At 41.5% G+C, this 63,385-nt stretch overlaps 1 protein-coding gene across 2 annotated transcripts; it reads left to right on the top strand.

Moving 5' to 3' along the window:
- The first annotated feature begins 17,831 nt into the window (after positions 1–17,831).
- Positions 17,832–51,080, top strand: Ahcyl1 (adenosylhomocysteinase like 1). Of its 2 annotated transcripts, XM_021195339.2 has the most exons (17): positions 17,832–18,325; positions 36,492–36,603; positions 39,200–39,343; positions 40,248–40,348; positions 40,813–40,915; positions 42,051–42,145; positions 42,966–43,072; positions 43,895–44,011; positions 44,259–44,322; positions 45,040–45,128; positions 45,506–45,576; positions 45,896–45,990; positions 46,075–46,173; positions 46,528–46,596; positions 47,006–47,084; positions 48,574–48,694; positions 49,098–51,080. In XM_021195339.2, the coding sequence occupies exons 1-17, from the start codon at positions 18,206–18,208 to the stop codon at positions 49,102–49,104; spliced, it is 1,593 nt and encodes a 530-aa protein (XP_021050998.1). In that variant the 5' UTR covers positions 17,832–18,205; the 3' UTR covers positions 49,105–51,080. The 2 variants fall into 2 exon arrangements, with proteins under 2 accessions (XP_021050998.1, XP_029393104.1); XM_029537244.1 differs by lacking the exons at positions 17,832–18,325; positions 36,492–36,603; positions 39,200–39,343; ... (2 more) ...; positions 42,966–43,072; positions 49,098–51,080 and having other exon boundaries at positions 42,087–42,145; positions 48,574–48,698.
- The last annotated feature ends 12,305 nt before the right edge of the window (positions 51,081–63,385 follow it).

Genomic DNA, 63,385 nt, shown 5'->3' with positions numbered 1-63,385 from the left:
AAAAAAAAAAAAAAAAAAAAAAAAAAAAAAAAAAAAAAAGGTAACTGTATTGTGCTCAAGGCCAGACAGCTACAGTGGTAGAGCCAAGGTTTAATTTCATGTTATTCTGACTCTAAAGCTGACTTCTTGTTGTTTTGTTTTGTTTTGTTTTTCAAGACAAGGCTTCTCTGTGTAGCCTTGGCTGTCTAGGAATTACTGTACTGGTCATTCTGTAAAGCAGGCTGGCCTCAGACTCACAGAGATCTGCCTGCCTCTGCCTCCCAAGAGCTGGGATTAAAGGTGTATAGTGATGCTGCCACCACTACCCTGCCCAAAGCTGACTTTTATGAAGATGTTATGAAAATTCTAGGGAGCAGTGAAGAACAATGGAAGGAGCAAGAAGAATAGAGAAAAATAGATATAAACTAAGTTGCAGATGCATAATAGACATGTTATGACAACTGGTAAAACTTTAGGTAGGAATAGTGTCAAATATGAGTTACGGTTTTGAACATGGATAACTGATAGAAATTTCAACAGACATGCACTAAGACTCGAGAACACAGGGAGCCAGGTAAGTGCTGGGGATGAATAGGAAATGTCTTCTGTAGGCTCATGTTTTGGATGTTACTCCTCAGGGACACTTCTTTTGGGATGCCATGGAAGACAGGACATGGCTGGCTGTAGTGGGTCAAGAGAAATGGGCCTTTGAAGGTTACACCTGACGCCTGATTCTCTGTCCCTGTATGCTTTCTGCCTAGTATTGACATGAACAGCCTCTGCCACAAGTTTCCTCTGCCATGCCTTCCTTGCCACAGTCTGAAACGCTCTAAAACCATAAGCCAAAGCTAATCCTTACACTGTTTCTGTCAGGAGTTATGGTCACACTAACTCAAGGGTAGCTACTACAGAAGGTTAAAGGGTTCCAAATATGTTGAATTTGACATAATGGGGGCAGACATTTGGGAAAATCACCTTACTCCTTATGTCTGTTCCCCCACTGATCAACTCCTTACTTGTTTATTTAAAAAATTTAAAAATATGATAAAATTTAACATTTTAACAATTAAATTAATTTAATTAGCAGCTTCTTATCCAGTGTGTGAGGAACTGGGAAGTCATCACTTCATCTCAACAAGGGAAAACAAAAAACAAAAGTCTGAACAAAAATCAGCAAGTGTTCTTAGATCCCTCAAAGCAAAGGGGCCACAGGGAACACTGTGTCCTGCCCTACATCAGAAATGCAGATACAGATAATTACAACTCAGCAGAGAACCGGAGCAGAAAGCTCCCAGGAACCAGGGTAAGAAAGCCTAGACTTGCTAGCGCTCAGTGTATAACCAGCTCAAAGCTGTGAAGGCTTCAGTGGGTCCCAGACAGTGGGACAGAGTTGGGGAAATCTTCATTACTTCTAGACCAGGGACTCTTCTAGTTTCTCCCAAAGACTACAGAGCAGCATTCTCAACCTGTGGGTTGTGACCTGTTTGGGTCACCCTTTCATAAGGGTCACCTAAGACCAACGGAAAATATAGGTGTTTACATTATGATTCATAACAGTAGCAAAATTACAGCTATGAAGTAGCAATGAAAATAATTTTATGGTTGGGGGTCACCACAATATGAGGAACAAACAGTCACAGCATTAGGAAGGTTGAGAACCACTGTTCTAGAGAAAAAAATCTGACACTTCTGGGGAAGAACAGGCATTATAAAATACCAAGACCAGAGCACTGTGTGTAATGTAAGGACTGCCCTAGAGGGAACTATTTTCCCAGAGTCTCACCTAGTGAAGCTTTTCCAGAGTCTAATAACAGAGAGAAGGGAAATACTCAGTTGACAGCACAGCTCCACTCTCGTTCAGTGAAAGGTGTGCGGGCAGAGACTAAGAAGCCCTGTGAGCTCATAGCTCCAACACCAGATTGAATTATCTGGCATGTTACTGAGTATTCACTCCTACTATCTACATGCATGCACACAAAATGACCTTTTTCTCAGCGCTCCTTTCACTAGCATATCCCATCTGAGATACAGAGGGAAATGAATGGTAATTAATACATAAACATCAACAGTAACAAAAACCACACCTAGGATATTTAAACATCAGGGGAAAAGAAGCCTTACCTATGCAGGAGCGAAGACAGGAATTTCTCTGAAACCATGCAAATGAGAAAAGTGTGAAGTGAAATGCTTACTATGCTGAGGGGGGAGGAAAAGACAGTCTGGAATTGTGAGAAGGGGCCTCTGGAAGTGAACAGAGTGTGGTTACTGTGGTATATGCCTGGAGTGCCAACAACTGAAGGGGAAGGCAGGTACAGGTGACTTGAACTCAGGAGTTCAAGGTAAGCCCGGGCAACATTCAAGATTCCATCTGGAATCAGAAAAAAAGGTTAAGAAGAAATAAAGATTTCTTAGACAAAACCAGGAAATTTGTTGCCTGCCTTACATGAAACATTAAAAAGCTCTTCAAAGACAAGATAATAGGGGCACTGGTCATAGTCAGGCATACCTGACAAAAGGAAGAGCGCCACAGAAGGAGGCTCTGTTTGTGGGATTAAAACAATTAATGTCAAGGTAGTTAAAACTTCAATTTTAAAAAATCATAGTTGATTTATGGATAACAGTTTGTTCAAAATAATAGCAATTATATATATATAATAGCAATTATATATATATATATATATATAATAGCAATTATATATATATATTATTTATTTATTTATTTATTGGTTTTTCGAGACAGGGTTTCTCTGTATAGCCCTGGCTGTCCTGGAACTAACTCTGTAGACCAGGCTGGCCTCCAACTCAGAAACTTGCCTGCCTCTGCCTCCCAAGTGCTGGGATTAAAGGCGTGTACCACCATGCCCAGCATAGCAATAATATATTAAGTATGCTTGAATGTATAATCTTATGACTCAAAGGATAGAAGGAAGAAATTAGGAATTTTTGTTGTTATGAGATATTTACAATAAGAACAATTTTAAAGAGAAAAAGTAATGAAAGAAAAATATTAAAAATAAAAATAGGAGAAATTATTATATAGGTATGGATTTGGATTTATAAATGTATATTGCAAATTCTAGGGCAACCACTAAAAATATGTTTTTTAGGGAAAGGTAAGAAAAATACTGAAATGTAATTGTTACAAGAAAAATAAGGGCACTGAGGGGGAGGCAAGGTCTAGGGATATAGTTCAGGTGGTAATGTGCCTATCTAGCATTCACAAGGCCCTGGGTTCAATTCATAGCATCACATCAACCAGGTATAGCAGTACATACCTGTAATCCCATCACTTGGGAAGTAGAGGTAGGAGGATCAGAAGTTCATCCTAGTCTACACAGAGTTCAAATGTGATCATGAGGATAGAACACACACAATGATTAGTGTCATTATAAGAAGAGATCCCTGGCTAGAGAGATGGCTCATCAGTTAAGAGCACTGGCTACTCCTCCAGAGGACTCAAGTTCAACTCCCAGCACCCACACGGCAGCTCACACCTGTCTGTCACTCTAGTTCCAGTGCTTCTGACAACCTCACACAGACATACATGTGGGCAAAATAGCAATAAACATAAAAGAAAAATAAATTGTTTATTTTTTTTTTTTAAAAAGAAGAGACCACAGAGTTTTCTCCACTATTCAAGGTGGAGCAAGGTAATAACAAGAAGGAAACCAAGTGCAAGCCAGGAAGAGGGTCCTCTGGAGAGCCTTCCATGACCTTGGGCTTCTCAGTCTTGTTAAAGATCAATGGATGTCATTTAAGTCACCCAGTTGGTGGTATTTTGTTATTGTAGCCTAAAGTGACTAAGATAATAACCACCCTGGGAAACTAGAAAATACCAAATTAAATACAGAGTGAGCAGATGAAAAAAAAGTTTTAGTAAAGGTGAGGGGCTACATCAGTGAAATTGAAAACATAAAATAAACATGGAGATATCAGTGAGATGAAGAGCTGGTTTTTTGAAAATATCATAAACCTCATACACTCAGACCAACCTACTACAGAGAATAAACGTTTATGAAAACCCTCTGGTTAACCTCATAACTAACTCGAGGAACTAGGAGCTTCCCACTAAAATGAGGAATAAGCCAGGGTATCCTCTCTCCGCATTCTTTCAGCATTATACTAAAAGTGCTAACTAATGAAAAAAAAAAGCAGGAAACCATTAAAAGGTATTCATACTAGCAAGGAAAATGTTCCATATGACACTGGCATATACATGTCACCATTCATTTTTGAAGTGCATATGCAACACCAAAATGAGTCCTAATTTCCACTGTAGAGTTACAGTAATAGTGGTGTGGTGCTGTGAGCTCACTGTACTTGCTGCTCCTCTCACTCCTGTCACAGAAATACCTGGGAGAACCAGCTTACAAGAGAGACTTATTTTAGCTCATGGTTTCAGAGGGCTGAAGAAGCATGTGACAGTGCCACCTTACTTTATGGAGGAAGCAGAGAGATGAAAAGCAGTATGAGTACACCTAAGGACCCACACCTACTGACCTGTTTCTTCTAGTTAGGATTTAGTTCCTAACATTTTTCAGAACCTCCCAAAATGGGTTGCACAGCTTGGGCCAAGCCCTGACAGACAAATTTGTGAGGACATTTAAAATTCAAAACAAAACACTCATCAACTGGAACAAATGTGGCACTCTGGTGGGTCATAGTTGAGGAGACTGCATATGGGAGGGCAGGGGCTCTATAGGAGATCCCCTTGTCTTTGTCCACAGTGGGAGTCAGTTTTCTCCTTATACCATGGGAATTCAGGGGATTAAACCCAGGTTGTCAGGCTTGGCAGCAAGTGCTCTTACCCGCTAAGCCATCTCGCCTGCTCTTGTTCCATTTTTTTTCTGACACAAAAGCAGCCTGGAAGTGAATCTGGTTTTAATTTTAGTATTAAGTTGAATTGATGTGCATGTGTATAATTAGGAGATTTGTGTAACCATCATAATCACTGCATAGTCATCACTCCAGGATTCCTCCTGCCTTCTGTTATAGTCTTGTACAGGTTTTAGAATGCATATAAATTTTCATTTATCTGTGATAGTTACCTGCAAATGCAACTGCTAGTTCATATTGAATTGTGTGTTTTGTTTAAGAAAACATTACCCAGTGTTTCTAGTGGCTGGGCCATCTTTGCATGCCCGGCAGCAGTGTGAGGGCTCAGCATCTGAGTGCTTGCTTGGTATGGTTTGGCATTTCATTTCAGTTATTGTAGTATTTGCATTATTATCTCATCAAGGTTTTAATCCGTATTTTCCTCATGACTAACGACCTTGAATATTTTTGTTGTTCATATACTCTTTAGTAAGCTGTCTGCTTAATGAGTCAGTTTTGATGGGATTGCTTGCTGTCTTATTGTCTGATTTTGAGAATTCTTTACATATTCTTTTTATAAAAGGATATATCTATTTGTATGTGTGTGTGCCTAAGTGCATTTATGCGCACATGTGTAGGCCAGAAGAGGGTTTAAAATCCCTAGAATTGAAGTTACAAGTGGTTGTAAGCTGCCATATGGATGCTGGGAACCAAACTCAGATCCTCTGCAAAAGCAGTGCTCTTAACTGCCTGGTTGGTCTGGTTGGTAGATTTGGGTGTGGGGTTGGCATCAAGACAGACAGACAATAGCTATTCTCAATCTTCTGTGCATCTGCATACATTTTAGGTTGAATGGGTCTTTTAAAGGGTTTTGATTGAAACCACTGTAGTGATTTGAGTAAGAATGGTCTCCATAGGCTCATGTACTTGAATGTTTAGTCATTAGGAAGTGGCAGCATTTGAGAAGGACTAGAAAGTGTGGCCTTGTTAGAGTAGGTGTGGCCTTATTGGAGGAAGTGTGTCACTGGAGATGGGCTTTCAGATTTCAGAAGTCCAAGCCAGGTCTGGTTCTCTCTCTTCCTGAGGCCTGTAGATCTCAGCTTCACATCAAGTGCCATATGTATGGCCATGCTCCACACCATGATGATAACGGACTAAACCTCTGAAACTGTAAGTCAGCCAACAATTAAATGCTTTCTTTTATAAGAGCTGCCTTGCCAGGCAGTGGTGGCGCATGCCTTTACTACCAGCACTTGGGAGGCAGAGGCAGGTGGATATCTGAGTTCAAGGCCAGCCTGGTTTTCAGAGTAAGTTCCGGCCAGCCAGGTCTACACAGCGAAACCCTGTCTTGGATAAACAAAAACAAAAAAACCCAAACAAACAAACAAACAAAAGTGCTGCCTTGCTCATGACATGTCTTCACAGCAATAGATAGCAACTAAGACAACAATGTCAATTTTAGTTATCAATTTGGAGAGCAATCTATTGAGTCTTCAAATCTCCAACACGATATTTTAGACCTTCATGATTTTTTTCTTTCAATGTTTTATAGTTTTCAGCATATAGTTCCTGGACTTGTTCTAGGAGCTCTATCTAGAATTAATGCTTTATTTGCTATTTGAAGTAGAATTACTTTCACTCTCCAACTTCAATTGCCAGTTTATGAAAATACGATTGATGACAGGTATTCTGCAAACATCTCAAAGCTGTTGGTCACATTTGCTGGTCTGTGAACTGGATATGGCTTTATGATTTGCTTCTGAATCAGACACAAGATGGAGTCATACAATCTCAGTGGAAACAGACTTTTGTCCTCTCACTGTCATTTTTGCTGATCGTGAAAATAGTCTTCCCAGATGACTAGTGTTTCAGAGATTGATGCAACACATGCTTACATTTTCCTACAGCTTCATTATCGACTTGATCTGTTTTTCTTCTGTTTTGCTGCCACACCCATGCCAATATCTACAAATCAGGGCAGCCAAGGGGACTGAGCAGCTCACAACTGTGAGGAGTTCCAGGGATTTCCAGGCATGGCTTCTTCCTTTTTCCCCAGAAAAATACAAAACGCATCCTGGCATGTGGCAAATGCTAATATTCCCAATACTTGAAAGGTGGAAGCAGAAGGATTGCCACGAGCTTAAGGCAAGCCTAAACTATAGAAAGAGGCCTCGTTTCAAAACCTACCTCACAAAACAATAACAAAACAAAACAAAAAAACAAACAAACAAACAAACAAAAACCCACTACAACCACCACCACCACAAAACCCCATAGGAACTGAGTAACCAGGAACAGCATGGCCTGTGATTGGTCCTTCTGGTTAAGGAAAGCAGAAAAAGAGGCAACCTCCACAAGGAAGACTTGAGCAGAGAGTTAGTTGTTCACTTGCCCCATTAGAGAGCAGTGCTGTTTATTCGATAGGATGAGAGATACATAAATAAGCTAAAGTTCATGTGGAGCTTTTTATTTACCAAGCAGAGCCAATGCACACTCACTGTGGAAATTTTTAGCATATAGATAAAAGCAAAAATAAGAAACCGTATGAGCTGTAATCTCATCAGAGGCGATAAGCTCTTGCTTTTTTTTCTATATAAACATGCAATTTTATGTTTACTCATAAAGTAGGCTACACTGTGATGCTTTTTAAACAGTTAAACGTTTTCAGGTAGTAAAATTATCACACATGTCATTAATTACCATTGCCTTTTGTATGGCTGTCCCAAATTTTTAGTCACTTGAATTTTTCTTCTGCTTTTGGGAGTGTAAGAGGGATGATTAATTACACACTTATTGCAGTAGAAAAACCTGATTGAGAAATCAGCTATATCTAGTTTTCTTGGCCGTGGACTCTTCAGAAAGGAATGTTAAGTATTTTCCCCACATCCTCCCAGGAGAGTGGCCAGGACTTCAAGTCTGGTGGGTCAAAGAGGTAGCTTTTTAGTTATTAAGTTGGTTTACCTAGGGCAGTGGCTTCCAGCACCTGGCAGAGGGGCAGTAACCACAGATGTCGGACACTGAGACTCAGTTGGGTCCCCTTCTCCTTCCAGAGGTTGGCAAAAGCTGGTATTCAGATGGCTGTGAGGAACTGAAAGGAAGACTTTTCAGAGGCTGGCCATTGGGCAGGGGATGCATGATTAGTGGGTGTAGGAAAACTGCTAATTAAGGTTGAAGTCTACCCTTGACTGGATTGTCTTCTGGGGCTCGTCGAAATATGTAGGACTCTCTTCATTGGCAGGGCTTCTGCTTCTCTGATCTTGTCTGGGGAATTAAAAAATCTCTACCTGCAGAATGTCACATAGGATCAACTTCCTTTTTCCTGATAAGAACCTGTTCAGCTAGCACCTGAGATTCCTGAAATACTTCCCCATGCTAACGAGGAGTTTTGGTACCCTAAACCTTCATCCCATGACCTTTGCCCATCCTAGATGTTCATACCTCCAGTCCCCTCAAATTATATAAGCCTCGAATCACCCCAAGTAAAGTTGATCTAACTTCCTGCAGTTGGACCCAGTATGATCATTCATTCTAAGTGCTCACTGGGCTTCCGAACTTCAGTAGTCATTCCTGTTGTCATTGCCCTCATGGACCAACATCAGCCGATGATCCCAGAGGGCAGAGAGCCACAAGCCATGCCCATAGAAGACCAGCATCCCATGGGTAGCCATGGAGCAGCCATTAACTCCCCGAGCTCCTCCAAACAGGACCAGCTGTCCAGTTCTACTTTAATTCACCTGTGTAAGATTTCTGCTTTAGTTTACATTTAGAAAAATCAAATGAGTCATGAGGAAGACCCCTTACAATATTAGACCTCTTGCTAACTAAATAACAACTAAATAACTGTGAACTAGGTTTGGAATCAGATTTAAGTAAATTTCAAGAAAATAAAGAATACGATAATTTCTTTCCTACCAACTGTCACAATGCTATTCTTTGCTATATGCCATGCTGTGATAAGCACTGTGATGTGATGTTCATCTATGGTCTTCGATGGCTCACCTCTGATGTCTTCTTGGCCCCTAAGGAGTGGCAAGGTCTGTTGGGTCAATCAACCATATGGCTTAAGTCCCTGGACCAAGGAACCTGAACTGAACTAAGGCAGAAACAGCAGGATATTCTGAGTCTGGCCCTAGCTCCCTCTCAAACGTGCTTTATAGCTCAGAGAATGTTTCTTCATGCTCCCAACCTTCAATTTTTTCCATCTGTAAAGTTCTGACGACCAAAGGTCTTTACCACATGACAGTACTCAGTCTACATAAAATCTAGATAGACACATGTCCTCAGAAGATAGAAGCAGTTCCTATGTGTTTCAGTCAAACCTGATGCTGTTGACCTGTTCCTGAACAAAGCATAAATTTGGCACTTCTACATTTCCACTGTTGCTATTCCTTCCACCCAGTATGAGTATCCCTCACTGCATTTTCAAGTCCAACTCATCCTTTAAGATTCAACAAAACAACTCCCTTTCATAAGGCTACCTCTATTTTTTCCCATGGGAATCCATTTTTCTTTTCTTCTTCAACAGGCATCTGCTATCAGTGAGTAGTCCTCTGGATACATTTTGCAAGCTCCCTGTACTGGCTAGTTTTGTGTCAACTTGACACAGCTGGAGTTATCACAGAGAAAGGAACTTCAGTTGAGGAAATGCCTCCAGCTGTAAGGCATTTTCTCAATTAGTGATCAAGGGGGAGGTCCTCTTGTGGGTGGTGTCATCCCTGGGCTGGTAGTCTTGGTTCTATAGGAGAGCAGGCTGAGCAAGCCAGGGGAAGCAAACCAGTAAGTAACATCCCTCCATGGCCTCTGTATCAGCTCCTGCTTCCTGACCTGCTTGAGTTCCAGTCCTGACTTCTTTCAGTGATCAACAGCAATGTGGAAATGTAAGCTGAATAAACCCTTTCCTCCCCAACTGCTTCTTGGTCATGATGTTTGTTCAGGAATAGAAACCCTGACTAAGACACTCCCTGAAGGCAGAAGTTGTGCTTTATTATCTGTGCACCCCCTCCAGGACTCAGCTCAAGGTTCTGAGAGTTACTATCAGCCAAATGGAGAACTAAAATTGGGACCTAGATTTAGGCTTGGATGCAATTCCAGACTATTTCAGGCCCCGGAGTGGGTGGGGCAATGAAAGGAATGCTGGGACTAGGAGATAAGGCTTCTGAACATGAATGTGGCCTGGGCTTCAGTGCCTGCTCACCACCTCATACCTCCTTGTGTAGGCTCTACAGGAACAAGAGGACACTGTGTCTTCATAAGTTGATCCTGTAGCCCTACAAATAAGGCAAGGCCTAAGTAGGCCTGCAGAAAATGATTAGAGGAATTTTGGGAAAAGGCCAATGTCCAAGCTCCTGGTCTCTGGATTGAGCTATGTACTTGCTCTTAGCCCAAAATGTTGTTGACCCTTTGTCGGGACGCCGGAGTGGGGAAGTGGCATGAGCTCATTCTGGAGGCCCGGGAGCTCTGTTCTCACCACTGCAAAATGGGACAAATGATGAGGGTGGGGATGAGGGAAGTTAACTCTTATCCCAGGGAAGAGACCAGGGTTGCATTGGTATGATGGAGCCTGCAATTGCTCAAAAGCCACACAGGCAGAACCTTTTGTCATTGTGGGCATGAAGAAGATTATCCCTGTCAGGGCAGAGAGGTGTGAAGACTAACCTTGGAAATCCAGACTGGCATAATGAGAGTTAGGAGGGTGAAATGGTTAATGGTTTGTTGAAAAACAGGGAGAGTCCCTCCTCTAGGGGCCCAGCTGGCTGTAAAGCCAGGAGCAGAGACTCCAAGGGTGATGCAATGGGGCCCGCCCTGCACACCAGAGAGGGTAAGGAAGGCTGACTCCCACCCAGCAGCAGACTCCACACTACCAGCAGACAACCACTCTTTCCTCTGGCCCCAAGAAACCAGTCACACGGTGGGTGGGACCTTGCAGGTAGAAAAGACCCTGTTTGCTTGAGCTGTGGAAAATTGCAGCTTCTGCTTACCCTATTCCATCCAACCTCTAAGTCTTTCTAGTCAAGCAAGCCTTCCCATTAGCCCCACCACACATGTTCTGGAGTCTCCTCATCAGGGTAGCTAACTGATCTAGCCAACCATTCTCTATTCCCACCTCAGGACTACTTTCAGTCTTAGGGAAAGGTAACAGGCAGAGTGACTGTGGGAGGCACAGACAGTCTCTGACCCTGGCAAGACGGCACTCTCACCCTGCTAGCCTGCTCACTATGATCCCGGGAGAGGATATATTCTGGGTAGAAAATCAGAAGTTTCTAGAAAACTCACACGAGCTTCAAGGGTGGGCAAGCATCTCTGAATTCAAGAGTTAGACTGCTGTTCTCGTCCCACCTTTGAAATTGACCCAGACTCCTGAGAAATAGTTCTTAGCATGGAGCAGGAGAGACAAGAAATCTGACCTCTCTGAAAATATATTGGGGGACCCAGATTTTCTGACAAAGTTCTGATCTTAACTCCAAAGCCCCATGAGGACTATGGCTGGTTTGTTTTCTATGGGATCCCCAACACATCTTCTGTCCTAAGTCAAGAATTATTAGAGTGACTTACCAGGCAGAAGCTAAAGTCCAAGTGCAGTTTCACAATTTCTGCTATTATGGTAAACACCTCAAGACACACACACACACACACACACACACACACACAGAGAGAGAGAGAGAGAGAGAGAGAGAGAGAGAGAGAGAGAGAGAGAGAGAGGTGCAGAAAAAAATACACAAAGAAGCATAACAAACTATCAGAACTGTTCCACAACGTTTACAGACCTTGGCTTCCTTTCCAGCCTTAACTTTAAAAGGTGGCAGCTTCAGAAACTGAAGAAGTTCATCAGGATCTTTACTCCAATCCATCATTTAAAGATGTTTCCAGGGGCTACTGGACCGACTGTGCCCAGTCAAGACCCAACCTGAAGCAGAGAAGTGACAATTACCAATGGCTCAGGCAGTTTCAGTCTTCCCTATCAGAAAAGCACAATTCACTTGCAAACAAGTGCTCTGTCTGAGCCTAGAGACCAGTTCCAGCCTCAGGCTATTCTTATTCTTGTCATTCTGGAAGGCAAGGCACAGACAGAATTCCAAATTCTCAACAACAGCTCCTTTAAAACCTCCAATTACTTTTTCTGGGGACTTACATTTTAGTAACTTGTGCTTGAATAAATTACTTTTTGTAACTTTCTCCAAGCTCCCTTGTATTTGTTATGTGAGTGAATTAAGTCATCACAAGCCCTAGATGGAGAGCTATATCTTGTTTTGCCTGAGAAAAGAGATCCAGAAAGATCTAAGATCCCCATAGCCAAGTTGGGAGCATAGTCAAGATCTGAGCCCTCATCTCCACCCAACCACAACCCTGGTACACACACAGACACAGACACAGACACACACACACACACACACACACACACAGAGTCAGCCTGCAATCAAAAGTTCTCAAGTCCTCGGCACAGAATCTCAGATGCCCTAAGGCAAAGAGGTCCTTAATCCAGTGCCTTCAGATAAACTATCACTGTTGGCAGGAACAAGGCTCTCTGCCATTTACATTTTGTTCCATTTCTCTGTGCTGTGACCCAACTTGGTCTGTTTTGCTTGAAAGCCAATCACACCCACTCCTACTCCTCACTCCCAAATACGAAATCCAATTGCAGTGAGTTGGAAATGACTCCAAATGCCCAATAACAGAAACAAAACAAAACTGTTAAACTCTTAAGGTGAATGTTGAAATGTCTGAGCAACATAAACATGGTAAGAATGTAAAGCATCTCTGTGCAAGGAAACATGTTTTTGAAATACTGTAATTTGAACAGAGCAGAACCCACAATGGCAGGCACTTACCAAACACAGGTGTGCCAATGAGCATCTACAAATTAATAAGAAGCAGAATGAACTGAGAAGTATGGATGAAAGATTTTCTCTTTGTAAGTTTTCCCTATAATGTTCAAATAATAACTAGTAATAACAATTTCCTAACACATAGGCAAATGTGATTATCTTACTAAGCAGAGGGAGCTGTAAAGGAGGAAGAATGCTTGCTGGAGCTGCTGAAATGAAGAGCCATCGACTGGGTAAGGGGCTTTTCAGAGAGCACAATGTGAAACAGGAAGCAGGATTCTTATACGGCCCTGCCCCGGGTGATCTGGAGTGCTGCTCCAAGGGGACCCAACATATCAAAAAACATGTCAATGGTGCCGCTAAGAGCTGCGCAACAACCAGGGCAGAAAGGGGATAAGGGCTTTCCTCTTTCTAGTACTGCCCACAGCTCACGCCACTACAATTAAGGGGCCCTGTCTTAGGGTTTTACTGCTGTGAAGAGACTCCATGACCAAGGCTATTCTTATAAGAACAACATTTAATTGGGGCTGGCTTACAGGTTCAGAGGTTCAGTCCATTATAATGAAGGCAGGAAGCATGGCAGTGTCTAGGCAGGCATGGTGTACAAGCAGCTGAGAGTTCTACTGCATCCAGGGGAAGGCTGATTCTTCTGCAGTGGGTGGGGCTTCAAAGCTCACCCCTACATTGACACACTGCCTCCAACAAGGCCACACCTCCTAACAGTACCACTCCCTGTGTGCCAAGCATATTCAAACCACCACAGGCCCATAAAGTGAGGCTTGTTGACAAGAGGGGAAAGGTCTACAGAACAAGTATAGTATTTCTTGGGTAAGGTGCCAAGCTAGATGGGAGTACAGAGGCACAAACAAGGCTTCCCTAAGACTCAGGAACAGCACTCTCCACAAACACATTAAACTCAACATGTTTCAAGCTGACCGCATATCTCATCAGCCTCTCCATGAAGGTTGCTTTTCCTCCTTTGTTCTCCAAATTGGTGACTACTAGCACTACCCACCATGGTGCAACAGGCTGTATTGGATCTGCCTCTAGCTTCAGTCTTTACTGTGTGCTACTGTACCATCATTCCCTAAACACACTAAAATAGTGACAGTTCCCAGGACACACCAAGCTGTCTTGATTGTCTGCCTTTCCTAAGACTGTGGCTTCATCCTGGATTCTGTTCTCAACCTCAGCCAAGGTTTACTGTCAAGACAGCACATGTAGCATCTCTGTCTGTGAAGTCCCTTCTGTTCATCCGCTGAGACCTACAGAACCTGTACCCAGCTAGAAGCCAATGCCTCATCTTATTAGTCTCTCAAGCCACATCTAGCACTGTTTCAAGTGTATCTCAAGCATTCAGTGCAGTGATGGAACTTAACCCTAATAAACCTAGGGTTACTGAGAACTGTATCACTGGACAGGTTCAACACTGTGAACACCATACAGTATACCTTCGTGTATTCATAGGTCATATAACCTGGTATACAATGTATATACCCATTGCATCTGGCTATATGGCATATACTGCAGGTGGTTGTAGTACAATGGTAAATACCTTAAAAACTTAAACATATCAAAAGGTATGCTTATATAAGTACCACCACGAAACTGAGGAATGTGTAGTGCTAAAACTCTACAATAGCTTTGTCACAGGATTGTAGGAATATTTTGATACCATTAAAATCTTTGCTTTTAATTTTAGTTTCGGTTTTCTTTCTATTGTAATAAAGAACATGACCAAAAGGTAATTTGCGGAAGAAAGGATTTCAGCTTGCATGTCCTGGTCACAGCCCATTATAAAGCAACTCAAGGCAGAAGAACATATAAATCATTATAAAGCAACATAGGGGCGGGAACTTAAGCACAGGCAATGGAGTGCTGCTTCCTGGCTTGTTCCCCATTACTTGCTCACCATCAGTCAAGAAAATGCTCCCAACAGACATGTGATAGACAGTCTGATAGAGGCATTTGCTTAGTTGAGGTTCAGATAACTCCAGCTTGTATCAACTTGACATAAATCTAACCAGGAAAGTTTTGGTGGTGTTGTCTTTGTTGAGACAGGGTCTCACTATATAATCCCAGGCTAACCTCAGACTTACACTGCAGCTCAGACTGATCTTGAAGTCTTGGTGATCCTCCTGTCTCAGCCTCCTGACTATTTGGACAACAAGTGTATCCTCCCATATGTGACTCCATGATACTCCCATGGACCACTGGTGAATAGTATCTGGCATTGGCCAGATCATCATGCATTGTATGACTTTGTTTTATAAATAAAGAATACAATTAGTTTTGGGGTATATTTGACTAATCATAACAATCCCACGTGAGACACTACAATAGTATTACACTTTTAGTCATGTGATCTTCTGATTCACCTTTGTCCTTCTGCCACTCCTTTCTCGGGCAGGATTCTCTCTGATCTCCAGGCCTTTGGAAAACTTTCTATCACCACAGACAACAAGTATCATTATCCTTAGATCCCTCCTCTTCACAAACACTGGCCCAGGGATGGGTCTCTAGTCTGGGTGCCTTTGTGGTGTCCTGACGAATTAGCTTGCTTGCTGGTAGAGGTAGTGTTGGGTGAGGGAACAGGCATAAACAAGCCATTTCTTAGCCTTCAGAAGTGGCAGTTTCCAGTTGGACCATGTAAGACTGTCTTGGGATTGGGCATGAGGTAGGTAGCATGCCATGTTTCTCACAGATGGTATGCTGTCACATTCCCTTGCTGGGTAAACACTTTGATTTCCAGCATCTACTTGGGGAGCATGGTGGCCACCAGGGCCTTCTACAGTGGCTGGTTTTCAACAATGCCATGACCTTGGTCTGGATTTCTATTGCCTCTCTAGTATCACAGGGTTGCCCTTTCCACCTTTAGATTAAGCATCCTTGTCCATCTCCCCTAAGAGCAAACCATCAGCCTCCTGTCCAATGAGGCACACTGGTAAGCAGAGTCACTTGCTGGTCTCTATCTTGACCTAAGCCACTCAATAAAGTTGTATTCCCTCTAGGTCTGGTTCTGTGGACAATCCTGTCTCCTGAAGGAATATAAGAGATGTACTCTTCAACCTCCAGGAAACTCACAGCCTGGAGGCCAAAATGCCCAGAGAAAGTACAAAGCACATGAAGAAAAATTGTTTTAAAGAAGTCAAATCCAAAATATAGATGCACTAGTGCTTGTTAAAAATTATTTGTCTCAAGACACATATTTTCTTTTAATTCATGAGACTTAGAGTTTCTTAGCTGATTTCTAAAGACTCAGCTGAATTGAATCTATGGAGCTCCAATAATAGTGTGGACAAAATAAAAAAGATGAAAGCTCCCAAGTGGGCCAGTTATGGTTCCCAGGCCCCAGCTCTAAGGAGAGAGGGGCTGGCCTGGCCCTGTGTGGGTGAGCTTAGTTCTCTGGTTTCATCTCTCTGCCCTCTATGGCCATAGAATTCCCAAGGAGAGAAGTCTGACTGCTGGGAACAGTGAGCACAAGAGAGAATGCTAACATTTTAAGACAGCAATCCTTCTAGGTACTTCAACAGCCCTCTTCAAACATCCACAGGCTTCTCATAGGAAGAATTCAGTGGGTCCAGAAATAACTATTTCACACCTTCCCCAACCTTGAGCACAAATCAATATTGGGGTAGGGTTGGTGTCTTTTAAGACCATTTTTTTTCTTGATAAAGTTAAGTCTTTAAAACCTAGTAAGGTCAGGAATGGTGGCACAGGATAAGAGATCAAGGCCAACCTGGGTTACATAGTAAGACCCACTCACAACCCAGTGAGGTGCTGGATATATATATATAATAAAAATGAGCTTAGAGAGGGAAATTAGTGGAAAGGCTCTCAGGAAGACTTATTCTCAGCATAGTGGGGAAGAATCTGGCTTCTCAGAATCCACCCAAGAGAGAAGGGTGAAGCGAAAGAATGAAAAAGGAGCCACAGGAGACAGCTAGATGTGGAGTGTACTGGAGAGCTTTGAGGGAGATTGTGCTCATTGAGAAATCCCAATGGTGAGGTGGCTGAAATCTCTTTTCGGAACATTTCAGAAATGTAATTGAAGACTGTTTGCTATGTGATGTAACCTCTCCCCTCTGACCAGCAAACCTTCATTAAAAGTTCTGCTACATGTTATAGCCTCATTTTTGTGGTTTAGGAGTGAGAGTTGGAAAGAGAAAGGGGCTGATGTGACTACAAGAGCTAAAGAAACAGTTGTAAGACTGGAATAGTGAGCAACATTTCAGATGAGGCAGCAAACTAGAGCCAGAAAACCTAAGTGCCCTCAGTAATTCACAGAAATCCTGGGGACAACATTGTACTTTCCACAGGACATAGGAATTGGAGCCAATGTCATTTGAATGACTCTCAAAGGATAAGATACCTCAGTTGACCCCAGCTTACGAATAGGCTTTCCCTTCCCAAATGGATGGGTTCTTGGAAAACATAAATATGCCACATGCACCTCTATCTACCATCCCAGGGCCTTTATACGGGGGCTGTACACAGTAGCTGTGTGAGTCCAAACCGAACATTCTGCACTTGCACACTCACACTCGTGTGGAGCTGGCAGGGAGAGCCTACTGCCTAGAGAGAGCTTGGAGCAGGAGAACCCATTTGGCCGGGACTTTTTGTCAATCTGCCCTGTTCTCTGCCCTCTGACCCACCCATCAACCTTATCTTAATGACCTCGTCTCATCAGCACTGCAGCCTGAAGGTCTTGTAAACAGACAAGGCCCAGGAAGAGATGGTGATGGAGGTCATAAAGGGTTGTGTAGAAACCAGACTGCTCTCAGCTTGTTCTGCCCCCTGTGAAGTAAAAAAGCAAACACTGTCCCCTGGAAATGGGCTTCTGGTCCAAAGGGCCCAGGGTATGGGCCGTGAGTAGGCTGTCTCTAACACTGAATTTTCCCAAAAAGGGCCGTAAAATGTGTCCGGTGGGACTCTGGTTTATGCTCCCAAGCATTGCTCTTGATAACGCCATCTTCCCGATCCCCGAAGCTCTGCCACCTCCCCATCCTGAGGTCTCCTGGGGAATTGGTAGTCCAAAGACCCTTACCTTATTCTTGTAGGCATCTTTAGAGGCGCCACACACGGCTCAACAGGGCTGATGGCACCACCTGGCGGCAGACGAGGTACAACTACTCACCCTGGGACGCTCATCACCCGGGAGCAGGAAAGGAGGAGCGGTTCCTGCGGCCCGGCCCAGCGTGGTGACGTCAGCAGAGCGCGCCATTTCTCCCCGCCTCTTTCCCCCCCCCACGCTCCTTGGGGCTGCCAGTACTTGACGTGGCGTCTCCGCCCTCTACCCTTACTTTGCGTGCGTGCTTGCGTGTGGCGGAGGTGGCTGCGCGGGCAGGTCGGAGCTGCGTGCTGTTGCTTCTGGTTCTTCTGTGGCCGCCGTCGCTGTCCGGCAGGCTCGGGTCGCGGGGCCGACGAGGCGCGCGGGTCCCAGCCCTTCGGAAGCCCAAGCAGCTCGGCGCGGGGCCTGGCGGGAAGGCGGGCGAGCGCGTGGCCGAGGGCGCCGCGCGGACGGGCGGGCGCCCGTGAGGGAAAGAGGCGGGGGCGGCGGGTTAGCCGCGGGCCGGGCCGGCCGGGGGATGTCGATGCCTGACGCGATGCCGCTGCCCGGTGTCGGGGAGGAGCTGAAACAGGCCAAGGAGATCGAGGACGCCGAGAAGTACTCCTTCATGGCCACGGTCACCAAGGCTCCCAAGAAGGTGCGGGGCTCTGGGTGGCGGCGAGGGCCCTCGCGGAAGGGGCGCGAGCAAGCCCCGGGCCCGGACCCGGGTAGTTCGGGACTTCGGGCTAGGGTTTGGGGTGCTCGGGACCACTGACACGATGTAGTGGGTGGCCGGTGAGCGGCGATGGGCCTAGCTGGAGCCAGAGAGGCCGCTCTGACCTCGCTTTTCTTTGTCCCTCGGCCGGAGTCCTCCTGGATCTTCCTGAAGCCCGACAGGGCCAGGCCTTAAATTCGCGACTGACTTTTCCTGGATGGAAAAGGCCTTGAAGAGGAGATTGGGAGGGGGTGAGCGACTCAGCTGACCCCTGGGACCTGTCCAGGGGATGAGGTTGTGCAGGAAATTTCCCCACAGGTGAGTGGGGGAAATCAGGCAGCGCGTTTTCAAGGCATCTCTTGGGGGAGAATTGGCCGTTTGACCAACAACTGCGTGATCGCGTAGAGGCAAGAGGAAAGAACTGTGTGAATTGGTTGATGCAGCTGACGGGTTCTAAAAGCAACAAGAGATGGAAAGGCAAAATGGTAATCGCCTTGCAGTCTTCCACCTGCTAGGAAGTATGTGAGAAAGGAAAATTTAGAGGTTGGCGACAGTAGACACTGTCACGGATGCAGGTTGATCCCAGTCATGTGACTAGATCACTTAGACATCCCTCCAGAAAGAAGCTTGGGTGGGTTGGAGAGGTGGGTGGGAAGAAATGATTGCTCATTCTTTACTGCACTTACAAGTTCAGCCTATTGTGCTGGGGGTTGAGCTCAAAGGACATCCTTCTATTGCTCTTGGAAAAGGTGATCTGTGGAGTGCTGAGTGTAACTAACTCGCAGTGCTTTCTGTCGAACCTTTTCTGACCTTCCTCTAACCTGGTTCCCAATTAGCAGTAGACCAAAAAACCTTTGCAAGGACGTGACCTTTCTGAAATCGTTCCCTCTTGTATAAAGTCATTTCAAAAATCAATCCTGCCTACAGTATTTGTAGGGTTCAAGGATGGTATAAATTCAGCAGAGCAAGGTTTGCAAAGCTAGTTAATCCCCAAGGTTCCTGTACCGGAACTAGTTAAGCTGCTCTCAGTGCCTGAGAGGGCTTTATTTATTTTCCTTCAGGAAACTAATTGACTGGTCTCTGAAAAAAAGAAAAAAAAAACGTTATCGCTGTGTGCTTTAGCTCTGTTTTCTCACAAAATTGAGATTGTCACCAATAACACCTTTAAAAGGTTTATAGAAGGTCCCTCCATCCTAAGGGATTCAGTTGACCTCATTTTTAGTGCTCTCATTCCCCAACTGCTTTGTTGGAGGAGTGACCTTTTGCAATCTGCACTATTTGAATACAAAGTTAGAGTTCTTACAAGCAAAGTGCTTATGTGCAGTACCTCAGATGAGTTAAGGGGAGAGTTGGAAACCCGATAGACTAACCCCCCTGACTCTTATCTCTTGTCATAAGCCTGCTTTCTTTTGTGTAGGTACTTCAAAGTATTAGTGTTCCTTTTTTTTCTTTCAGTGTAACTATATTCTTGCAAATCAATATTGATAAGCCAAAATCTGTATTATACATTGTAAACTAGAGGCCAGGACTCTTGTTTACCATTGTATCTATGGAGCCTAGCTCTGTCCCTTGCATTTAGTACTCAATTGTTAATTGCCGATCTGGCTAACCAGTAACTGAGGTGCTGAATGCCAACAGCAGTAAATATCCCTCTCTTTTTCTCTGTCTGAGAGGAATATCACAAGTGAGTATTATTGTGAAGCCAAGTGCTAATGACTTCAGAGACTCATACTCCATTCGCTAAAATAAGAAAGTCTCTGCCAGGCGTGTGGGAAGACCCTGTTGTAAATTTCCATTTACTAGTGTATGTGTCCTCATGTTATTAATCTTGTTCTTTGAGCTTTACTGTGTGGTATGTACGTTGTACTTGTATTAAAATGCATTATGATGACTAATTGCCTTCCCTTAATGATGGTGATAAGAAGCATTTATTTTGTTAATGAACCAGTTAAGGACTAGTCAAAGTCATGTAGTAAATTCTGGGTACTCGGGTTTTGGTTTTTTTATTCCCTCTCAGAATTTCAGTTCTTCGACATGACTTAGGTCACTGTTGAACCTCTTCCATGTGGTGATAATGTGATAAAGTATGGAAAAGGTGAAGGTGCAGGTGGAATGGTACTGAATAGTGTGAGGGAAAGGTCTCTTTAAATGATGTAGTCCGTCATACAAAAGGATCCCAGCTTGACTGTAAACCAGGTAATCTTTGGATCATTCCCACTCCTGAGCTCCCGCTGGAATTGAGGACATTCCTGGGGCCATAAGTGACTTTAATGCTTCTCAATCAGGCCAGCTTCTAGTATGCTTGTCTTGCCAGTTTTTAATTATTGTTTGCTTTCTTTGAGTACAGTATATTATATGCCCATTCAAGCAAAAGTATATCTTATTCTCTAACTATAATGATAACCAGTTTTACATTGGATGTCTACTCCAGTACTATGGATATTACAGGGCTTGTTGGTTTGATTTAAGACTTGAATATTTGACAGTCAAAAAAACCAACTATTAATTGGTATCCCCCTAAGTGAATAACTCTTGTGCCTCAGTTTCTGTATTTGCCTAATAAATGTCTGTTGTTTGGAACAGGTGATGCTAGAGATATTTGTAAGTTAAGATAGCAACAGTAATTTTTTAAAGTATATTTTACTCCCTCCTTAAAATATTCTACTATATTAATTTATGGAGGGAGGACATGTGTGCACGGAGGAGTCAGGATAATTTACATGAGTAATCTCTCCTTCTGTCTTGTGGGCCCAGGGCATCAAACTCAGATTGTCAGGCTTGGCAGCAAATGTCTTTACCTGCTACTGAGCATCCTGCTGGCCCTGTCCCATCCTTTCAGTGAGCATTTGTTGTGACTTGTAGAGAGTCATAAATGCCAAATACTGGGAAGATAAAACTTAAGAAATAATGGGAAAGTATTGTTAATTTTGAAGGCTAAGATAATTAGTGATACAGATTATCATAAGCAACTCCATAGACCATCCTAACATCCAGAAGAACATGAGAAGAACCATAGTCTTGTCGCTTAGTAGACATGAGAAATAATAGAAGACATTTTTTCCTGACCCAGAATTATAAAGGTAGTTTTCATGGGACCACATTGATTGCTGTGGTATAACCTCTCTCCTGCGCCCCCTGCCCCCCCCCCGTTTTTTTTTTTTTCTGAGACAGGGTTTCTCTGTGTAGCCCTGGCTGTCCTGGAACTCACTCTGTAGACCAGGCTGGTCTCAAACTCAGAAATCTGCCTGCCTCTGCCCCCCAAGTGCTGGGATCAAAGATGTGCACTACCACTGCCTGGCTGTGGTATAACTTACATGATAAAGCTTATTCACAACTTATAAGTGGTTTCAGGTAGGATGGTCAGGAAAGCTTGAAGCGAGGACTCTTTTAGTAGTAAGAAGTGTATATTGTACCACAACTGAAGGAGAACCCTGTTTAATGTTGGCAGCTATTCAAGACAAATCCAATACATTCTGTCTTTGGAACTTCAGAAATTGACATTGTGTCAGATTGTTGGTTTTCCATAAATAAACCCCAATCTCTAATTTATTGATGAAAACTCCTTTGATGGACATGTTTCTCTAAATAACCCTCAGAATATTCCCCTTTCTGTGAATTTCTGACCTCTGAGGAGGAAGGACTCAGGATCCTGCTGAGTAGCATGTTAAACGTTTAGCCTAGGTTCTGTGTAGTTCTTTTACTGCTTAGTTGCCATTTAATCAAATTGTTAATGTTATCTTGAAGATGTAGAAGCTTATTTTGAATTTTTAAAATGTAAACCCTCATCAGTGTTTCTAAGTCTAGAAGAGGTGACTACAGAGTATATGTAGAAGGCAGAGAATTAGAATCAGTCTCACGTTGGCCTGTGCCTTTGGTAGTTGCTGCATTAGAGACTGTGCATAATGGTTCTTAATCTTTTGAGTCTTAATCTTTGAAGAATTTCATGAAATCACAGATTCTGTCCTTAGGAAAAATCAGAAGAGCACCAAAATACATATTTACTTCTAGAGGGTTTGATAGGGCTGCCTGGAACTCACTCAGAGATCCTAACCCTTGCTGTAAGTAGGCTTCTAAGCATAGTATCTCTTTTGTTTATAGAGCTAGATTCTGCTTTAAAAGAAAATGTTTCTAGCTTGCACTTTGTCTCTGAGGTTTGGGATAAAGCTGGGGGGGGGCTGGTGGTGTTGTTACCCTCCTCTTTGGGGCTCGTTATTGAGTTGAGGGTATAACTCAGAAACTTATACACAGAAACCAGACTTTGAGCAACTGTGGGTACTTTCTCAGCTCTACTTCTCTCCATAGGAAGCTGTACTTCTTAAACTATTCTCAATACTGAGCTGATAAAGTATGGATTTTTATCATTTGATTTCTCTAGATAGAGCTTATTGAAGTCAAGGACTGTTTCAGACATGTAAGGTTTGACACACAGTACTATTGATGAATGCTTATTGAATCAAATACTGTGAAGTGATTGTCCCCAGGAGAAAGTAAGTTCCACTCATGTAGTGACTGACTTGTTTTCCTTTTTTATTGCCAGAGCTGTTTTTAGGAACTTAAGCCTCCCTTATGGATGAATAAGGCAGTAGCTAGGGACTGCAGGAGAGCACATATGGAGAGTTTCCACTCATTGAGTAGCTCTCTTTCTAATGCAGGAAATGGAAGGGAAGGGAAGAGAAAGAATACATACTACATGGCCCTCTCATTAGCTTAGTAGTATGGAGACATAAAGCAGTCAGCTTAGAGCTATTGTTACTGTAATGAGGGATGCAGTTTGAAATTCTCACCATTGGAGCATACATTTTAAGCACTGCTCAATGTTGAAACTGGTATCTTGGATTTAAGAAACTTTGTCTCCAGGTTGTTGCAAGTTTGAGGAATAATGAAAAGTTGGACAGCAGGGTTTGGAGTTTATGTTAGGGCTCTGACAGTATTAACAGCCTGTTAGCAATGCTGAGCAATTTCCCATCTTTCATGCTGTGTAATGCTGGGTGTCCATTCAGTGGAACCAAAAGCTGAACTTGACATCCAACAGTCTGATGTACACTTGTCCTTGAAACACACCTTTAGAATTAGTCTTCTGGGAATGAGCCAGTGCTGCCCTAACCATGAGCTCCTGGTTCTAGTTGGCACTAAATTTTGTGATGTTTACGTAAAATGTGTGACTTTGGCAAGATTGGGGGAAAGGGAGACTTTCAAAATTCCCTGTTTCGGAAAGTGAAATAAATGCTTTATAGAGATGGTGGATACATGCAGTTACTCTGGTAACAGATTCAGTTTCCTGTTCCTATCCAGGTGGTCCCAACTTCTAATTCAGTACTTGAGTTTTTAGTGCCAGCATCAGTACCAGACTTCTTAGCAAGCAAGACAGGAAGATTCCCAATGTTGGCTTGTTATGAAGAGAGTGACCCAGCTGGCTTGTTGTGCTGGACTTGATGAATTGTGAATTTTAATTACACTGATCAATACAGTGGCCTTGGTAACAGCCTTGTAGCTGCTGTAGAATCTGTTTGCTTCAGGGTTATAACAGAAAGAGACTAAGTTGATCGGGGACATCATGTTCTCACTGTAATAAGCTGTAGGCTAAGTCTAAGGAAAAACAAATCCTGGAGGGGCTGACCTCACTACACCCCTTCTCCAGTATTTCCCAGGAGGAAGCATTACTCCGGAGGTGGTTTCTGTTCTTATTTGCCAGCTGGGAGTAAGTCAAGGTTGACAAAGACTTGGTTCTTAGCGTAAGTGGGGTAAAGGATGCTTCCAGGTTCTAAAGGGCACATGAAAAGCACTTGTATTGAGAAGTCCCCTGTCTGCTGGTTTGTAATTGGGAATGGGTGATTGATGAAACTAATCTTAGCCCTTGCATTCAGGAATTAGAACCTTTCCTATTTGGGGAATATGGGATTCATAATTATGCACATTCTTTTCTGATTCCATAGAGAGGGGATTAGCTGAAAGCTGGGCATGACTGGAATGAGAGCATATTGCCAGTTTTTGCTAAATTTGAACTAAACCATGTTTAAAAATAAATAAACAAAAAACATTCTGTCTTGTTTAGATAGACTCTCATGTTCTCCTAACCCTTTATGGATCCATCACATGCATGGTCTGTACTAACAAATATAGTTGGTATTAAAAGTAGCTTCTCCACTTCCTTTCCCTTGTTTTAATTCTGAGCAAAGCTTATTTAACCCATTATTTCCTGCATTTTTTGAGGTGCTTTGTCAAAAGTATGGCAAACTCAATGTAATTGTTTGCTTTTTCAGGTCCTCCTTAGATTGCTTGTTAAATAAGTACCTTTCGTGAGTTTGGAGTTTGAAAGATACTTGTCACAAAGGGAGTTTTTTCAGACTATTTATTATTTGGGCTCTAAATTAGACATACTTAATTCACAGTAGAAGAGGACCTGAAGGTAGGGCAGCTAGTGGAGAATGGGTTGGCATTTTGAATGTCCAAGGTGCTGGAAATTATTTTGAAATTAGATATTGGGATAGGAGTGTAGCTACTATCTATGTAAGTCACCTATTTCCCAAGGAAGAAATCTTCCACCCCTTGTGAAAGATCAGAGAAATTATCTACTACTACTACTACTACTACTACTACTACTCAGATATTCAGAGTAAGCCTGGAGCAGAAGGCGTGGAGCCTATTAAGTCAAGTTTGAGAAATTCCTGTTATAGGACCTTTGCTAGACACAATTACAGATGATGTGTCCAATAAAGCTTAGATTCCCATGAGATTATTTAGGTCATTTAAATTACTACAGGCTCCCTTACCCATTGGAGCACTCTTAGAGTTCATAATGGGAGTGGGAGGGGAGGGGGGAGGGGGGGGGGGGGGGGGAGAGAGAGAGAGAGAGAGAGAGAGAGAGAGAGAGAGAGAACACGCAGTAAATAAAACAATGTAAATCAAAGGGAAATTTGTTATCCTGAAGCCTGTCATTGGACCTAGGCTAATGATTGCTTATCTAGAATTAAGGATATGTTAGGGTCAAAGAAAGCCCTGAGCTGTGTTCTTTGGACTTTATCTCTTAAATAGTCTTTATCAAAATAGGAAGGCCATTTATGTAAGAGTACTGGAGGGTATCTATAGAACAAATAGGGAACACCAGGCCTCTCTAGGCCAGTTTCATTTCTTGAGTCTAAATTCTTTTTTAAATGCTAAGTATAATTCTAACACATTGTATGTACCCTTACCTCTAGTTTCTGGATGGTCAAGTCAGAATATGAGAGCTTAAACTTGTTAGTTTATATTATAAACTCTTAGACTGAAAATAATAGTATTTTAAAGATTTTGAGAATCATTTTGGTAAAATTCTAACTTCAGAAGAAAAGCACAGTTTGGTATGTTTAATTATTGAAGAGTTACAGATTCAACTAAAGAATAGATCAGAAGCAAGTGCTAAGGAGGAAAAGACAGAACTTAGAAAGTTGATGAAGCCGATGAGCCATGTTACCAGCTGAAGCCAGTGTTAATGTGGCTCTGGTGTTTGATGTGAAAGAATGGCCAGGCCTCCCTCAGGATGAGTGCTGCAGGAGCAAGGGTGGACTCCTTCGGAGTTCTGAAAAAGAACTCAGTAGGTAGATGGTCCAGTTGAGGCTGGATCCTAATCTGACCTTAGGATCACCACAGCCCAAATGTTCCTTTACTTGAAGGAAGTTTTTAGAGGACTATTATTTAAGGTTTTGGGAACTTTCCATGCCCATACTGAAAGATTGCCAAATAAGGAGTATTATAAGAATGTTCCAAGCTAAGTTTGTATAGAGACTCAGGTCCCATTAACAGAACCTCATCTCTCCCCAGAAAAGTCAGGAGACTACCTGGTTCCAGTTCTAACTGCTATCTTGTGGGAAAACAGGAAGCCTGCTGTTAGCATAAGGATATTTCATGGTTTGCTTAGTGATGCATTAAAACTGAGGGGATATAGTCATGTACCAGTTATCTTTACTTACTGACTGGAGTGGTGGCTCAGCAGTTATGCGCATTCATTCCCTGCTTTTCCAGAGGACTGGAGTCTCCTTTCTATTGCCTGAGTCAGGCAGCTCACAAATGCCCGGAACTCCAGCTCCAGGGGATCCAAGGCCCACATCTGTTCATACTCTGAAAAATAAAATAAGCATAAATATTTTTAAATGACCAAAGGAACTTTAAACCTCACTTCCTGGGGCTTTTAAAATCTATTTTACAGTTTTATTCAACCTGTAACCTAATACTCCAGTTTTTATTTTTCTTCATTAATTTTTTTCAGCTTTTTAAAGATATAATGGGCAAAAAATTAAATGTACTCAAAGGGTGCAATGTTATACTGTGTTATTTGTACACAGTCAAGAAATGACTATGAACAAGCCAGTTAACATAACCATTTCCTCAGTTACCTTTTGTGAAAAGTTCAGCACAGTGCTAGCCATTTCGTTGCTGAAAGCAGCTCCTCAGAAAGTACTCCCCCTAGAGGTTCAATTTTCACCCTGTGGGTCACCCAAGACCTCTCTGCATAGCAGATATTTACATTAAGATTCATAATAGTAGCAAAATTACAGTTATAATGTAGCAATAAAAATAATTTTATGGTTGGAGGTCACCATAACATGAGGAAATTTATTAAAGTGTCTTGAGTGGACTGACCTTGAAACAGTAGGGGACTGCTTTCCCCACCTAGTTCCAAAAGGAGAAATGCTACTAAGCTTGTGGCTTGTTTGGGATTTTTGTTTACTTTTTGTTCTTTTACATTTCAGTATCAAAGTTGCCTTAAGCAAATCATGTAACCCCAGCTGCTACCCCATCCTATTTCTGTATGCAGCCCTTAGATAATGCTAGTTTTTGAAAATAACAAATTGTTTTGTAAACCATAAGCTATTAATTTGAGACAGACAATATAAGTATAAAAGTCAAGGAAATCTGGGTATTTAGAATATTATTGCTTATTAAATTTTATTTCTTTGTATGTATGTGGGTGGGTGTGCATGTAGTAGTCAGAGGATAGCTTGCAGGAGTTGGTTCTCTCTATCATATTTGTCCCAGGATTGAATTTTGCTCTGTCAGATTTGGTAGCATTCACCATTTCCCACTGAGCCATTTTACCAGCCTGATATTAATGATTTTATTGTTTAATATGCTAGTACATGTTGCTTTTAAACTTCTTTTCTCATCAACTTTAAATAAAAATTCTAATGTAGTACTCTCTATGTTGTGAGATTTGTTCTTTGTGTATCAGGAGTTTTTAAAAATTGAAAATTGTTTAAATTACAGATATCCTGGTAGTGTTACATGTTGAGAAAATAGCTCTTCTAAAACAAAATTTAATGTCTATTTTGGTTTGCTGTGCAATATTAGCAAGAAAACTTGATTTTTGTGCTCCTGCACACACCACTGGCTAGAAAACAATAGAAGGCAGGGCTCAGGAAAACCCAAACTTGCATATGTTGGTCCCTACGGTAGATGGGTGGCATATTACACTCCTGGAGTGATAGGTAACTTTTGTTTTAAAACAACTCCAGAGAAGCCACAACTGACAGTCCTTTCAGGCTTTCTTGCTTCTTATAAGCCGCATAAAATAGTAGCTTCATAGTAACTTTTTTATGTAAATTTGAAGTATGAAAACTGAAATCAGCTGAAGCTGATCAGTAGGGGTTTTACTTTATACTTTCAAATTGAAAACATGTAACCCAGTTATAGGATACATTGTGAAAGGTCCCATTGGCTCCTTTAGAAATAATTGCGGTTGCTACATAGTTAATAGTTAATATGGGCTCCTGGAAGTCAGGTTTATTTTGTTATGTTTTGACAGCTTGAGCCTATAAGCTTATGGGAAGCAGCTAATGGACAACAACTTAAAAAAAAAAAAGTGATGTAGGTCCTGTCTGGTTAGCCCAGGGCTCAAAACACCAGTTCTCATCTACTTTACAGCCACACATCAGTAGCTGCTTATAGTTCTGCCACCTAAACACTAGTTGGCAGACTATTTATTTCTTCATCTCCAGTTAGACATAGTCTATCTAGCCTTCCCAAATGCTGAGCTGACTCACAGTGTGATTCACTTACTAGACAAATGCATGAATTTAAAATGTAATTGATTTTTAAATCTCACATAAGCTGTACTTCAGACCAAAGAAGAAAATTTTGATTTTAAATATCATCTTCCTGTTGTTAGGTTACGACATTACCCCGTGGTGCTAGAGAACCAAGTGGGCATCTTTTTAGATCTATTCACTATTTGTTTGCCTCTTTGTTAAATTTTCTTCCCGGAGACATTTGTGTGAAGTGTACAAATAGGCCTGTTTGGAAGCAATTGACAAGGTTCCCTCTTTAAAAAAGGAGCATCCCCACCTAGCTTGCATTATATGCCAGTTTAACTTAAAGGTGCCATTTAGCATGTTATTGGCATAGAGAGAAAGGTGAATACAGTAAGCTAGCTTGGTCCTTCTCAGGCTAGCTTGGAATTTGTGATCCTCCTGCCTCAGCTAGTATCACAGGTTTGTGCTGCCATAAACTGTCTTCTGACCTGATTTTTAATTCATGCTCTATGAGTCTAAACAAAGTGACTTCCAAAGAGGGACAGAATGTACAGAATATTTTAGCTTGATACTTTTTGAGAAAGTAAGAGAAGGACAATGAGAATGTAAACATGTATTTGCTGGAAGAAAGCCAACAGGAAAACATATACAGAAGCCACTGAAAATTGAATGAAGGGAAGTGAGCCTCTGGATACAAGTGTAAAGCTTGAGTCATGTCTGTTTTATATGTCAAGGTAAGATTTAATAGACGATGGAAAACATGAAATGTTAAAAATTGTTAGAAACACAAATGAGCTCAACTAGCACAGGAAATCTAAGCTAATGTATCACATTGGTTGTGCAGGCTTCCAGTATACAGTACTTGGACTGTATCCTTCCTGAAATGTGTAAGGACAATAAGAACTTGAAAGAAATCGCCTTACCTTTGCATTTACATTTGTATACCCTGTGGCACAGAATGTGAAGGTCACAGGACAGTCGTGGGTGTCGGGCCTCACCTTCCTCTTTGCCTGAGACGAGACAGTGTTATTCACTGCTGCTTGTGCCTGTGAGACTCGCCTGCCCCCCAACCCACGTAAAGACGAAGGACAAAAACAAACAGTAACAACAAAATCCAGCTTTCTAGTGTGGGCTCTGATGCCTGCTGTGCCCTGTGGCCTATGCATGCTCTGCTTCCACATGGACGGCATTCACAATAAATAAAATGGTTATAAGTAAAATAAAATGTTTCTAAATATGCAAAATTACCGTTCTTTTGGTTTTTTTAAGACAGAGTCTCACTATATAGCTCTGGCTCTTCTGGATCTCACTATGTAGACCAAGCTGGTTCCCAAACCCACAGAGATTCATCTGCCTCTGCCTCCCAAGTGCTGGGATTAAAGACGCGCACCTCTACACCCAGCTTATTATTAGTCTTAAATGTTATAATGTTATTGAGATTTGGTAGGAGGGTATCTTAATTCTTTATTCTCAGATAAATTCCAAAGAATTTATTAGAATTTCCATATTTGTACCTTTTTATTTGCCTCTATTATATGAAAGTATGCATGCACATATATATGTGAATGTATGTTTGTATATACCACATGAAAATTCAAGGGTTCATTCTAAATCAAGAGTATAGACATATTTATTATACTGTTCTTTTGAAGTCTTCTTTCTGTGTTAAGAACGATAAGTCTGGGGAAATGAAAGCCCCAGCAGCTGTGCTGGGAGAGGAGGGTGACCAGTCCTTTCTAACACCTTACCAAAGTAATGCAGATGCTTTGTAGAACCGGAGTCCACAGTCACTAGTGCTGATTTTCTCTTAAAATCTAGAGATGCCAGGAGATGCATGTTAGGAGGGGTAGGCTAGCATGGTATGGGGGTAAGGCAGTTAGGCTAAGTAGGCGGATAAAGTTGGTCTGACTGTGCTTTACATTATGTTGTAAATTGTGGTTTTTAGAAGATTAGTGAGGCCACCTCTTTACTACTTCAACACCTCTTTCAAAAAAAAAAAACAAACAATAAAAAGCCACTTGCTATTTTTACCTTTGCTTGGTTGGCTGCAGGTTGAGACAGTAGAAGCCAGTGAAGAGTTGTCTCTTGAAGAAAAGGGGTAGTGGCTGGTGGTAACACCACTTGTGCTTTGGGAAGTTTTCAAGTGTTGTCTCTCATGGTTTCAGTGACTCAGCTATATGGGCCTGATAGTACCTCATTCTTCTGCACACTAACCTGCCTTGGCACAGTATCACATTGATTCTCACTTGGAAAGGCATAATTTGTCTGACTGTGGAATTGGATTCTAGTACTGTGTTATTGGTGACATACAAAAGGGTACAGTGGAGGAAGAATATGTGTGTTGTGTTTAGTCAGCCTGCCCACCCACTCCCTCCTGGAACTCAGGCCCCATCTGGGGAGACTATGAACTTAAGAAACTTGAGACAGAAGGAAGACGGAATAGCCAAAACCTGCTGGGTTTTAGAAAATGTTTCTGTACCAGGAAATCAAAGAGGCTGAAGGTGCCTACTTTAGCTCTGTAGCTCAAAAGTGATCCTTTTTCAATTCGTCTTCTCTGATGTATGTGTTTCAGGGCAAGTTATTGGAAAGAAAAGGACCCCCCTTTTTTTATTTATCTATTTATTTTATGTATTTGAGTGTTCTGTTTTCATGAACACCAGAAAACAGAATCCGATTCCATTACAGATGGTTGTGAGTCACCATATGGGTGCTAGGAATTGAACTCAGAACCTCTGGAAGAGTACCCAATGCTTTTAACCACGGAGCCATCTCTCCGTTCCTCCTTTAGGAAGCTATTTTTATCTAATTGATGTAAAAGATAGTAGACTTGGGTTTTTCTTGTTTGACAATATTAGTATTTATTGTTGTTATTTGGGGGGGATACATTTAAAATAGGAATCAGACTGATCTCTGCTAAGAAGGAAAAAAAAGATGCTATATTGGGGAGGGTAGCTGACTGTTTTGACCTCTTTTCTATCCTCTGAGAAGGTAGTGGCTGGGAGTAGAGTCTTAAAAGGAATAATTAGCTGGAAGATGTATGGAGAAGGGATTTTGAAAAGATGAAGGAACCTTAGACAGTGTTTTAATATACATCTTAGTAATTGTCCTTGTTAAATTTTCTAGTTTCTGATAATCTTTTTGACTCAATGCTGGTACCTAAAAAATATGCTACCCATAATTTCTAAACAGAAATCTGAGCACAATATGCACAGAAGGCAATGGGACAGAATATGTATATTTTTCAATGCCTCAGAAAACCAAAAGAGGGGATACTGGGCCCTCAGATAATCTCAGTAGTTAGAAAGACGGGTCCTTCCATGCGCACCTAAGGTATGCTTTCTTAATGATTTGTTTTCCTAGTGCTTGCTGTTTACCTTTGAGTCTAATTCTTCACCCTTAGGAGAAAACCTTCCTGAGGAAATTGAAAGCTGTTAGATAGGTATGTGAAATAACAAAGTTAATAAGATGTCTGGCCTAACCTCTAATTTTTGGAAGACCCACATTAAACAATATCTGGATAAGGCATAGACGCAAATCTACTAAACTATTTGAAAAGCTGCTTTAAAATAGCACCTTAAACTGGCCTGAAATTTAATTGGGTTTTAAAGATACAACAAATAGACTTTCGTGTTTGTGTGTGTTATGGTAGCCAGCCTGTTTCTAGAGGAATGGTGAAAGTTCACAGCAAAGCCATCTGTTACTATTACATGGAGAGTCGAAGTACATACACAGATTTTGAGAGAGAGCTTTAGTTCTTGCATCGATCTTTCATAGGATGAAGTACTTAGTGCCAAGCGAATATGTTAACTAAAAGAATATAATGCACATTGTATATTGTCCTGATCATTGTCACTTACCCATAGGGTCATAGTAGTGTTCTAGTAGGTTTTAATTTCCTCTGATTGGATAGAGAGAAGGTAAATTTGAATTAGGTATGGGAAGAGGGGAAGGCAGCTGAGCTATTTACTTCTGAGTATGTAGATCATACATTTTCAGAAGTAAATTCAACTTTGAGTAGTAAAAAGTATTAAGATCAATTAAATAATTACAATTATTTTTCTTTTGAAGTTTTATAACTTTTTTGGGTTGCCTGTGTTCCCTTTGTCTTGGTAAGTACTGTACCATCTTTTTTTTGTTTTGTTTTGTTTTGTTTTGTTTTGTTTTTCGAGACAGGGTTTCCCTGTGTAGCCCTGGCTATCCTGGAACTCACTCTGTAGACTAGGCTGGCCTCGAACTCAGAAATCCGCCTGCCTCTGCCTCCCGAGTGCTGGGATTAAAGGCGTGCGCCACCACGCCCGGCTTACTATGCCATCTTGTAGATCACTCTGTCACTACACCAACCATAATGAACCCAAATTTTCCTAATGAGCCTCAGTGTTACAGAGAAGTCAGTCCAACCATCATATGTTGTGCTTTAAAATAGCACACTATACTGATACATACTATACTGGCCTTCAAATGTAGCAAGTGCTTGTTGGAAAATGGTAGATGTAGCCTGTCCTTCCTCAGATATTCTGTTAATCTGAGAGTGGGGCTGAGTGGTCCTTTGGGTACTTTGTCTATGTTTCCTTCTTTCTTCTTTGTACTACCTTATGTATGCTAAAGCACCCCAGTGAAAACCTAATGGTTGGAGGAAATCATGACAATAAGAAGTAATACAAACCATGCTTTTGCAATTGTCTTTGGGTTTTCTTTTATCCAAATGACCATATTTTTCCACTTAACTACACTGAGTTTAACCCAAACAGAAAGCTGCTATTAGATCTGGTTTCACTAGAAACCAGAAGTTGGTTTTGGCAGCAGTATCCTTATTTACAGCATAAAGGTGAACAGCATGCGAAGATTCTTTCCACCAAGGGAGAAACAGCTGCTAGCTGGAAAGAACCTGTAGAGTTAGACTCCTGGGGGAAACTGGCAGAGCCATCACATTCTGAAGCAGCTGCTGTGAGTTCAGGGTAGCAGAGAAGACAAGGATACGCATCTGTGTGCTGCTGGACCACCTTACAGACAGAGCTATCCACTATGCCATTACTTGAGTTAACACTGCCTACTTCAAATGTGGACAAGATCTATTTGAGAGATGGGTTGTTAGAAGCACTGCACATAGTAGTAAGCTCCTTGCCATAGCCTACTATTTTTAGATGGGAAAGATTTTGCTAAGCTTTAGACCGCTGATAAGCTTTATTAATACAAGGAGAGATTATGTCTATTAACCTCAGGTTGCTGAAGAGATATTTCTAGCTTGCTACAACTGCTTCTCTATGTTTTTTTATCTAAAAATCTGCAAGTGTTACTGAAGTGCCTTCCCCCACCTTATCACAACGTAGGTGGTATCTGGAATCATGCCCAGAACCTTTTGAGAAAAAAAAAAAAAAGAAGAAGAAGGGGAGGAAGAGGAGAGGGAATCTAACAGCCAGGAGAAGGGAACACTTCCGAACAAGCTGCCCATGCCAGCAGCAGGGAGCCCAGTGGAGGAAGTGCGGTTGAAATTCATTGCTTTGGTCATCTCTCCTTGAGTTACTTCTTGTCTACTGAAGAAGTAGTGAACGTGTAATTGGAAATCCCATTTAGAAAGATTTAGTTTTTTGTTTGCTTCTCTTTTTGAAATGCAGCTATGCATTTGAAGTACTTAAAATTAAAGTTTTAACATTTAAAGTAAAATATCTTGGGCTTCATGATGATATTTGTTATTCATATTCTGAAATGATATATGTGGCTCAGCTTGAGTTGTGATTGTTACTTATCTTTGAAGCTTGATTTAATATTGTACGAGAAAGGAGTTTTAAAGGTTCACTTATTCTGCAGATGTTTATTAAATACCTTCCTGCATTTGTGAGGCCCTGGCCTGCTCTGGGGGTATGTAGTTCTTTATGTCTTCAGTGTCTGTTTTCAGACTTAATAAAACAGGCTCTCCCTTTCTGTGTCAGAGTTGCCTGAAGAAAAACTTGCACAGTTAGATGGTGAACCAAGATGAGTTCTAAACACCCAGATTTCTGTCTCTGGTCTGCTATTTGATTCTGTCCTCTGCATTTGTTCTTAGTGGGAAGCATGCTAAATAGGAATTTCAATACAAACCAGTATCCCCTCGTTTGCTACTTTATGACTGTAGAGTCCTACCAGTTCTGTTTTTCATTTGTTCATACTAACTGCCGACTCCAGAACTACAAACCAAAGCTTGGTTCTTACACTGGAGCGCTGCCCCAGGAGAGGATGTATGTGTTGGAAGAGGAAGATTGTGCAACTGTAGCTAATGTAGAGTCTACTTTTTAAAATTTATCATTTTGTGTATATGGATGATTTGCCTATCTGCATGTATGTGCACAACAGAGTTCAGTACCTTCAAAGGCCAGAGAAGGGAGTCAGGTCATCTTAGGCTAGAGTTATAGACAGTTGTGAGCTGCCTTATTGGGGCTGGGGATAGAATTCAGGTCCTCTGGGAAAGTATCCAGTGCTTTTAACCACTGAACTATTACCCCAGTTCCTGGTTTACTCTTTTTAGCTTGGAAGTGTTGATGACTGGGTCGTAGGAACCTTTTCAGAACTCTGAGTCTGAATCCAGGTTCTCGATTTATACGCTTCTTTTTTAGGAATATGGGTTTTATCTCAAATTTTGTAGAAAGAGGTCATCAGAATTCATGTGAGAGTTCAAGAGGAAAGGTTTAAGCCAGTGATTCTCAACCTGTGCGTTGAGACCCATTTGCCAAACTTCTGTCTCCAAAATTACTTACATAACATATAATTTTATGCTTGGGGGTCACCACAAATGATAGGGTCTAAAAAGTAGGAAGGTTCAGAACCACTGGTTTAAGCTATATAATTCCATATTTTTACATATTACTTTGTTTATAAATAATACTGATTACGAACTATTTTTAATTTATTAAAGCCAGTGGTCCAAGTATTCTACCGTGTAGATATGGTGACACATACATATAGTCCTAACACTCAAGCTCTAATGGACTGATCCAGGAGAATTGTGAGTTCTGAGCTAGCCTAGGTCTTTTAAAAGATCCTGTCATTAAAAAAAAATATGTATTCTGCAAATGTAAAACTGCAAATACCTAGTTCTAATTTATTCTACTTACAAAGACCTTTAAAACTTGTCAAATTTTCTTCTTTTATATTCATCCTGATTAGTTAGAATTTAATTAATAGAGAATTTGGTTTTCATTTTAAAACTTCTCTTTCATCCATATACTCTGATGTTTTTTTTTTAATTTTTACTGGTGCTACAAAACTCTAGGGATGCTGCATTGGTTTTATGAACTAGAGACAACATAGCTGGCTGTAATGTGTTTAGCCATTGCTAAACATGCTATTCAAAAGCAAAGCCACGGCCAGATTCAGAAGAAGAATATGCTACAGGAGAACCAGATGTGAGATTATATCTGTTTTCTAATAGAATTGGGTGAAAGGATAAAGAGTTTAATGTTAGTGTGTAAAAGTTAGATAAAAAGGAAGGAAGAAACTTAATGAGATGAAGAAAATTTAGTAAAATTGGATAGTTACTAAAATAAATGGCTTTTCAGAATTGTCTTCTCCCCTCCTGCCCCCCAGCCTAGGTCTTCCTGAAATAACTGGAAAGAGACAGTAGTTTTTTGTTTGTTTGTTTGTTTGTTTTAAGATTTATTTATATGAGTATACTGTCTCTGTCTTCAGACACACCAGAAGGGCACATCAGATTCCATTATAGATGGTTGTGAGCCACCATGTGGTTACTGGGAATTGAACTCAGGACCTCTGGGAGAGCAGTCAGTGCTGTTAACCGCTGAGCCAGCCCAAGACAATAGTTGTAACAGAGTTCAGAAAGCAGCCTCTTCCCCGCCCTTCAGATGAGAGTTACTGCCACAGTAAGAACCACATGGTGATGCTGGATTTTAGGAAAGTTAGTGTATGGCTTTGGAAAAGGAAATGTTTTGTACAGCAAGATGGTTCCAAGGGTGAAGATGCCTGCCTCCAAGGCTGACAACCAAGTCCTATCTCTAGGACTCACATGGTGAAAAGAGAGCAGATTCCCACAGTTTGCCTTAGAACCTGCACATGATAAATAAGATCCATACAATTCCCGTGTACTAAGTTTTCAGCTTCTTACCTTTCTCTTGTAGCAAATCCAGTTTGCTGATGACATGCAAGAGTTCACCAAATTCCCTACTAAGACTGGCCGGAGATCTTTGTCTCGTTCCATCTCACAATCTTCCACAGACAGCTACAGTTCAGGTAGGTGTGACTTTCATGTCCCCTCTGTCCTGTCTTAGTCACTGGTGCTCTTCACTAATACTTAGAATGTGAGACTTATTCCTAGCAAGACTTGTAGCTGAGGATGCGTTGGTTAAGATGTTCTTTCCCAGGCTGTCTTCTGTGTGGTCTGTGATCATTGCCTAGTTAGTGGCACTGGGAAGTTCCTATATCCACATTTGCAAGGGGGGAAAATTAGTAGTATTTTTGCTTTCAGAACTGGCATATAAAAAGAAATGTACTTTTAAACATATGTTATTTGCATAAAACATACCCTTCCACCTATGTTTTTCTTTTTGTTGCTAAGTCAGCTTGAATTATGACAATAAAATTTGCATTTTTGTCTCCTTTTATTTATAAGATTACCCTTTATGTTAACATGCCTTTCCCTGTTAATTTCTGGAATGAGAGGATATAAACTATTGTAAAGTGACTCCAGCTGTTTCCCTCCCCTCCTGTCTTAGCCATCTATAGTAAGTCAAGTCTTTGTTCTGGTTAAATTGTGCCTATCTCAGCCACAGAGAAGGTATTAGGAAATAACTGGAAAGGCTGTTTAGAGGCTGAGATGACTCAGTAAAGTACTTACTCTACAAGAATAAGGACCTGAGTTCAAGCCACTTAAAAAGCTGGGTGGGCAACCAAAGAATACACATGGAGGGACCCATGGCACTGGCCGCATATGTGGCAGAGAATGGCCTTGTTGGGCATCAGTGGGAGGAGAGGCCCTTGGGCCTGAGGGTGTTCAATGCCCCAGTGTAGGGGAGTGCCAGGGTGGGAAGATTCGAGTAGATGGGTGGGTGGGGGAATGCCCTCATAGAGGCAGGGGGTAGGGGGATGGGATGGGGGTTTCTGAAAGGGAGACCTGGAAAGGGGAAAACATTGGAAATGTAAATAAAAAATTTTTTAAATGTAAAATAATTATGATAAAAAGCAAAATAAAAGCTAAGTATGGGGGGGGGGCGGGGATTGGGGGACAAGTACTGGGAAAACCAGCAGATTTCTAGGCTGACTGGCTGGCCAGCTGCCTGTCCTAACCTAGTCAGTGAACTCCAGATCTGGGGAGTGACCGATAGCAGCTGAGTTGAACTGAGGTTGACCTCTCTGACGTCCCTGTGCGCAGACATAGAGTCGCAAAAGCTTCTGAGTCACAGAAAGGGAACTGAGGAAAACATTTAGAGACAACTAATACAACTTCATCATTCAACAGAAGAGATAGTTAAAAGATTAAAAGACTTTAATGTTAATGAGGATTTGTATGAAAAGCCCCTCATTGTTTCTTACCAGTATTATTTGTATTGTTTTATTAAACTTCAAGGGCTGGTTGTGAGGTTTAAGGAATGTAAAAAAAAAAATTATCAAAGAAAATTGTATCTCTGTGACACTGATAACCCAACCAATATAGGCAGGCAGGATAGGCAAACAAGAACAAATGTAGGTAAGCAGGGTAAACTGAAATACACGGTTCCATAGATTCTGTGAGCTGAAGCGTATGCCAGAAACAGTCCCAGATAGGATGGCTGACAAAACCGAGACGATCGCTGAAGCCACAGACTGAATTAGAGTGAGATAAGCAGAGCACTTAGAGGGAAACAGGGAGGGGGATTTCATGTGGGAAGATTGAGCTTTGGAAGGAAAGCAGATGGAGGAAGTGAAGTCCTCAAAGGTCTTGATGGTCATCTTACAGAAACCCATTAGAACGTGTGAAGCCAGGTCTAGAGCTGAACTGTTAGAGTGGAGAAGACGGCCTTTCCCAGTGTGTGCTGACTGCACTTCTTCCTGTCTGTGGGAGGACAGTCAGTCAATAAGAGAGCCTTAGTGCAGTTCAGAGAGGAAAGAAGAGAATGGAGAAGTAATGCATGACTGTAGAGCCTACTGCATATTCATCTGAAGAATGGATTTAAATTTTGTGTGCTTTTTATCTCAGATTTATCTTCTTGACAGATTTTTTCCCCCATAGCTGTGAGAAAGATCTGGTTGTTTTCTGTCCTTTTCTGTATTCCTTGAGCACAGCCTGGTATAAAATCCTTAGGAATTGCTTTTACCTGTATTTATTTTATTTATATTAGTGGTTCTCAGAAGCAGTACTTGGGAACCTGTTGGAAATGCCACCTTGAATTCCTCCCAAGACCTGCCAAATGCTAACTTTGGCCAGGAACCTAGCAATCTGTACTTTAACAAGCAGATCATTCTGATAGATGTGTAAGTTGAGAGCCAGTGATCTATAGAAATGGCATTCCTTATCACTGTTAACCCATTCTTACAGAGTCTGGTTACAGTCCAGAGGAGCCAAGAAACTGTAATGGAGGATTACCACAGGTGGTACAGGATTAGGCTCCATACTTCTCTATCACACACACTGCTGGCAAAGTATCATAGGGGGAGTGAAAGAGCTGCAGTGCTAAGAGATACAGTTTCATTCACACCAGCTGTTAGAGCCTGGAGGAACAGAACTGATGACGTAAAAGGGACCTGCAATTAAAAGTGTTCGCTTCACTTAAATAACAGTCCCCTGGGGACTGTACTCAGTGGAGTTTGGGCCATTGAGGTTTTTCTCTCCCTGTTTCTTTGCTGTCTCTAGCTGCATCCTATACAGATAGCTCTGATGATGAGGTTTCCCCCCGAGAGAAGCAGCAAACCAACTCGAAGGGCAGCAGCAATTTCTGTGTGAAGAACATCAAGCAGGCAGAGTTTGGACGCCGGGAGATTGAGATTGCAGAGCAAGGTAAAGGAGGAAGTGAGCAGAGGGCCAGAAGCACCTTTGTACTACTTACCAGGGCCTGGACAGTTTAAGTGTCCTGGAAAAGAGTTCCTCACACTTTGGATAAACACTTCTCTATATATGGAAACTAGCCTTAGGATTCTTGGATGTGCTTTCTTTTCTTTTCTTCTTCTTTTTTTTTTTTTTTTCTTCTTTTTTCTGTTTCCAGTGTATGGTAATTACAGAGTGGTTTTTGTTCTCATCATGACACCATACTCACAGGTCTACAGTGCATAGTCAGCAAGTGTTGGATCATAACATAGTGGTTAGTTGTGTGGGATATTTTTCTAGCTGCCAATACCAGAGACCCAGATTTCCCAGAAGCAGCTGTTATGATAGGTTTCTCACCTAAGGTTGTGGTAGCCTGGGGTCTCATTAAGTCCTAGACACCCTCAGCTGGAACGGAATACAGGTGACTGACAGTCAACTGCATCTTAATTTTTCTCTTCCTCTACACTACTCCAGGGGTCTCTGCTCTTCTGTCTTTTGTTTTGTTTTTTTTTTTGTTTTGTTTTGTTTTTTCATGTTGAAGGTGTGTTTCATACTCCGATCTTGACAGGCTCAGGTAAGATAACAGTCCTCCACTGAGTTCAAAGTCATTCCTCCTGGACTGATGAAGACATTGGAAGTCTGTCCATTTTGGACAGTTTTGGAAGTTTAATTCAAGCAGAAGCGAGACCTGCCAATTGTACTTTCATCATAACCTCCAGTTACTCCATTGGTGAAACTTCTAGTCATGAGGGAAATATGTTTGGCATTTTCTACCCCATTTCACCATGGGTCAGCAGACCTAACCCTGCTGTTGGCTGGGCAGGAGCGAATGGTGTTGGTAGTGTGGACCTGGCTCAGATCCTCTGTTCTTCCACAGACATGTCTGCTCTGATTTCACTCAGGAAACGTGCTCAGGGAGAGAAGCCTTTGGCTGGTGCTAAAATAGTGGGCTGTACACACATCACGGCTCAGACAGCGGTGAGTTTGTTGGAAGAAAATAGAGGGACTCTGATATACGGGGAAGAAAACTTTTTTTTATTAAAAATAAACATGCCATCCCAGGCAAGGTGACAAAGAAGCAGACGGATCTCTGTGAGTTGGAGGGCAGCCTGATCTACAGAGTGAGTTTGCATACAGCCAGGACTGCACAGAAAAACTCTGTCTTAAAAGCCACAGACAGGCAGACAGATGAATGAACATGCCCTTTCTTCCTAGCTGACTCAGGAGGATGTAAAATGATTGTTAAAAAAATGTTTAAAGACTTTTAGCAACATTCAGGCATAGATAAGTAACTGTGTGCCACACAGCTGACTTGTACCTTTGAGTACTTCTCCAATGCCAGGTCAGCTCTGTGATGTTACAGATACTGTCCTCTTGCTGACATTTGTCCCCTGCTCCTGGGTAGCCCCACTTTCCTCACTCATCTTTCTGTACATCCATAGGTATTAATTGAGACCCTTTGTGCCCTGGGGGCCCAGTGCCGCTGGTCTGCCTGCAACATCTATTCAACTCAGAATGAAGTAGCTGCAGCACTGGCTGAGGCTGGTGAGTTCCATTTTTTTTCTACCAACTTGGCCTCAAGTAATTAAATACAACACAACAGAATTGTCTTTATACCTTGTATATCTGGGGTCTATAAATTTGGGCAGTCTTAAAACAACAAAGCCTGGATATAAAGCTTAATGGTGGAGTAGTTAGTTCCCTGGCATGCACTGCAACAGTGAATGCAATCCCCATTATCATGACAGGGGTGAAGAGAACAGGAAGAAATGTATAATAAAACTGAGGTATACTTTAAAGCAAAAACCACAAACACCTAAGGAAATATTCAATTCTAATGTTAAATGAATAAAGGAAGAATAGTAAATGTGAGCTCAGCTGGTCTCTTATCCCCAAAAGTCTTAATTTTGGGAGAACACTGGAAGTAGTGTCTTTTATATTGATGGATTATTTGGCATTTTGTAGTACACCAAAACATATGTGCTATAAGTTTTAATTAAAAATAAAATAATTTTTATTGTCAAAATAAAACACATCACCTTGAAGTTGGTCTGAGGACCTTCCACCTTCTAGGATCTTGAGAAAGTTACAGAATAGACTTTGTTTAATTCTTTTCTAATAACTATTTATTATAAAAGATTTAAGAAATTAAAAAACAAAACAAAACACAAAGATTTGACAAGCTTTTCTTTATACATTGGTAAGCCAAATCTTAGTATATGTACATTTTTTATAACTGAAACATTCCATTTTCAGAACTAATTTATCATGTCACTGAAAAGTGACCACATCATTCATTCATATGGCCACATGATTTTACTTCTTCATTTTCCTAGAATCGCATGTTTAAATTATTCTGAGACATCTGTTGGTGTAGAGTGCTCTGGGAACTTTATTTTTATATACTTCACTTTGCCTCCTTAAGGTGCAGTATAAAGTAGAAAATTGGCCTAAAGACAGTAATATTTTATGACTCCAAGATATTTTTAATACAGAAATCTCTTAATTTCTTAACTGAAGTAATTTCTGAACTAAAAAGTACCATTTTGACTTTTACTCTTTAAGTTTTCCCTCTTCGGAATTGTTCTTTTCCCTTTCATTCTTCCTATGGATCTAGAAGCTGGTGCTGATGTATACATCAGAAGCAACATTAACTGATTTATTATTTCTGTCTCTGTAGGAGTCGCAGTGTTTGCTTGGAAGGGCGAGTCAGAAGATGATTTCTGGTGGTGCATTGACCGCTGTGTCAACATGGATGGGTGGCAGGCTAACATGGTAATCATTCATGTCCACTCCATATTTTTACTATGGATTTATTTCCTTTTCTCCCTTAAAGCATGGTTCCCTAAATATATTTCTGTATGTTTGGTCTTATTACTGGCTATATTGCTAAAGTGTTCGTAACACAATACCTACTCGGTATGGATCTAAGATGCACAGGCCCTGGATTCAATATCCAGCACCAATAAGAAAGAAAGGAAGGATGGAGAGAAAAGGAAAGGAAAGGAAAGGAAAGAAAAGAAAGGAAAAGAAAAGAAAGCAAGGCCTGAGACGTGAATAGAAAGGTGGGGGAAGGGTAAGCTGAGATGGACACATGGCTCAAACACAGCAGAATAAACAGAAGGAAATGATGTGGTCCCTCTTTGGAGTAGGAGTCTTATTTCTTTTCGTCCCGCTCCACTTCTCCTTTTGCATTCATAGGAGCCATATATTTCAACTAGACTGAAAATGAGCCCATGATTTGTAATACTTACTTACTGTAGCTGGGCCTGACCCATGCCTGTAAGCCCAGCATTTGAGAAGCTGGAACAGGAGGAATCCTCGAGCTCAGGAATTTTAGACTAGCCTGAGCAACATAGTAAGTTCCAGTCTCAAAAAAGAGCTTTCCACTGTAGCCTAGAACTCAGATTTCTTTTAACCATTTTACACCAACAGATTTAACTATATTTTTACTGTCTAAACCTATTCTGCAGAGCGTTAAGAAGTGCTCTTTCAAATTATCCAGGGCTCTCTCACTAGTGTAGAAAATGGGCTCAAAGTTCCCCCTAGCTCTAGCAGCCTGAATGCCCATAGAAGTCTTCTGGCTGTTCTGTAGATCCTGGATGATGGGGGAGACTTAACCCACTGGGTTTATAAGAAGTATCCAAACGTGTTTAAGAAGATCCGAGGCATTGTGGAAGAGAGCGTGACTGGTGTTCACAGGTAACAGATTCTGGAGTAGCTGCCCCTTGTGTCCTTGCCTCATCAAATTCTTCTGGTCTCTCCTAGACTTTAGGGCTGTGTTTCAGACTTAAAATAACCAAGTGGGAGTGTCTTCGTTAGATAAGTTCAAGTTTTTACTTTTGCAAAATCAAAGTGACCATAAAAGGAATTTTGAAGGAATTTTTTTCAAATTCTAATTCACATGTTTTTATCTCCCATTTGCTCCACCGATTAATTAATTAACAGTTATTTGGGGGTAAGGGTGTAGAGAGGAGTGTGTCTTGGAAAACTTGTGCTCAATGTTGTATTATAAGTTTTATATTTTAAATATGGAGGGAAAAGTCTATTGAAAAACTACAGGTAATGCAACAAAAAGTAAAACTGGAGATATACTCCTGGCTTGGAGGAAGTAACTAAATGGTATCTAGGACTATTGCTCTACGGGGCACAGTGTACATGATTGATCTCACAGACACAGTAAACCACATCAGAACCGTTGTTGTCTTTGTTTACCTGAAGTGGACATGAGTATTTAAAGTCAGAACAATGCTGCCCTAAGGTTATAATGCTCCCTTTGCAGAAGAGCAGGAAATTACTTCCACTGAAAAGTTTTTTTTTTTCTTTCAAAATTAAAGGATAAAATAGAAGGAAATGAGTTGAGGAGAGATGACAAGAGAATAGTCACATTTCCAAAGAACTTCTGTGCATAAATAAGACTAAGGAGGGTAGCATGGAACTTCAAGAGACAGAAGCAGACTTGCTGTTTATTGTTTATAACCTAACTAGTTGTGTGTTTGTTTTGTGGCTTCTTTTCCCTTTTAGGCTGTATCAGCTCTCCAAAGCTGGGAAGCTCTGTGTTCCAGCCATGAATGTCAATGATTCTGTTACCAAACAGAAGTTTGATAACTTGTACTGCTGCCGAGAATCCATTTTGGATGGGTATGTTGAAATGTATACATTCAGACTTGCGGGGCCTAGTAGTGGTATTTGTTTGACGTATTAGTTTGAAACCAATAGCTTGCCCTTGTAGTCTCCCTCCTTTACATGTTATTAAAGGAGCCCATTTCACACTGATCTCAGCCAGCTTTCAATTGAATTTCTCCTGGGCACTTCCTACACTTGAATTTGGTACAAAGGGACTGAGTTGTAAATGATGTTTGAGATGAGCCCTTGTCTGTTTCCACAGCCTGAAGAGGACCACGGATGTGATGTTTGGTGGGAAACAGGTGGTGGTGTGTGGCTATGGTGAGGTAAATAGTTGGACCCATATCTCTGTTTTATTAGAAGGGCTTTAAAGAAACATGGGATGGAGACAGTCTAGAAACACTGATGAATGTTTTTCCATGCTGTGCTTGAAAACAGTGGGAAAAGTCCTTTTCATATTTGTGAGTTAAAGGCAGAGTGTGTTGAATTTTCATATTTTAGCAGTTTATCTTATTGATTGATGTCAACATTACTGCCTCCCACTTAAAGCCTTTTATGAAATAAAATTTAAGTGAATAAGTAACATTTTATCCCCATCTTATGGCTTGCATTGTAATGTAGAAACTGAAGTGACATTATAGTCGGGTATCTTTAAACTGGACTAGGTCCTAGGAAGTTTCATTGTCTTGAGCAGTGGTCCACTGAAGTTCTTGGACTGCTAGGTATTGAGTAGACACATTGGAAGTGAGTTTTGCCAGGTTTTTATGGAATAAATCAGTTGTTCTTGTTTGAACTTGTTTTCATAATGGTAACCATTACCCAAAGCCTCCCTCTCCCCAACTCTTGTTGTGACTTGTCTGCTAAATTATCTCTAATTGAGGTTTACAGCCTAGTTTGGGTTTCTTTCTGCTCCAGCTAGGGCTGGAGTGCTCACTGGATGATGCTGATTTAAAGAAGCTAATTCTTACCTCCTCAAAAGCTTGTCTGCCCCAATGATTGTATCTTCTTAGATCTGGCAACTTGGGCTTTCCTATATTCTGCAGGTAGGAAAGGGCTGCTGTGCTGCTCTCAAGGCCCTTGGAGCAATTGTCTACATCACAGAAATTGACCCCATCTGTGCTCTGCAGGCCTGGTAAGGACAGAGTGCTGGTACCGCTGTTAGGGTTGAGGTCCACGCTTTGTATTTCTGAGAGCCGGTGGCTGATGATTCATTTTACTGTTTTTGTAGAAGTCTCCCGGCAAAAGAGTAAGATGCTATGTTCCCTTCAGTCTAAGCCATTTATGGGGCCTCTTGGCATTTTCTCTTGCTGTGTAGACAAGTGGGGCTTGACAGAAGCCAGTCTGTAGTTCACTGTAGCTCATCTTTTACCATTTCTGGGATGGAGCATTAGCTTTTACTTCAGAAGGGGATTTTGTTGTCTAGTTTTGTGGCCATTTCACAATATTTTGTCAACGTGAGCCACACAACACACTTTGCTTTGCTTATAGTGTTGCTTTCTTTTCTTCCAGCATGGATGGGTTCAGGGTGGTGAAGCTGAATGAGGTCATCCGGCAGGTGGATGTTGTAATAACTTGCACAGGTGAGTATCAGTGCTTTGGTGCATGGAGAACAGTGCTAACTCTCAGGCTAAATCACAGAAGGTAAGTAAGACCTGTGCTCAGTGCTAGAGTGAGTTCTCAGAACTTTTAGCATTTTCCAAGAGTTTTTTACCACGGTGGTTTTTTGTATTAGTCAGTCTTAAGGCCAAATAATTGAGCTCAAGCATTTTCTGTACACATCTTTCTGCAGTGTGTGCGAGCTCTTTAATGGTTAGCAAACACCTCCAGGTTCCCGCTGGAAACAGTTGCTGTTCTTGTTGCCCAGCGTCTCTTTCTTCAGCCACTCTCCTTTACTTCTAGGAAATAAGAATGTAGTGACTCGGGAGCACTTGGACCGAATGAAAAATAGTTGCATTGTATGCAATATGGGTCATTCCAACACAGAGATCGACGTGGTAAGACTGCTCTCCACTACAGCCAGGCCGCCCTCTGCATTTATTTCACTAGAGCCACAATCAGCTGTCTGTTCTTCCTTCCAGACCAGCCTCCGCACTCCAGAGCTAACATGGGAGCGTGTACGTTCTCAGGTGGACCATGTCATCTGGCCTGATGGCAAACGGGTCGTCCTTCTAGCAGAGGTAACACTCACCGCCGACTGCAGGCATGTGCTAGATGCACAGATTAAGGAAGGAGAAGCAGTGCAAATACTAGTTCTGTGTTCTGGTAAATTCTGTCTTTGGATAAAGATGTGTTTTCCCAATTGTCTCTCCCCTAAGAGAGCAGCACACCATGAAAACCTCCTTTTTCTTAAGTGCATGCACTGTTTCCAGCCCTTAGCCAGTTTCAGCCTTCCACTGATTTGTAAAGAGGATAAAGCCTACGGTCCTGATCTGAGTGGAGCAGAGAGCTGTAAAGTCTTTCCCGTCTGCTTGAAGTTGGTGCCATTAGAACCGGGGAAAGGCAGTGGCTCATCCTGTCTTTTCTCTTCCCAGGGCCGTTTACTCAATTTGAGCTGCTCCACAGTTCCTACCTTTGTTCTTTCCATCACGGCTACAACACAGGTATGTGGCAAGATGCCTGTTTTTCCTCCACAGAGAAGGAAATGTGGGCACACACAGATAAATGAGTATACTGTCTGTTCTTACTGACCTATTACCTTTTCTATGTCCTAAATTACTGAAGTTCACATTGTTCCTTTGAAGAGGTATTTGTGATTGTGTCTCTGAATTGCTGCACAGCTGAAATTATAGTGTTCCAGCTTAGTTATATTTAGTTTGTTCTTTTGTTAGAAACTAAACAAAAACATCTACTTTCTCTTATATCATCTAGCCTTTATCTCTGGGCAGAGCCCTGGGTGCACTCAGATGACCAATCATTGTCATGCTTATCCTAAAGTACTTTTAAATCTAGTTTTATTTTATGTCCTTGACTAAGAAATACTTTGTTCTCCTGTTCTCTGTCCTACCTTAGGCTTTGGCACTGATAGAACTTTATAATGCACCGGAGGGACGCTACAAACAGGATGTGTACTTGCTTCCTAAGAAAATGGGTGAGTAAAAACTGAAGCCTGCATTGACCCTGATTGGTTGCATGGTTTTATAAAATGATTTTCCTAAAGCACTAGCTGTAGAGTCAGGTTTCTGATTATTCTTCTAGTGCTGGGCCTCAGGGACATTCTATTAACACCATGAGCCTTCATTTTTGTGAGAAGTAATGTAAGAATAGTACTGCGTAGTTTCCAGAATTGTAGTAAGAATCCAAGCTAAGTAAGGAAGATGTTCTTATTCTCAAGTTCCTTCCAAAGCTCATCAGACTTCCCAGTGCAGCTAAGTACAGCTTAGACCAAAGTGAGAGAAACAGAAACAAGTTGTATTATCCATCTAATGTCTTGATTGGCAGATCACCTCCAACCCAACCTCTGTGCCTCATGGGACCACTTACACTTTGCTCATGTGGCATAAACCCTGTCTTGTCCTTTGCCTTTCTACATACTGGCACTCACCCCATACTTAAGCCAGTCCACATGTCTGGCTTTACACTTAAAAAAACAGCTTGCGTATTGGAGACGTTGGTAGTTAAGAGCACTTGCTACTTTTGCAGAAGACCCAGCCCGGGCTCAGGTCCCAGCTGCCATTTAGTGTCTCACAACCATTTTGTTCTGGGTAAGGGACTCAGTGCCTTCTTCTGTGCTCAATGATCACCAGGCACAGATGTGGTCCGAATATATACATACAGAAAAACATACATACATATACATTTTTCTTAACTTATTTTATATTGCTTTTGGATATTTTGTTGTTGTTGTGTATTTTTTATGTGTATGGTTGTTTTGCCTACCTGTGTATGTGCCCACAGGCATGCCTGTTGCCTGTCAAAGTCAGAAGAGGGTATCAAAATGCCTGGAACTGCATTTATAGATGGGTGCTGCCACACGGGTGCTGGAAATCAAGCCTGAGCCTTCTAAAGGAGCAGACAGTGCTTCTAACTGCTGAGTCGTGTTGCTACTGTGCAGGGTGTTGTTGTTGTTGTAAGAAATTATATTCATAAAAGGCAGGGAACAGTGTTAAATATGTGCCTTAGAAATCCATCAGTCTAAGATAGGTGGCTTTAGGGATCCTGTCTTAAATAAATGTCAGTGACAGGAGGCTCTTTTAAGCCTACTGGATTCATTTTTATGGTTCATGATTTGACAATAGTTTAATATAGCTAAAGAGGTTGCCACAGGAATCTGGGTATAGTGTATGACATGGTTACCCATGATAACTCCTCAAGTGAAGCCAAAATCTGAGGGGAAAGTACAAGACACCCATTCGCCAACCTGGTACATGGCCTTTGTTTGCCTAGTATATATGCTTAAAAGAAATAATTTCCCAGAAATACAGCTTTGAAAACTCTCTCAATTAAGCAGATATTTTAAGTTGTGAATTCTTTCAGGATTGTTCCATTCCTCTTCTGTTCCTGAGTAGTTTTAAGAAGGGAGGCTGTTCCCTAAAGGCTGTCTGACAGGTCTTCTGCCCTTACCACTTTTCTCCTCCCAGATGAATATGTTGCCAGCTTGCACCTGCCTTCATTTGATGCCCACCTGACAGAACTGACAGATGACCAAGCAAAGTATCTGGGACTCAACAAAAATGGGCCATTCAAACCTAATTATTACAGGTAACTTGAAAGAAAGCAATGAAAAGTTCTTCTCTGATATTAGACCAACCAGTTGAGCCAGGTTTCTTCAGTAAAGATAAGTGTCATGTCTGATATTTAAGAGTATAAGGTCACCACAGCAGGTTAGCAGGGCAATGACTAGGTTGTTCAATATCGAATGCTTTGCCTAGTATAGTGAGGTTCAGTCCCCAGCTCTGCAGAAAACCAGATTAACAAGGTAGTCAGAGAAAATGTGTATCTACCAATAAATGTAAAGAACTAAGTATCTTAAGGTTTTAGAAGGTGAGCCTTACCCCAGGAGGGACCCAGGAAAGAATCACCCAGTCTGGGTTGTGAGGAAGCTTGGGAAGACGCTGTTGCTGATCTCAGAAGGCGTGTTTACATGTCTGTCTCTCTCTTTCAGATACTAATGGACATATTACAGTGACCAGTCCACATGAACCACGCAACTCTAATAGAGTATTTTTTAAGATAACTTTTATTTTCTTCTTATTACTTTCCTTTTGATTTTTTTTCTATAATTTCATTGTTGTTTTCTCATCTCATCATTTGAGTTTTGCAGACCACACAGGAACTTGCTCCATAGCTCTTTAGGTGAAACTGAGGTCAAAGGTTTCTCACCCAAGTCACTAAAAGGGGTTAACTCTGCTGCCCAGAAAGTTGATTCTTTAACCATTTCTGGGAACTTTGATCGCATTTAGTTACCTTATCAACAGAAAATGCTAAGGCATCTTCTATGTGGAACAATCTCCAGTGTCTAAATTGCCTTAAGAGCCTGCTCCTAGCTGCTGGAACTAGTGCTCTTTCATTTCTTCAGAGGAGCCAGGATGGTACTTCCCAGCCAGGTAGGTTAGCTATAGGTGGTACACGTCAGCTTCCTGTAGACACTCTAAGCCCTGTTTCCTGTGTAGGTGGCATGTCTGGCAGAGATGTGTTGCTTGTTCAACTCAGTAGGTTCACTTGGGTTGGGTGTCCAGCCTCCACCAGTCTCTCATTGTTCTAGTTTTAACTAAACTGCATTCTAGCAAATTGAATTTTGTCCCTTAGCATTTATTTCTATTTTATTTCTTTTAATTAAGGAGAAAATTTATTGTTAACCCTGAGGAACAGCTCAGGTGGTTAGTTACCAATCTCTCATTTGAACCTTTGAAGCAAAGAGTAAAGAGTTGAGGCTAGAAAAATACTAGTCTCAGACTCTGATGTCCCAGCTCATAGTTTATAGCATCAGTGAACTGGAGCCATAAGCAGAATTTCTCAGCTCTGCCTCACGCAGCTTATGCTGACGGCTGATTTCTTGAGCCATTACTCAGTATAAAACACTGAGCCCTATCTTTAGGGTTTATCCTTTAAGAGCAAACTTGTGGGCAGCTGTGCTTCTGCAACCTAAACTATTTGAAGGGAAGTCTGTATAGATGGAAGAAAGAATGATAAATTGGACCAAGGTGAAACAAATATAACTATATAATCTGTTCAGAACTGTAGACCTTGTCTGGTGTTAGTTTTATAGACATGGTGCCACTTTTGATTGACACTTGCCACAAAAAATAGAAAATAAAAATTATAAGCTGAGATCTTAAAGAAGACTTGGAGAAAGAACATCCTGATTCATGCTCTAAGAGAATTCCAAGAGGCCCTCTAAAAATCAGAGTTATTCCCAGGCCACGCACCCGCTTGCCAGTCTCTGCATGGTCAAATGAGCTTCATGCTCACAAGCTTTAGGTATATTACTATCCAGGGTTTTAAGTCCTCAACGCCTTCTAGCTTGTGATCCTTCAAAGATGGGTTACGTGTTAATGATAGGTCCTAGAAATGTTTACTCCTCTCTTTCCACTGATCAGAGAAACAGGCATTAAAAACAGAAATACAAGAAAGGAAAGCTTTTACCCTGCACCTTCCTTGCAGGGAACAATTATCTTGCCAAAACGTCTTTCCCTTTCATCTCCCATTTCTCTGTACCCAGTCCCTTCCTGCTCCTTGCCAATGTGATCATGCTTTCTTCTCTATAGATGCTAACATTTGAAGACCCCTTTCCTAGGGCACTTAACCATCCAGTCAGAACATCACATTCAGTAGGGACTTATCTTGGCTAACAGCAGTGTATCCATCTGGTCAGCTCTACTGAGGGAAGGGGCCAAGTTACTGCTGTCCTCTAATCTGCCCTCTGGTCCTATATCTATTACTGTGTCCATAGGAATAATAGGTAAGGGCTAGTCTCTGTCAAGCCATGTAACAAAGGACACTGCAAAATGTCTGGCATCAGAGGGAACATTTGGAGACCAACTTGGGAGGAAAATATTCATTTTGTATTGAATGATTTTTAATGAATGCAATATTAATCCTTGCAGATGAGCAATAATCATTAAAATCAATTAAAAATGATAAGACATTTAGTAGTTTTGTGTCTTTTTTGGTTAACTAACAAAACTTCATTAGACCCTATTTCCTAGGATGAGACAAGCCATTTGAAGACAAGATCTGTCTTACATAATCTGGCCTCAGACTTCTTGAATCAAGTCATCCTGACTCAATCTTCCAAGTATCTGGGACTATAGCATTAAACCAGTGCACCCTATAATCATTCATTAATATCTTATGTTGTTATGATATGGATATTGAATATCCTAAAATCTGATGTCACTGTTGAGTGGTGCACTGGAACCTTTAGGAGGTAGGACCAAATGGAAGGTGCTTAGGTCACTGGAAGTGTGCCCTTGGCAGGAATGGTAGGCCATCGCCCACTGTTGTTTTTGCATCCTAGCTAGTGAGATGAACAGTTTTGTTTCCACCTTGAATTTTTGTCTTATTGTTCTGCCTTACATAGACCCAAAGCAATGTGGCCAGTCAGTCATGGACTGAAATCTGCCTTTAGCACTAGAAGCCAAAGTATTTTTATTTTATAACTTAATTATTTTGGGTATTCATCATAGTGATGGAAAGCTGACTAATGCCTATAGATGTCTGTCTTAATTCTTGCTGCTGTAGAAGAGCATTGATGTCTCGATTGATAAAAGTTCTTGCCTTGCAAGTATAAAGACATATGTTTCTTTCCCAAAACCTAAGTAAAAAATGTGGGGTGTGTTGGCACGTACAGTCCCAGCATTGGGAAGACAGAGACAAGGAGAATTCCTGGCATCACTGGCTAGCCAGTCGATTGTGCTCCAGGCCGGTGAGCTGCCTTGTCTTGAAGGAGAATTCTGTACCTAACAATGACTCCTAGGATTATTATCTGGCCAGCAAATGCACACACATTCATATTGATAGACCTGCATGCATGCACACACATAAACCAATTTGTAAAACTGGGCATTCTATAGAGATAGAAATTTACACTCACATTTCTGGAGGCTGAAGTGTCCAGGATGAAGTAAGTAATCAGCAAACTGGTGATTATAGGCTGTTCTCTGCTTCCAAGATGGTACCTCTTGGCATTGTCACAATGAGAATCCAAACAGGACCTAACACGTTCCCCTAGTCCATTCAAATGATGTTGTAAAAAGCCACATGTAATATCACATTGGTGAATCAGTTTCAACTGATGAGTATAGGAGTACATTCAAGCCACAGCATTCTTGCCCCAGCCTCCAAAATCCATGGGGTTTTTTGGTTGGTTGTTTTTTTAATCTAGAATATACTCTAGTAGTTCCAAAAGTCTTAACTCCAGCACAAACTCAAAAGTCTAAATTCAGAGGCTCATCAAAATCAGATATGGTGATAAATAGTTCATTCTGAGACTAGTTGGTCTTCATCTATGAACCTGCAAAACTAAACATTGTACATTTCCAAAATACACCGATAATATAGGCTTTGGATTCTTCAAAAGAAATGTAAGGAATAATTATAGGTCCTAACTTATACCTATCTCCTCGGCCTCCCTCATTTAAAACATTCACCTTAGTTGCTAAGAGGCCATGGATTGCCCTCAGAATACTGACCCCCCAAACCATAATACCGTGCGTGGGCTGTAGCAAACTTCCTAGGCAGTTTGTCCAGCTGCCTTCGGGATGTAGCATCCATCCACTTCTAGTTGAAAGGCTCTAATTGACTTTGGGACAGCCTGTGAAGGTTCAGATCCCTCATCAAATACAAGGATGCCTAGAAGTGAAGCTGTGACTGAAGAATGATGCCTAACCAGATGTCAGACTCACCTGGGACCTAGCTCCCAGTTCTTAGGATCTGTCAGATCCTAGATCTGTCTACCCTCGTGCCTGCCCAGGACTACAATTGATTAGTTTACATGTATAGGAACAATTGACATGATTTAAGAGATGATCCGATTGAGTAAGAATGGTTTATTAGCTGTAGAAGCTTTATAAAAGATGAGGGACACGCACATGGAAAACCAGCTTACCTGTAAATTTTAGTTCTCGTGATCTGATGCCCTCTTCTGGTCTCTGCAGGCACCTGCACACACATGTACATAAACACATGTAAATATTTTTTAATAATAATAATGATGATGATGATGGTGATGATGATGATGATGATGACTCTTGCTTTAGGAGGGATGCCATGAGTTCTACTTAGCAAGGGACTTTCTGGAACTGCTCAAATGACAAAACCTGTTTCATTTAGTAACGCAATATTGCAGGAGGACTTGTCTCCAGTCCAAGTGAGTGCATCCCAGAGAAAGGATTGGCAGATGGACTTTACCCACATGCCACCAACACAGAGCTGTATATAGCTCCTAGTCATTACTGACACCTTATGCTATGGAATTGAGTCTCTTCTATAGCCCAAGCTGGCCTTGAACTCACTGTCTTGCCTCTACCTTCTAATTGGTGGGACTACAGGCATATGTTACCCTACCTGACATTTAAAGGGATCATTCTTTACTTTGAGTTACCAAGGCCCTATAGAGTAGTAATGGGCCTTCCTTTACAGCAAAACACTCAACTGTCAGGATCTCTCTAGGAGAGCCTAAGGCTAGCAGGTGACTTTCCTAGATATGGCCTACCATTTTTGCATGGCCTATGATGGGTGAGCTCTAAGAGGCAAAATCCCAAGAGACTTCATCTCAGGATTGATTGCTTCTTGCAGCTGGTATGCCTTTTTCTGTCATTAGAACATAGTCTAATGACTCCTGCATAATAAGGAATACAGTGAGCTTTCATAATAACACTAAAAAGAGAAATAGGCTTGGGACAAATTTGTGATCGAGGAAAAACACCCTATGTCAGATCCAAGGATGAAGCCACAAGTATGTAAAGGGAGGTTATGGGAAACTGTTGCTCTAAACTTATAGTGAGTGATGAGACAAGTGGTCTAGCTGGACCAGAGTGTGTGTGTGTGTGTGTGTGTGTGTATGTGTGTGTGCGCGCGCACACGCACATATCTATTGCCTGTGTAAACGATTGTAATTCTTTTCTCTCTGGTTCACAAAGAGTTAATGAGTTCCAAACCTCTCTCCTGGCCAGCAAAAGGTCCTTAAGCAAGAGAGAAAAGAAACCAGTGCTAAATTCCACAAAATAGTAAGAGAAAGTTAAAGAGAAACAAACCAGCCTTTTTAAAGCACAAATACTAAAAGAAAAGAAACAAGCACTTATTAAAGCACAAATGGTAAGATTATAAGGCCAGGGATCATCAGTCTTTGACCTTTTATTTGATGCTGTGTCCCACCCAGTCCCGGTGCCCTAAAGGCTGAGGCAGGCCCATGGCACCCAACAGTTCTCTTCTGTACTGAGTGAGGATCACCAATTACTTTTGATATGGATAACAACAAAAATGCTAATCATAGACATAAAAACATCCTGGCCAAGTTATTTCCGAGAACTCGATCCTCACTAAAACTGCTCATCCTTGTGCCTTCCCAGGGTATGAAGAGCTCCTGATTCCTTAAAATAGTCTTTGTGAGATGCTCCACAGATATTTTGTTTATAGAAATCTTACCAGCTTCTGAGACATGAGGAATTTCTACTTAGTCCTAGGAGCTACAAGCCTGTTAAAAACTTGAAGGAGGATCTAGGTGAGGTTGTTCAGCTGTTAAAAGCACTGGCTGCTCTTGAAAAGGTCCTGAGTTCAATTTGCAGTAACCACGAGGTGGCTCACAACCATCTATACTAGAATCTGATGCCCTCTTCTGGAATGCAAGAGTACATGCAGTCAGAGCACTCGCATATAAAAGAATACATGAACAAAACAAAACATGGAGACTCACCCTCTGATCAGCTCTACTCTAAATAGAAGGGTATACCAGCTTGTCGCTCCCACTATTGTGAATCTCAAGGGCTCACAGGAAAACAAAGATGACAAACTAACTGGTCCTACAGCCCTAGGGAAGGCTTCTCTTCAAAAGGGACTGTAGAAGCCAATTATCAGCTAAGTACTATGAGTAAAGGCTTCTGCCTGGGAGTCCTCCTGGAGGTTTTCTTGTTAATAGTTTTTCTTAGCTGGCTTTTCTGATACAGGTCATCCTAACCCACTTCACCCTGAACTAACCTCTTTCTAAATCATGTCATCCCAGTTCTCCCGAACACACAAATGATGAAATAATACTGGTCTCACCCTCCTCACCCGCTACAGTTTGGATTTTCCTCATAGGCCTGAGTGTCCGAATACTTGGTCTCCAGCTGGTAACTCTGTTGGGAGATTGTGAAACCTTTGGGGCATGAGTGAGCTCTAGCTGTTGTCTGTGGGTCACTGCGGGCAAGCCTCCAGGGTAATTGGCTAACAGGCACTTCTCTCCCAATGGTGTTGGACTGAAGCCATGGGTGGAAATCCATATGTTGCTTCTGCCTGGTATTTTGTCACAGAATGGGGAGAAGAGTAAATGATAACAACAACAGCAGTAATAATAATAATGCTTCCCAGAAGCCTTAGGTCTGACTAGTTGCTGAATTTGCCACCAACGTCCACATCTGGCTCTTTTTACTTGAAATTCCTGCAAACATAAAAGTGGTCTCTTTAGACAGGTTTTTCTTTTTCAAGCAAAGCCCACCCACCCTAATCCTACAGTGCCCTTAGACAGCTAAACAAAAGAATTTTTGTTCACTTCTATTCCAAATCTATGGTCTGGCTTACTAACAGAGTCACAGATATTAAATCGGAGACCACTTATGTGAAAGGACTGATGCTATGAGAATGACCCCAGGAGATCCCCAGACCATTTCCTCGGGTACTCAGGGATGGAATTTTATTTGCTATTATAGCCAATCCTCTGGGGAAAAAAAATTAAAAATAAAACCAGCGTCCTCCAACTCTGCTGCTTCCTTCACAAGGCCTCGGTTGGTTGTGTGCACCCTCCTGTAAAATTGTTCTCTGCCACATTTGTCAACATGCATCTATTCCCAGGCAGAGCCTGGCAAATCTCTGAATTCGAGGCCAGTGTGGTCTACAAGTGAGTTCCAGGACACCAAGACTACACAGAGAAACCCTGTCTGATTTTTAGAAAAAAAAAAAAAAGGCAAGCTGGATGGCCCCCAAGTTTGATGACTTGAGTTTCTGGAACCCTTGTGGTAGAAGGTGAGGACCAGCTCCCCTAAGTTGTCAACTGGCCTCCATGAGCATGCTATTACACACACATTAAGCATATGTGATTTTTAAAACATTTTCTGAACCACAGCAGGCAAATACAGGTAATCACCAGATAAGAACACAAAGCCCCAAAGAAGAGTACTCTGGGACAGATATCCTGGGTGGGGCTTTCTCCTCTTCATATCATTACTCTCTCAAAATCCCACCTTAAGAAAATTAACGTAAACCAGAGAATAATCTTTTCCTTGGGCCTAGCATGTTGTTTCTTGCCCAGTTCCAGGATAAGGGTTAGTCCATGTTCACCTCAAACAAAACCATAACTGTTTCTAACCATGCCTTTCCCCTGAACACTACTTTTTCACCCTCTGACCATTGTTTAACGATTGCCAGGGGAACTATATTATTATGAAAACCATTTTACTGCTATTATTTGGTCCCTGTGTTTTTAACCTTGTGTCCTAGTTTGCTTTCTCTTGAGATAAAATGACCAAAAGCAACTCAGGGAGGAAAGGGTTTTTGTAGCATATATATCCTGATCACAGTCCATCACTGAAAGAAGACCCAGCCAGAACTGAGGGTAGGGCCACGGAGGATTGCTGCATACTGGTTTGTTCCTCATCGCTTGCTCAGCCTGTTTTCTCCGGCCCAGGACCATCCAGCCAGGAGTAGCACTGCCCACACTGGGCTGGGCCCTCACACCAGTACCAACCTGAACGAGGCATTTTCTCAATTGAGACTCCCCCATCCCAGATGACTCTACTTTGACAAACAACCAGCACACCTTGTAAAGTTGGTGTCTTATGAGGCTCAGCATTTTCATGCTAAAATGATGATTTGGTCAAGTTTTTAGTTGTCGCAACTTGAACACTCCCCCCCCCCCAGCCGTGATGTTTCTGGCTAACCTAGACTGAACAACCAGAGATTTCCACCCTCAAAGCAAGCAAAGTCAGCCGCCTTGACTTCAGCAGAAAGAAGTCCCAAATGCAAGATGTCTGCCCTTTGGCAACCTTCAAATCTGAAGGGGTGGACATCTCTGAAGCAGTGGGCCTCAGCCTGGTCCTCACAAGACCCTTTCATAAGGGTCACCTAAGACCATCAGAAAACACAGATGCTTATACTACCATTCATAACAGCAGCAAAATTACAGTTATACAAAAGTAATTTTATGGTTGGGTTCACCACAGCATGAGGAACTGTATTAAGGGGTTGTTCCAGTAGAAGGCTGAGAGCCACTGCTCTGAAGTGAGATGAGACAGGATAGCATGATCTAAACAACTTCGAGATGCTTAAAAGCTATGCAACCGCAGAGGACATTACATGAGGGCATCGTGACTGCTTAGTGAAAAAAACTAATCTCTGCCAGAGTCCACTGTGGTCAACAGACAAGTTCCAACTGTTCTTTGCTTTGTTATAATGGCATTTCCATATTATTAGCACTGTGGCTTTGATCAAGTCCATCATGTATCTGATGCTATGACACATCTAAAAACCACATATAAGAAACAGAAAAGGGACTGGAGAAATGGCTCAGCGGTTAAGAGCACTGATTGCTCTTCCAGAGGTCCTGAGTTCAAATCCCAGCAACTACAATGGTGGCTCACAACCATCTCTAATGGGATCAGTTGCCCTCTTCTGGTATGTCTGAAGACAGTAACAGTGTACTTACATATAATAAATAAATAAATAAGAAAGGGGGAGCAAATCAAATCATATTCTGGGAAAAATGCAGCCCATCTGGAAACTTCCCATCTTAGTCCATGAATAAAAAAGGATGCTGAGAGGTGCAGGGCAAAGGTGTCAGGGGGAACTCCTCAGGACATGCAGGGGCTGCATAGGGAAACCATATAGTGCACTATTCCTACACTGAAAGGAACCTTATTTCCTCAGCTCACGAGATATAAGAGTTGCTTACCCAGTGTCCTGACCTTTCCTGCTCTCAGAAGTGTGTGGAATAAATCCAAAATGCAACAGGAGAAACCAACCTTGTAGTGACCCCTGTGGGAGTTACGTAAGCAGTATATAAATCTGATCCAAAACACGGGTCATAGCTAACACAGAAGGTTGCAATTTTCATGAAAAAAAATTAAAAAGACATTAAATAGGGTCTGGAGAGATGGCTCTGGGGTTAAGAGCACTGACTGCTCTTCCAGAGAGGTCCTGAGTTCAATTCCGAGCAACCACATGGTGACTCACAACCATCTGTAATGGGATCGGATGCCCTCTTCTGGTATGAGGGAAGACAGGTACAGTGCACTCACACATAATAAATAAATAAATAAATAAATAAATAAATAAATAAATCCTTTTTAAAAAACTAAAATAGAAAACCAAAATTCAGGGAAGAAAGAAATGTTTGGAGAAAATCTGCCATTTAGTTTTTCAGATTTTTTTAAAAATTTCTAACAACTATGATAATTTAACTTGTAAGTATTTTTTAAAAGTAGGGAACATTCTCAGATAGTGTGTGCATGTGTGTGTGTGTACTCACACACACTAGCACCAAGCTAAAAGTCCTGGGCAATAGAATTAAATATATAGAAGAGTAATCTACTTAAGTAACATGTAAGAAAAGATAATAAAGTTTCTGATTTTCAAGGAATTTTGAGAGGCAGAGACAAGAAGAGGATTTCCATGTGTTCCAGGGCCTCAAAGACTACATGTTATGGCCTTCTCTCTCAAAAACAAAATGAACAGAGACAAATTTGGAAATTGTAGCAAGTGTTTTAAAGAGAGCTGTTAAAGAAAAACAAATTCATTTAAAAATTTTAGAGATTGTGTCAGAACTAAAAATGAATTCTGAGGAGCCTAAGTTATGCTCCTTCCATCTTGCTTCTTCCTCTCCTCCTGCTCTCAGCTCCTGGGGAGAAATACTGTGTCAAAGTGCAAAGTTGTGGGGCTGGAGAAATGACTTTGCCAGTAAAGGCTCCTCGACAAAGCCTGATGACCTGAATCCAGGTCCCAGGGCCCACGCAGTTAAGGCAAGAACTGACTTCCACATGTACACCATGGCAAGTGCATGTTCTGTTCACATGTGCACTCGTTAAGTAAATAAACATCATTTTTAAAACAGAAAATTTTGGTGTATTTTTTTTTTAGTTCCATCCTGCAGGGACTGGAGAAAAGACTCATTGGTTGAGAGCATTACTGCTCTTCCAGAAAACCCAGGTTCAAGTCCCAGCCCCTACTCAATACCCTATAACCAGTTCCAGAGTATCAGGTGTCACTCTTCTGGCCTATGTGGGTACCAGACACACACACAGTACTCAAGACATACATGTAGGCAAAGTGCCTGTCTCAGTTAGGGCCGCTATACTGTGCCGAAACACCATGACCAAGAGCTAGTTGGGGAAAAAGACTTTATTTCACTCATACTTCTGAGTAACAATCTTTGGAGGGAAGTCAGGACAGGAACTCAAGCAGGACAGGAACTTGGAGGCAGAAGCTGATGCAGGGGCCATGGAGGGGCGCTGCTTACTGGCGTGCTCAGCCTTGCTTTCTTATAGAACCCTGAACCACAAGCACAGGGGTGCACCACCATAAATCACTAATTAAGAAAATACCCTACAGGTCAGTACAACACCCATATGCACATAACATAAAATTTAAATTAAAAATATATATATATATGAGATTAAGCCTGGAGGGAAAGACGATCCTGATCCTGTCTATGTGCTTGGGTTATATTATCTTGGTCCATGGGCATGATGGTTTCTGAGTGCCAAATTTTTGATACATTATATGTAGCATGCTCGTATCATAAAAACCTTCCCCCAAAAGGTTCAATTCAAAATGGTTCATTTGTGAGCAGTCATATGAATTCCATCCAAATGCCTTTTAATTCATAGGACTTGTGGTGGTTTATATTGTCAACTTGGTAGACGCCAGAATCACCTGGGAGATGAGCTTATGGACATACGTGGGAGAATTTTCTTGCTTGTATTAATTAAGGTGAGAAGAACTGGCAGCTGTAGGTGGCTCCATTGCCTGACTGGGGTCCTGACTGATACTAGGGGAGAAAGGAAGCTGAAAGGGTGTGCTTTCATCCTCTCTGCTCTCCATTTGTGCACGTGATGTGCCAAGATACCACAAGCCCCCGCCTCCTTCACTTCCCTGATGGGACAGCATGAGCTATACCCTGAACTGAGCCAGAATGAAGGCCTTGCTCCCTTAGGTGAGATTGTCAAGGTATTTTAGTATAGCAACAGGAGAAGAAACTAAGAGAGGACTTAACAAATCTAACAAATTAGTTAATTAAAATGTGTTGGTAAGAAAACCTAGAAGTGCCTCCTAGAGCTGCGATCACATTTGCCTGTGTTGATATTGTTATACATTTAAGATATAACAGCCACATTATATCATACGTTTCAAATAGAGTCTTCTGGGGTTTTATTAAAATATAAAGTTATCTTATTTTCCTAAAAAGTAATTTTTATAAATTCAGATATTTTTAAGGAAAGATAAGATCATATATGAGAAGGAGGTATAGAGCCGGGCAATGGTAGCACACACCTCCCAGCACTTGGGAGGCAGAGACAGGTGAATTTCTGAGTTCGAGGCCAGCCTGGTCTACAGAGTGAGTTCCAGGACAGCCAGGGCTATACAGAGAAACTGTCTCAAAAAAACCAAACCAAAAAAAAAAAAAAAAAGGTATAGAAAGTTAAAGGTATGGTTTGAAGAGAGCAAAGAATGCTGTTAGATGAGAAAAGGTTCTGTGTGTTACAGTAAGAATTTGTCCTAAAGGTAAGAATTGTTTTTCCAAAATGGAAAAAGAAAGATTTGGACCAAACTAAAAGTTTAAAGTGTGTAGAAGAAAGTTTGTGAAAAGTAAAATTTAAGATAATATGTAAATTATTAACTCATTCGTTATTAAAGTCACTGTGGTTGGAAAGATGACTCGACAGTTAGGGATGCTTCCTGTTCTCCCAAAGGACCCAAATTTGGCTCCCAGCACACATGTTGCGTAGCTCATAACTTCCTGCAATTCCAGATCCAGGGGATCTCGAATCTTCTTGTGGCGTCCTTGGGCATCTCATGGCAAACACACAGACACATCAACAAAAATTTTAAGCATTTTTTTCAGTTAGCATTTTGCTTAAAAAAAAAAAAAATCCTAAGATTGCTGGGCAGTGGTGGTGCATGCCTTTAATCCCAGCGTTTGGCAGAGGCAGGCAGATTTGTGAGTTCGCGGCCAGCCTTGTCTACAGAGTGAGTTCCAGGACAGCCAGGGCTACACAGAGAAACACTGTTTCGAAGAAAAAAAAAAAATCCTAAGATCAAAATTAAACACAGATATAAAATTAAAACCTACTTCTAGCAATAATCCTTTACATTTACAAAAAGCTTAAATAAACAACAGGGATTTTATGTTTTGTCTCCTTATTGAATTATTAAAACCTAGCAATTAATCCAGATTCCTCTGACTAGGATATAAATGCATGTATGTGTTCTCATTGGGTCGAAGTTTTCTCTTGTCAGAAGGCCACTGCCTGAGAAGTATAAAAAATTATTAGAAATAATTATTTCTATTTGGGACATTTCTGCTAAATCACATAAATATGGAAATCATTTTATTCGGCAAATGTTTAAATCTTTGTAAAATTTGAGCTATTGTACAATATTTTCCTTGTGTCTACAGTGATCTTTAGTAGTCTGGATTGGTGGTTAAGGGAACATATAGTAACATTAAAAAAAAAATCAGTTGCTCTTCATATGCCATGGCTGGTTGACATCCATGGGAGGCCTGCCCTTTTCTCAAGAGAAACAGAGAAGTGGATGGATTGCGGGGCAGGGAGGCAGGAGAGAAAACTGTGGTAAGGATGTAAAAAAAAAAAAAAAAGTCAGTTGCTAAAATTAGTTGAAGCTCTCATCTTCCTTAGTCAAAAACACGCCCCATTAATTCTAAATCCAATATTTACTTCTTTTGGAAAACATCAGCTATCTCCTTGTAAAATGACATGAGCTATTAAAAAAAAAAAAAAAACACCTGGAGGAGGAAACCTCAAATGAAGAATCACATGGATCAGAATGGCCTGTAGGTTGGTCTGTGGACTATTCTTTTGCTCTTTTGCTTGCTAATGGATATAGGAGAGCCCAGCCCACTGTGGGTGGCACCATCCCTAGGCATGTATTTTTGACAAGCATAAGAAAACTAGTGAAGCAGAAGCCAGAGAGCCAGCCAGTCAGCAGTGGTCCTCTGTGGTTTCTGCTTCAGTGCCTGCCTGGACCTACCTGAAGTTGCTTTGGGTCATGGTGTTTATCATAGAAACAGAAAGGACAATAGGACAAAGGACTGAACTATTGCCCAAAGGGAAACATTGCACATTATTATAAGAGACTGTTAAAATAAGACCCACGGACTAGAGAAATGGCTCAGCAGTTAAGAGTACTGGGTGCTCTTCCAGAGGTCATGAATGGTTTCTATCAATCACTTGGTGGCTGATAACCAACTATAACATTGGTCTAGTGATTGGTCTAGTGTCCTCTTCTGGCATGCAGATAAATGTGTGTGTGTGTGTGTGTGTGTGTATGTATGTATGTATGTATGCATGTATATGTGCAGATAGAGCACTGTATACATAAAATACACAATAGATGGTCTTTAAAATAATAGCTACAACTCAAAATTGGTTACAGTCTTTCCACAAGAAGCTCCCAGTGGGCAACCAACTGAAGGAGGGCGAACTCGAGCCAGGTAATGCTGTCAATTTAAAACGACAGAACATCCAAGAAGAAAGGACCCTGTCGGGAGCTTCTTGCAGTCCCCCAAACTTCAGGATTTGTGTATGTCACCTCTAACTTTTGCCAACCTCTTCTAAGGACACATCGAGGTGGACCTGAGAAAAGATGGTACATTTCCAACTACCTTAGCCATTGAGAACACCAAGTAACTTAATCCAAAAGCCCCCCAACAGCTCTACCAAGTCTCTTTTATGACATAATTAAGTACCTTCACATTTAACTCTTCTTTCTAAAAGATTTTTCCCCTGGTGTACTGGCTAGTTTTGTGTCAACTTGACACAGGCTGGAGTTATCACAGAGAAAGGAGCTTCAGTTGGGGAAATGCCTCCATGAAATCCAGCTGTAAAGCATTTTCTCAATTAGTGATCAAGGGAGGAGGTCCCCTTGTGGATGGTGCCATCTCTGGGCTGGTAGTCTTTGTTCTATAAGAGAGCAGGCTAAGCAAGCCAGGGGAGGCAAGCCAGTAAAGAACATCCCTCCATG

The sequence above is a fragment of the Mus pahari genome, chromosome 4, assembly GCF_900095145.1.
Source record: "Mus pahari chromosome 4, PAHARI_EIJ_v1.1, whole genome shotgun sequence".
Lineage (NCBI taxonomy): Eukaryota > Metazoa > Chordata > Mammalia > Rodentia > Muridae > Mus > Mus pahari.
The sequence above is the reverse complement of the archived record's forward strand: the minus strand, read 5'-3'. Positions and strand labels throughout refer to the sequence as shown.

Excerpts from the sequence above, each read along its gene's own strand:
- Ahcyl1 (XM_021195339.2), top strand. The coding sequence starts at position 18,206 with ATGTCGATGCCTGACGCGATGCCGCTGCCCGGTGTCGGGGAGGAGCTG. Across the intron at positions 18,326-36,491 it reads TCACCAAGGCTCCCAAGAAG|CAAATCCAGTTTGCTGATGA; the intron begins GTGCGGGGCTCT and ends TTTCTCTTGTAG. Across the intron at positions 45,991-46,074 it reads CCAACACAGAGATCGACGTG|ACCAGCCTCCGCACTCCAGA; the intron begins GTAAGACTGCTC and ends TCTTCCTTCCAG.